General features: G+C 42.0%; 1 protein-coding gene across 1 annotated transcript; it reads left to right on the plus strand.

Annotated features, from left to right (window-relative positions):
* The first annotated feature begins 17,163 nt into the window (after positions 1 to 17,163).
* Positions 17,164 to 17,478, plus strand: LOC111142835 (protein FAM178B-like). The gene is given in 1 exon segment (XM_022496157.1): positions 17,164 to 17,478. A coding segment is annotated over 1 exon segment (315 nt).
* The last annotated feature ends 54,611 nt before the right edge of the window (positions 17,479 to 72,089 follow it).

The raw sequence follows: 72,089 nt of genomic DNA on the forward strand, positions 1-72,089 counted from the left end.
TTTCTAGACAAGGCAACTCTACTTTTTCATACTAAATTATAAGCACAAATGTTAATATTTGAGGGGATCATTCAGATGTCTTTTGTGCCTAGTTACTGCTCAAAGAAGAAGAAAAAAAAAAAACAATTAAAATGCTACCTTTCAAAAAAACCCCAAAACAACAACAAAGAAACAAAAAGTTATCTTTCATGACACTCTGGTCTTCACAATGAAAAGATAAAATGTAGACAAAGCTTTGCCACTGACAGCTAAACTTTGAAATAATCTCTAGATAGAAAGAAAGTAACAAAATTCAGAGAGTTCCAGGGGTGTCTGGGTGGCTTCTGCCTTGGGCTCAGGTCATGATCTCAGAGTCCTGGGATTGAGCCCCTGCATAAGGCTCCCTGCTCCACAGAAAGCCTACTTCTCACTCTCCCACTCCTGCTGCTTGTGTTCCCTCTCTCGCCATGTCTCTCTCTGTCAAATAAATAAATAAAATCTTTTTTTAAAAATTCGGATTGTTCCAAATCTAAATTAATTTTTTTAAAGCAAAGGAAAATAAAAACCCACTTAGCTATAGACAAATTGCTTTAACGGCATAACCTGTCGATAATTGGTTCAGAGTACACAATATGGTATCAGAAGATAAAAGAAAAATAAAAGTAAGGAAAAGTGTTGAGTTGAGACCTGGCCTGGGCCCTGGGGACACAGGGATGAAACGACACAGTCCACGCCCTCTGCAAGCTCACAGTGACATAGGGATCTAGGCTGTGTAAACTAATAAACTAATAAGAGCTACAAGAGGGGGATGTATATACTGCAGTACAGAAGAAGGAAGCCATGACCAGACCATGGGCTGGAGTGGGGGTATCAGAAAAGTCCCAATCTCTGAATGGAGTCTTAAAGGAAGTATAGACTTTGGTCCGGGGAACAACGGAGGAAAAGGATGCCCTAGGATCAGTGTTTATAGCTATACAATAGCTATTGATCCCTTTTATTGCAAGAATTGGGTCATGAAAGCTTTCAAACACAAAAAAGTTGTAAGAATGTTATAGTGGACACCCACATACTGCTTCCCAGATCCTACCATTAGTATTTCTATTTTATTATATATCTATCCGTAGGAACTTTCTAAATGATAAGAAAAAAAGTATGTGCTAATAAGGGTATTTTTAGGCTATGATAAATTATCTTCTTTTTGGTAGTTCTTTCCACTTATATTGGAATCAGAGGTTATAGGAATGTAAATTTTTGGATAAGACCTCGAATAAAGAAATTAAGGGTAAATTTGTGGTATTAAATAGGCAAAGAAAAATGCCATTATAGAAAAATATAATCCATATTACTCTCTAATGCTTTCATCTATCAAGAAAGTGCCTTTGTTTTGTGTTATTTTGTTTTTTGCGTATTTTGTTGCAACTGTATAAGGGCTTATGCTGATTAGGAATACTAGGTTTGTGATTTAAATTACAGTTGGTGGTCTAAATTCCCCATTCAACTGATAATTGGATTTCCAGTTCCTAGATTTTTATGAAGGGTATGTTGTCAAGCATTCTTAGGATTTTTAAAGTTTTATACACTCCTTATGGTAATTTAAGTATGCTACTAAGAATCTGTTATGAATATGTATTATGAAGATGAAGAAAATGAAAAGATGTACTGAGAAATCATCTCTCTCTTATAAATGAATGCTTGGCTAATGCATATTCCAGGCGGGAAGGCTGTAGAAAAGAGGCATTTCTGGAAGTGTATGAGATCTAATTTGGAGCCATGCCTTAGTTGAATTGTTCTGAACTTCTGTGCACATAAGAATTACCTGTAGAGCTTATAAAAATGCAGATCTGATTTGATCCCCCCAATTCTAATCAGGAAGCCAAGATGGGGTCCAGAAGCTGCATTTCTGGCAAAGGATGTCGACAGTGCAAGACCATACTTTCAGAGACTCTGTTGAACAAGTCCCAGTTGTGTGGCACTAGGGCTTGACCAAGTATAGCTTAGTAGATCTGGACCTTGTCCATTTGGACAAAATATGAGTGACCATTTTTTTTGAGCACTTATTATATGTTATTATTACTAATATGAAGACAGGTTATTTGAACTAAGGCTCCTGCTAAAAACAACTAAAAATGCTGAATGAAATATGTTTTAAAATATCTTCTTAAAAACACCTAGTGTTAGATAAGATGTCATCGAGCCAAAATCTGGGTGAAGGTAGGAATCCAGGGTGTAGCGGAGAAACAAAGCTACTTTTACTCTGAGAGTGTTTGCTGAAAAGAGAAAAACTGAGGGGCAGTTTTCATAGTTTTGGCTTATGGGACACCTAAGCTAGGGAGTATAATGGGAAACCCTCCCCCAGTAAAGTTGAGACTCCAAGCTAGGCTAGACTCTAGGGCAGGATAACCCAGAAGCAACCCCCATGCTCATTGCTAGAGTCAACAAGGAAAATAGCCCTGTTCTGAGGGATTGGGGAGGAGAAGAGGACCCTTGTGTGAGGATTTGTGGCCACAAGCTGGTGTTTGTGCTGTTTTTTGGTTTTGTTTAAGATTTTATTAATTTATTTGCCAGAGAGAGAGAGAGAGAGCACAAGCAAGGGGAGTGGCAGGCAGAGGGAGAAACAGGCTCCCCGCTGAGCAAGGAGCCAAATGCGGGACTTAATCCCAGGACCCTGCGATCATGACCTGAGCCAACGGCAGGCACTTAACCGAATGAGCCACCCAGGTGTCCCTGTTTGTACTGTTTTTCAGTCCAAATTTATATCACCTGAGTGGTATAAAACTATTACATGATGTAAGCAGAAGGCAGATGGATTGTCAACCTGAAGTCTTGTGGAGTGGGAACTTTACTGCTAAACCAGGGTAAAGGGTACCAGACATTTGTTTTCCCACCCTCCTTTCTCTCTCTCTCTCTCTCTCTCTCTCTAAGATTTTATTTATTTATTTGAGAGAGAGCACAAGTTGGAGGGAGAAGCAGAGGCAGAGAGAGAAGCAGGATCCTTACTGAACAGGGAGCCTGATGTGGGGCTCTATCCCAGGACCCTGAGATCATGATCTGAGCCGAAGGCAGAGGCTTAACCTACTGAGCCACCCAAGGACCCCATCCTCACCCTCCTTTCCATTAGCAAGATGACAGATCAATTGCCACAACAAGAAACATACTGTAACTCACCTGGCTCTGATTTTTTGCTCAATTTCTTGCTCAGTGAACTGCTGATTAAAAAAATTTTTTCCCATAAAGAGGGGTGCCTAGGTGTTTCAGTCATTTAAATGTCTGACTCTTGATTTCAGCTCAGGTCATGATCTCAAGGTTGTGAGAATGAGCTCCCATTGGGCCCGTGCTGGGTGTGGAATCTACTTAAGATTAATCTCTCAAATCAGGGCGCCTGGGTGGCTCAGTGGGTTAAAGCCTATGCCTTCAGCTCAGGTCATGATCCCAGAGTCCTGGGATGGAGCCCAGCATCTGGCTCTCTGCTCAGCAGGGAGCCTGCTTCCTCCTTTCTCTCTGCCTGCTTCTCTGCCTACTTGTGATCTCCATCTGTCAAATAAATAAATAAAATATTAAAAAAAATCATTATTAAAGATTATATCTCTCTCCATCTGCACCTTCCCAAAAAGAAAAAAAAAAAAAAAAAAAACTTCTCAGAGATATTTCCATAGGTTCCTATTAGTAAATGAAGACTAAAATTTTGAGTTATATAAATTGGCTTTCTTCTTTATATCCCAGTCTTTTGAATTCAATGGTAGGAGACAGCCCCTAGACACTGTTTCAGGATGCCTGGGCAAGAATAGAGTTTCTCAGCCTGCACGGCCAAAAACCATAACCTGCCTGTGGAGTCCTGTGTGAGTTTTTGCTATGTTGGGGAATCTTGCCTGGAGGCCATCCAATCAAGCCACCAACCCATGGCTTCCTAAGAACTATAAGCACATTTCTCCCCAAAATTAGCACACTCAAAAGAAGCATTTAATGGTTTTCCACATGATCCCTATAAGCCAAGAGAAGATCTGATAAGGTATGCTATTTCCAGAAAGAGCTCTTTCCTAGGCGTCAGAAGAGGTTTTAAATTTAATCTCTGCTACTTACTAGCTTGTGAGCTATTTAAATAATTTCATCATCTGTAAAATGGGATTGATATTTGCTTTGCAATATAATCATGAAGATTAAATGGAATAATATATGAGTATGTGTAACATCTAACATAATGCTTGGTATTTAATAATAAATATCAATAAATCTTAGTTTCCTTCCTTGCTTCCACTACTTTCATTTCTTTTTAAGTTTATTTATTTATTTATTTATTTAAGTAATCCCTACACTCAACTTGGGGCTTGAACTCATGACCCTGAAACCAACCATCATACCCTTTTCTGACTGAGCCAGCCAGGGGCCCCAACTTCTTCCTTCCTTCCTTCCTTCCTTCCTTTCTTTCCTATCTTTCTGTGGGTGTGTATGTATTTATTTGTTTGTTTCTTTTTAGTAATCTCTACACTCAATGCGAGGCTTGAACTCACAACCTTGAGATCAGGAGTGGCATGATCTTCCAACTGAGCTGCCAGACACCCCGACCTTTTTCTAATAATATAAACACATTTGAGGATTTTTTCCCCTTGTCCTATCAAGTTTGTATCTGGTTTGCTGCTGATAATCACAGTAAGGAGGAGAATAATACAGAAAAATCAGTGTCAGCTTTAATCAAGGAAATTGGGTTTTTTAGGAAGACCAAAGGAGGAAAGGAAATGCAAAGAAGAATGAGAGTGGACCTGGAAGTAGGAAGAAAAGCAGTGGAGAGTGATGTCCTAGAGACCAAGGGAAGAGGGAATTTCAAAAACAGAGTGATGAAATGTGGAGATTAAGATAAAGACTGAGAACTTTCCACCTGATTTAATAACTTGGAGGACCCTGGTGGCCTTAGCAACAACATTTCAGTGGAACTGAGCAGGAAACCAGGTTGCAACAGGTTGAAAAGAGAGAGGGAGAAAAAGAAGTAGAAGAGTTTAGTCAAATGTCTTCAGGTCTAGCTCTTCTCTAGGGAAGAGATAAAGAAGTAGCTGTAGGAGGACATGGAATTGAGAAGGCGTGTTTGATTAGCTGGAACTATGGGAGTTAAAATACTAGATGGAGAGGAGACCAGAGAGAAGGAAAGTGCCAGATATGGAGGACGGAGCATAATGGAGAGAGGGAAGTTCCTGGAGAGGCCGAAGAGCCTGGGACCAGGGCTCAATGGGAAAGAAGATCTCCTATTTCATTGTGACAGGAAAAGGCAGGGTGCGAACCCAGGTTCACTCATAGACTCGGAGCCAGGAAGCTAAGGGAGCACTCCTTGGATGGCTTCTGATTTTTTTGTTTGTTTGTTTGTTTTTCCGTGAAGTAGGAATTTAAGTTTTCTCTGGAGAGGCAGGAGGAGGGGCGGGTGCAGAGGTTAGAAGTTGGAGGGAAGTGGAGAAGATAAGGAAAAAACCCATTTAGAGTATGGAGGAGGAAACTGACCAGGAAAACATAGCACAACGGAGAGAAGTGTCAAGGACCCATCTGAAATTGATTACTCTGAATTTAAACCAACACCAGTATGTAGGGCTCTGTGGTTTTCTTCAGGCACTGTAGGGGGACTAAGCCACATTTTTCTGTCATGTTGCACAACAAGGTGCTGGTAAATACTTTGCAAGTGCTTTAGGAGTTGTGATGGGAAGAACACTGATTTGCAGCAGTGGTGTAAATAATCCCAGTATGAATGACTTCAAGCTATCAATGTGATGTTCCTGGATTCAGGCTTGGGAAGGGATGCCCTGTGGCACACTCTTATATAATATTCCCACCATACAGATACAATAGACATAAGTAACCATAAGAGCATAGAAAATAGTAAAATGTAGCAAAATAATTAAGAAGTGACAAGTTTTGATTCTTTAGTACCTTGGCCTTTATATAATTTTCTTTTTTTTTTTTTTTAAGATTTTATTTATTTATCAGAGAGAGAGAGGGAGAGAGAGCGAGCACAGGCAGACAGAATGGCAGGAAGAGGCAGAGGGAGAAGCAGGCTCCCTGCCAAGCAAGGAGCCCGATGTGGGACTCGATCCCAGGATGCTGGGATCATGACCCGAGCCGAAGGCAGCCGCTTAACCAACTGAGCCACCCAGGCGTCCCTATATAATTTTCTTAATTATAAGTTTATGTAACTTAATTTTTAATAATAACTGACACCTGGCTTGCAAAATTCCTGCAAATGTTACAATCAGCTCTCTAAGACAGTACGAGCTGCTCCGGGTTGAAATGGCCTGCATTAAGGGATTGGATGGAGTTGGGGGCAGGGAGGGAGCTAAGACGTTAAGTGACAAGATTGCTTTCTTGGGCAAAGGGACTCTCCCCTGGGCCTGACAGAGCAAGTCTGAGTTCGCTGGGTAAAGAAAGGAGCTGGAAATGATTGAAAAAAGGTTGACCCTGGGGAAGGGATAAGAGCTGTTAGGTGGGACATGAATCAAGGATCAGACAATTCGATATTGCAGTAGTTACCAAGTTTGTATCTTTCCTGTGGCCATTTTCTCTCATCGTACTATAAATAGTCATAAAGGTCTGATGGAATAGGCTGCCACAGCGTGGGGGAGGGGCTGTCCTGGAGAAGAGCAGAGAGAGTGGTTTTGAGTCTAGGGGCAGGAAACCCCGGGCCGCCTGGATCATGTCACAAGAAAGTCACCTCTGCAAAGGCAAAACCAGCTGGGAGTCTTGCTGTTGGCAGTTTCCCTGAGCTGTGTTTTGTTATAGGTTGGCAGGAAGATACTTGGGGGATGGAAGCTCTTTTTGGTTCTAAAATTATACTATAGCAATGAATGCTGGTAACTAAGTTCCTTCTTTCAAATAGCCCACTAAATAAACTTAGATAAAAATCCTTTTGTTGTCATTCTTTAAAGTTCTTTGCATGAGGTAGGAGAATAAATTCACTTCATTTCTGTTCAGTGCACTTTTCTGGTATTGGAAAGTCACTTTCCACAAAAGAGCTAACACATTAATGGCCTCAGTTTGGCTTTTATAATCGTGACTGGGTATAATTCCGAATCATGTTTGGTGTGAGATACCTCAGCAGGCAGCATTTTCACTCTTTTCAGAGAAAATATTTCGTAGAGTAGCTGTATTGTCAATATCTCCCTGTTTGCAAAAATCCTACCTGCTCAGGGTACAGCCACAATTACAAACACATTTAGAGATTTTATTATATTTGATCAGATTTCAGAAGCAGTAACAAGAACAAGAGGATGTAGGAGAAAAATAGACAAATGTATTAACACTACAAAAAAAAAAAAAAAAAAAAAAAAAAAAAGCATGTGTTAGGGCAGCAATTTCCAGAGCAGTAAAATTATGGGGGTGGGAGGAGTGGGAAGTGGGAGGAAGGACAAACACAGAGTTGCCAAGTCATGACATTAAGAAGAAATTACCAGTTGCTGTCATTATCATTTCTTAAAAGAAAGATATTTTAATACTAGATAAATAGTAAGAAAAGAATCTTTGAATCAAGAGAATGCATTTGGTTTATGGAAAACTCAACAAATTGTTTTTTATTTTTTTCATTTAGGGCTTAATAGTAAAAGTATCTCCATGAGCCATTGTAGGACACATGTGAGGGTTTTTAAGAATTTAGTGATTCTTTAAAAAAAAAAAAAAGAATTTAGTGATTCTCTCTTCTTTTTCATTAATCTTTTGCATAAATCTTTAATATTCTGTTACAAAAAGAAAGGAAAGAAAGAAAAGGAAATGAAATAAAGGGGCAGTGTGATATTAGCAGTTTAAAAAGGCAGTTTTCTTTGAAAACTAAAAAGAACTATCGGTGTTTCCTTTGGTTCTGATAGAGAGAAGAAGAGATTGGGAGGAAAGTTATGATTACATATAGTCTGGCATAATGGAGAGAATATGTTTTTCAGAACTGGGACAGGTCTAAACAAGGAAAGATCTGAAAAAGAAATTTTAAAAAAATCCCATTCACATCAAAAACAATGAAATATTTAGGAATAAATTTAACCAAGGAAGTGAAAGACCTGTACACTGAAAATTATAAGACTTTGATGAAAGAAATTGAAGACACAAATGGAAAGATATCCCCTGATCATAAATCAGAAGACTAATATTGTTAAAATGCCTAGTTTACCCAAAGCTGTTTATAAATTCAATACAAGCCCTATCAAAATTCCATGTCATCTTCACAGAAATAGAAAAGCAATTCTAAAATGTCTATAGAACAACAAAAGACCCCAAATAACCAAAGCAATCTTGAAAAAAGATGGAGGTATGTTTCTTGGTTGCAAACTATGCTATAAAGCTATAGTAATTAAAATGGTATGATACTGTCACAAAAATAGACACACTGACTAATGGAACAGAATAGAGATCCCAGAAATAAATTTCTGCATATATGGTCAACTAATATTTGACAAGGGAGCCAAGAATACTCAGTGGAAAAAGAATAGTCTCTTACATATATGGTATTTGAAAAATTGGGTAACAACATGCAAAAAAATGAAACTAGATCCCTATCTTACACCACTCACAAAAATTAACAGAATTGATTAAAAACTTAAGCATAAGGGGGCGCCTGGGTGGCTCAGTGGGTTAAAGCCTCTGCCTTCGGCTCGGGTCATGATCTCGGGGTCCTGGGATCGAGCCCCGCATGGGGCTCTCTGCACAGCAGGGAGCCTGCTTCTTCCCTCTCTCTCTGCCTGCCTCTCTGCCTACTTGTGATCTCTCTCTATCAAATAAATAAATAAAATATTAAAAAAAAAAAAAACTTAAGCATAAGATCTGATACTGTAAAACTTCTAAAAGATTACATAGGGGATGGGCGCCTGGGTGGCTCAGTGGGTTGAAGCCTCTGCCTTCCGCTCAGGTCATGGTTCCAGGGTCCTGGGATTGGCCCCCACATCGGGCTCCCTGCTCGGCGGGGAGCCTACTTCCTCCTCTCTCTCTCTCTCTGCCTGCCTCTCTGCCTACTTGTGATCTCTGTCAACTAAATAAATAAAATCTTAAAAAAAAAAAAAAGATTACATAGGGGAGAAGCTCCTTGACATTAGTCTTGGTGATGATTTTTGGATATGACACCAAAAGCACAAGCAACAAATGGAAAAAAAAAAAAACCAAGAGGGACTACATCAAACTAAAAAGCTTCTGCACAGCAGAGGAAACCATCAACAAAATAAAAAAGCAACCAATGGAATGGGAGAATATATTTGCAAACCATACATTGGATAAGGGGTTAATTTCCAAAATATATAAAGAACTTACTCAACTCAATAACAAAAACCAGACAAACAGATTTTTTTAAATGGGCAGAAGAACCAGATAGACATTTTCCCAAAGAAGACATTCAAATGGCCAACAGGTACACGAAACGATGTTTAATATCAATTAACCATCAGGGAAATGCAAATCAAAACCACAACTGAGATATTACTTCACACCCATTAGAATAACTATCATCAAGAAGACAAGAGATAACAAGTGTTCCTGAAGGTGTACAGAAAAGGGATTCCTTGGGGCGCCTGGGTGGCTCAGTGGATTAAAGCCTCTGCCTTCTGCTCAGGTCATGATCCCAGAGTCCTGGGATCGAGCCCCGAGTCGGGCTCTCTGCTCTGCAGGAAGCCTGCTTCCTCCCCTCTCTCTCTCTGCCTGCCTCTCTGCCTACTTGTGATCTCTCTCTCTCTGTCAAATAAATAAAATCTTAAAAAAAAAAAAAAAGAAAGAAAGAAAAGGGATTCCTTGTGAACTGTTGGTGGGAATGAATTGGTCTAACCACTGTGGGAAATAGTATGGAGGTTCCTCAAAAGATTAAAAATACAACTACCATATAATCCAGCAATTCCATTTCTGGGTGTATATATATATTCAAAGGAAATAAAAACATGATATTGAAAAGTAAAGATATCTGCAATCTCATGTTTATTGAAGTATTCTTCACAATTGCCAAGATATGGAAACAACCTAAGTGTCTATCAATGGATGAATGAACAAAGAAGAAATGGTTTGTGACTGTCTAATGGAATAGTATCCAGCCATGAGAAAGAAGGAAATCCTGCCATTTGCAACAACATGGATAGACCTTATGATAAGTGAGATAAGTCAGACTCAGAAAGATAAATTCCGCATTATGTCACTTATACATGGAATCTAAGAAAGCTAAACTCAGAATTAGAAAGTAGAATGGTGGTTATCAGGGGTTGGGAGTAGGGGAATTGAAAAGATGTTGTTCAAGGGTACAAACTTACAACCAGTAGATAAATTGTGGAGATGGAATGCACCTCATAGTGGTTAAGTCAACTCTACTGTTTTGCTGTTACTAGCTGGATTTGTGAACGTTGTTTTAAGACATTTGTGTCTATGTTCCAGAGAAATGTTGGTCTGTAAATGTTTTCTTATCTTTGCCCAGTTTTTATACCAAGAATATGCTGACTTCATAATGTATGTAGTATTTTCTCCTCTTATACTTTGAGTTTTTATAAGATTTGTATTATTTCTTAAATGTTTCATAGCATTACCAATAAAAATAAATCTTTGTTTTGATCTGTAGTAACTCTCTTATTAACGAGTTTCTAACGTTTATTTAATGATTTTCTTGCTGTGACCTCTAACAGAAATGATTATCAGGATAATTCAGCTGGGAAATTATGTATTTAATTATAAGACAAAAAATATTGTATGATAAGCTTCAAAGTTGTAAAGAGATTAATCTTAATCATTCTAACCACAAAAAAGAAATGATAATTATGTGATGTGATAAAAGTGTTAGCTGATGACGTGGTGGTAATCGTATTGCAATATATGTGTACCAAACCAACATGTTCTATACCTTTAACTTACACAGTTATATGTCAGTTCCATTTTAAAAAATAATAATAATCGCTTCTTGGCCTTTTGGCTAAGATCAAGTGTAAAAACAATAATAATAAAGGACTGAGGTCTAGGTTCGAATCCCAGCCCTGCCACTTACAACCCAGAGACTCAGGCAAGTTATCGAACCTCTCCAAACCTCAAGTTTCTTCTTCTCTAAAGGAGGATAATGATACAGGTACATCCCAAGTGGTCTATGATGATTTGATGAAATAAAGTAAAAATATAAACTATGACTCACAAGATGGCTTAGCATTCAGTAACTGTTTGCTCTTTATTTCTATCATCCTCTTATCTTTCCATTTAAAAATAATGACAGAAACTGGTAATAATTTATTTTTAATGTCTTGAATTTGACTTTAAGTTGGTACCCTCACCTTTAGATACACACACATATACTCTCTCCCACAGACACCAATTTTTCCGGTCTGAATACTTACACAAGAATAGGTTGCACCTAGTAAGCCCCCACGAAAAATTAGCTATTACGGTTTTTATACTTTACTCTTTTCCTTTTTTGTTTTAAAATGGATTTCTCATGCTTTAAATTGCTCTCGCACTCTCATTAATACTTGGCGCTTTGCAAATTTGATCAGTGTGAACTGCTCTGAGCCTCTGAGCATGCTCACAGTAACTAAGCAGGAGAGCACCTAGAAGCCAGGGCCCTCTCCTCCAGCACCCTTTGCTTATCTAATGCTTTCCATCCCTGTGGTGTTCAAGCTTGCCCCTGGCTGCTTTGTGTTTCCATACCTCTAATGTTTTATTGCATTTTATTGCATTACCGAAGGAGTATAAGGTTGACTGTCAGTTAAGTTGAATGTAACACAGCAAAGTGGAGCATCTGTAGTTCATTTGTTTTATGAACATTGTCAACAGAAATGTATTGTCTGGGTTAGATGCCGGAGTTATGTTAAAATACAAAAACAAGAAAGCCAGCTTCTGCCTTGGGGAAACTGTCTGCTTGGGGGAGGGGTGACAGCCACAGGAACAATTAGACATTTAGAGCAGAGTGTTGTTAGGGGTCTTCATGGAAATGTGTTTGCTCCTGCTACTAGGGAACAGGCACTGGGGGTGGGGTGAAGGTAGGGTGCAGATGAGTCCCCCAGTGAGAGCTTGGGTCTGCCTCAGCCCCAGGGGCAGATGGAGGGGAAGGTGAGTATTCAAAGCAGAGGGGACAGCACCAATTAAGATGTGGAAGCTAGAAAGAGCTTGCTATGTGTAAGCATATATGTGTGAAGAGATACAAGCAGGAGGACCGGGGTTGAGAGTGTGTCTGAGGTCCCTGTAGAGCCTGGAAGCCTGTGGGGAGTTCCGTAACAGCAAGCGTGGAGCCCAGCGGGAGGGATCCACAGCCGGGTCTGATTTCCCCGCTTGGGGCTCTGCACTCGGGCCATTTCTGTGGGCCTGAAATGCCAGCTTACTCAGAGCTTAAGGATGTGGCCCTTGCTAGCTCAAATCCACATTTCCTCTGACTCTCTCAGGCCACAGCAGCTTCTGCTTCCTTTAAACTCTTAGAACATCCAGTGTATGAGCCTTATGGAAGTGAATACTCACATGGCCCTGCCCTGTGAATTCTTTCTCTGTGAAAATATTTCTCGACCCTTCTGCAAGAGGGTGAGTTCCTTGAGCACAGGACCCACTTCTTTTACCTCTTTCTGTTCTCCATAGAGGCCAGAGTAGAGCTTCCCCAAATGGTAATTGCTGTAAGTGTTTGTTGTTCAATTGTTGCCTCTCTGGCTTCATGGGAGGAGTAGGACCAGGGTCAGATCCAGAAGTCTGAGGCAGACATGCTCTATTTAGGGGAACTTCCGGCCTTCCAGGCCACAGGCAGGGAAACAGGATAATATTTGCGAAATCTTTTTTTTTCTAGGTTTGCAAGTTACCACGTTCTCCTGGTTTCTTCCCAACTCTCTTGATTGTTACTTTTCCATCCCCTTTGTCAGCCTCTCTTTAAGGATACATGCTGGAAAGCCTCCTTTCTTTCTTTGAAATTCTCTCCCCTCAGAAGATTTCAGCTCACTCCTGATGCTTCAGGCTGATATTTTCACACCAAGAGCTTTAGATCAGGACTTCCAGCCCAGCCCTTCTCTTTGACCCTGACCACCACCAACACCCTCCCAGCCCCCGAACCCTCACCCCCACCCCCGTGACTCCTCAACCAGTCTCTGCTGGGGTGTCTCAGAGACACTTCAAATCCAGTGTGCTTGGAACTGAACTCAGGTTCATATTTCCTACCCTGCAAACTAAACAAGTGAGAACAAGACAGATGAAAACCCTAAGGCTCCTCCAGTCTTGCCCTGCTTCATGAACGGCCCCAGGTACTCGGTTGCCCAAGTCGCAAACCTGGGAGCTCTTCTTGCCTCCCCTCCACCAACCATCCCACCAACCCCCACATCAAGTCAATCATCCCGTGCCAAATCTTCCCTTACTTCTTCCCACTCCCACACATGGAAACCTAGTTTTCTACCTGGATTATTGCCAAGGGTTCCCTGAATACACTCCTGACCCCCTTACAATCTATTCTCTGTCCCACAGCTAGAAAACACACTTATAATCATGTAGATCTGATTATATGACTTCCTTACTGAATGCTCCTCAGGAGTTTCCCACTGCCCTTACAATGAGGCAAAACCCTTGTCAACTTGCCCTCTTCTCTATATGCTGCCCTGCTCCTTACGGTCTGCACTCGCAGCTCTCCTGGACTTACTTCTATGAGTATTTCATGCTCTCTCTCATCTCTAGGTCTCTGTGTCTACCGGTCTCTCTGCTGGAGCACTCCACCTGCTCACTCTCACCCTGGCAAACAAATAAATATGAGTCACTTGCTGCTGCTCTGCTTGGAGACACGAATAAGGCAAGGAGGTGGCAGGACCTAGTATACTGAATGGCCAGGTCTCAGCCCTGTCATATTGCATATCCTCTGTGCATTACAGTTATCACTCTATCCGCGTGCTCTTGTCCTGCATTCTGGTGTAGGCAACTCACTGGCTCTGTGATCGAGGGGCATAACTGATGGGGATGTGCCAAGCCATCTTCTAGGTACAGTTTGGGGACCTATGCTGTACCTTTCTTCAGTGTCTGGGTGTTTTAACATATGTAATGATCACGAATGTTCCATTTGTTGTAGACAGCATGTGTCTCCAAGATGAGGTACAATGACAGGGCATTTATGGCCCAAGAAAATAAGTAGCACAGGATTTATGTTCTTAAAAATGAGGGTGGCTGCTTAGGGCTATGCAATGTTGGGATGATTACCCCAAGATACTCATTAAGCCCAGGTGTCGATTTACTGGGCAGGAACTATACTTCAGCAACAGTTGAACTGGAGGCCTGCAAGGCCATTAAAATGAAACGAATAACCTAATCTCTGCAAAACCAGCACAGGATTCTAATTTATGCTTATCAAAAAAAGGATCATTTCTCTCCAAATTAACCAATCAGTAATATAATGTTAAGGCAATTATATTAGACAATGTTTCCAAGAGATTGAATTACATCAAATTAATTCCACGTTGGCTTAGATCTCCAAGCCAGGTATTTTCCAGAGGCCATGTGTTATGAATATTTGTGCCACATCTGGGTTTCTCTGGGCCAGAAGGGGTCCTTATAATCATAACATGCATTAAACATGTTTACATGAGCTGCAGTATAATGAACAATAGTGAACTATTTCAGAGCCATCCGTTAGGAAAGGTTAAAGAGGCTAATCCCAGAGTCGGGAAAGGAAGAAAGTCAACTGCCAGCAATGAAACATTAAAAAAAGATTGCTAGGACAAGTGGTCAAGTATAAATAAATTAACGAATGAATATACACAGCAGTCAACAGTGAGTCCTGAATGCTTTTAAAAACCACACGCTTTCCTAGCTCAGTAGCCGAATCTCTTCACTGACATCACATCTCCTGCACACACTGAAATCCAAATCAAAAATGATTTTTTTCTCACAAGGCACAATTCCACATATTTGAAAATAATCATTTGGCCGCTCGATAGAAACAGGGAGAAGCTAATTCTGCCATAAACAGGGGGCAGTGAAGAAAGGCATGCCATCTCTCTCTCTTTGAGACAGAAGCTGCTGCTTTAACCATTTCGTTGCCAGATGTCATTGCCAGATGTGCCCATGGGCGTTCCAGACTCTCTTTGGGTATTGGTGTCCTGAGCTCTGGCACAATTCAATCCCTTCCCAGAAAGGAAAGCAATTCATTACATCAGTTCGTAATAGGAGCTTGCTCGTTAGCTGGATGCTATCTAATTTGATTCTCCCTGCAATAGCTTTACTGATGGAGAGGTATTAGAATCCCAACTTTGCCGGACAGGAAACGGACCCTAAGGACTGAAAGGATTTGCCTAAAGTTTCAGGGCTAATTTCAGCAGAGAACTCAAGCTCCTCAAGCCATCCCAACACAAGTTATACCCCTCAAGCTGCCTCTCCCGGCACAAAACCCATGCTGTGACAAGCTCCTGTAGCAGACAATTCCATTGACAGAAGACCAGACCCAAGAGAAGCATGCCATGGTTGAGGCTTGGAGGGGCCACAACACGAGATGCCAATCCCAACAAAGAAACTTCTTTTTACTTTCGAGGAAGATTGGGACTTGATTCCAGCAGATGTTTGCCGAGTACCTTCTGTGGCCAGATCCTGTATTCTGTACCTTCACAGACCTCTCAGTTGTCACAACAAATTCTCTTACTAAGATGCATGAAGGCAGAAGAAGCTTCATATTTAAAAAGAACCAAGTGTACCCTATGGATAAAGAGGAGCACTTGTAGAATTTTCTCCATATCGCCCATTCTTGGGAACAGGTGTGATTAGTTTCTTAAAAGCAAGCTCATTGGAGTGCCCAAATATCAGTCTGTAGACATTTATCTTGTTCTTTCCTTTAATCAAGCTGGGTATTTTTTAATCTTTAGTGTGACTAAGAATTAGGATTGTATAGCCATTTTAGAGATTTTTTCCAAGGATGATTTTGAGATATGTGATTTTTAGCCTCGGGCTGATGTTAGAACCCAGCCCCTGCTCCAGATATGACCCTGTGGTAGACTAAGACTGGGGAAGCTGCTGATAATTCTCCTGGTGTCCATTGTTGATGTCGCCTGCTTCCTTGGGGGCACCACTCCTCCTCTCTGCACTCCAACCCAATGGTCTAAAAGGGAGCAGCCATCTTATATGACTGCCTCCCTGGGCCCAATGATTGGTTCAAGATATTGGACACATGATCTGTATGATCCAAACTGGACCATCACAACTGTCTCCCAGAACTTTTCAAAGAGGAGCTCCAGAGATTCACACATACTTTCTCCTTTCTGGTTGTGGCTCCCTGAGGGTGTGCGCCCAGAGCCACCAGTGTCTCCCATGAAGAGACAGAGAGACTACCTGGGGGTGTTGGTGTCTCTGGATCCAGTCTTTCCTCAGGCCAGCTTCATCCTGCCTGTCCCACAGTTCAGCTCTGTGAGTCCATAGATTTATCCATTTTCTTAGACATATATTGGGGTTTTCTCTCATGGGAAAAAAGAGTTCCAACTGAAGATACCAGTGAAATATTTTTTTTGTTTGTATTTTTACCTAAAAGGCAGTATGCTATAATAGAAGGCATGCTGGTTTAGAAACAATATTAGAAAGAATTTTGAAGATTAGGAGGTGTCAGGCACCTATTATTGACATGTGGTGTTGGGGTGGAGTGTGGGAGAGAGTTGGCCCAGGACCAAACAGTTCATTTAGCTCAACTCAGGGATTGGTCAGCCTGCAGCTCAGGCCCAGATGCGTCAGGATTCCCTTCACAACCAAGTTAAGCTGAACTGCTTCACACTGCCCCTTCCCCCACTGAATTGTGGGGACCCATCTTCCATTAACCTTAGGCCCATAGACATGGCAGAGCCCTTGTCCTTCCAGGTAGTGAGCTGACTGTGAGCACAAGTATGATGAATGCCAGTCCTGAATGCTGGCAGCAGTAGAGATAGAATTGCTCAAAGGAACTACTCCACTATCAACCCATGGGTGCAGGGACTAAGAGTGGGGACATTTAGAGCCCCACAGAACTAGGTTTTCATTTAACTGGGTTGCTTACCATCTGAATTCTTGGAATGCCAGGTTTTTATCTCTAAACTACTGAAACCTTTAGTGCTTTTATGAGAATTAAATAAAGGAACTATATTGTTGCACATAGTTGGCACTTAGTATGTGGTACTTGTACTGAGGATGATGAGGGCAGGTGATGATAATAACAGTAACTTTTTCACTAGAAAGTAGACTCATGCTCTTTTTTTCCAATAGACAAATACAGCATGGGAAAAGTGGTCTTTTTTCCTTGGGGTCAAGTGATGAGTCAAGATGCCACCCGGCCAGGAGCAACAGCCAAAGGCCAGTGCTGAGCTAGACCACAAGGCCTGCTACTTATGCCACAGCCTGCTGACGCTGGCCGGAGTGGTGGTCAGCTGCCAGGACATTACTCCAGAACAGTGGGGGGAGCTGCAGCTGCTGTGCATGCAACTGGACAGTCACATCAGCACCCATATCCGGGAGAGCCCCCAGGCCATGCACCGGACCAGACTCAAGGACTTGGCAGCCTAGACCTATATTCGCTGGCAGGAGCTGCTGGCCCACTGCCAGCCCCAGGCCCAGTACTTCAGCCCCTGGAAAGACTAAAAGAGCAGGGCACAGCTGGTCCCCAGCTCTTGGCTCTGGCTGGAAGTGAATGGGGCTCAAGCAACAGGAGGAAGCGAAGAACAGAGGCCAGAGGAGGGCCAGTATGATGAAGTGAGAGCCTGCTTCCACACTGCCCCTGACCCCCACCGGGCAATGGATATGTCTCCTTGCCTGGCCCACAACAAAGACAGGATTCAAATAACCGACTCATTTAGGGATTTGCACTTTTTTAAAAAAAAGATTTATTTATTTATTTGAGAGACAGTCAGGGGAGGGTGGGGCAGAGGGAGAAGGAGAAACTCAAGGAGACTCCCAGCTGAGCGTGGAGCCTAACGTGGGGCTCGATCTTACGACCCTGAGATCAGACCCAAGCCAAAACCAAGGGTGAGACACTAACCGACTGCACCACCCAGGTACCCCAGATTTGTACATACTTATGAGCCAAAAAGTGTTCAAATACTAGAAGTGCCTCGTTAGTTTTGTGAACAAAGTGTGAATCACTATTATTTTGCTTTTTTAAAAATCATTTACAAAATAAAATTTGATGCAAGTATGCTTTTATAGTGTCCTAGACCCTCAGATTGGGGTGGTTCTTACTCTTAGATTATACTGGAAACAGACTTCTAAATTCTTTCTTCTTAATTTTGATTTTTTTCAAAATGTTAAAGTTTTCTTCACATTTTCCAAAGGTGAGGCACTGTTTCCTATCTAAATGAGAATAAAATGAAACCATTGCATTTCCCCAAAGAGAGGTCTTGAGGAAACACAGATCCCTGAGAGGATATCGTTAACTGCCTGCTTCTTATAATTGAGGCCTCTTCTCAAACAGCTCTGCTGTTTAATTTCAGCTCTCACCAATAACCCTTTCCTCTTTTCGATCAAGTGTTTAATTTCCTTGAAAGATTTTCTCAGATTTCAACGATTATTGAGAGGATTTTCATTTAACTCTAACCCTTTAATGGCTAAATCTTGCATATCCATTGTTTCGAAAAAGGGTATTTCTGTTCATCTAAGTAAATAGTCCACGGATTTGCTCTTCTTTTCTTGCCTATTATTGCTGAAATGAGGAATTATTTGGAAACTTCTTTGCTAACTATCATGTAAAAATCAAGTAAAATTAAGCATTTACAAAAACCAATCTTGGGCAACTCTCAATTATCTACAGCAATATAGACTAAAACATAGATTGCTAAAAACAGATAAACTCCCACACTTGATTATGGCCATTCTGTTCCTTTCTTCCAAGTAAAATGTGTGTTTAACCTTCAGTTCAGCTTTTCTTACAACCCTTAAAAACTTTCTAATTTTAGGAAAACATTAAATATTCATCAGGAGGTAACAGGAAGAAAGAAGAAAGGGGTGGTCAAGATAACACAGAAGTTTAGGGGTAAGAATTATTGCCGTTGCTATTTAACTATACAGGAAAATTATTAAAAAAAAAACCACATAAAAATAACAGTAGCAAATCAATCCAGTATGGCTTTTGCCAGATTCTTCCAAGGATTTTAATTTATCTTAACCCTAATCATAAACCATAGCTGGCTTTCAAATCTGGGTTATGTCCTGTGTACTAAGGAATTTGGCTTTATCCAAAGAGAAGTTCCGATCTTTGCTCTCAGCTTCTGGGATGCACTCTGTCATATCTGGTAGGAGTCTTTGTTTAGAGCAGGGACTGTCTACACAAGAAAGACCAACAATGTGCTTAGGGTCAGGGCTTTGAGTCATGTAGTGTCATTGGACCTGGAAACTGAGTTCACTCTTGTAGCAAACAATCAGCCATGCCTATGTCATGAAGCCCCAGTGAAAACTCCAGTCACTAAAGCTCAAGGGAGCCTCCCTGGTTGGAATTCCCTGTGAGCATTGTCAATCACTGATGCTGGCAGGTCACATCCTGACTCTCTGGGAATGGAACAATGGAAACTTCAAATTTGAAGCCCTCTCACACTCTGCCCTATGTGTCTCTACTTTTAGTTTATTTTTATCTGTATCCTTCCCTGTAATTAAACTATGACTGCTTTCTTTGAGTTCTGAGTCTTTAGAGCCAATTATAGAACCTAACGGTGATTTGGGGACTCCCCAAACATGGAGTTGATGAAGGCAGTGTTGGGGACTATGCTTTAAAGTTTGCCTAACTGTGGGTTGCACCTCTTCAGTCCTCCCACAGCATGTTGTCATGACTTCCATTGTAGCATCTAACACATTGTTCTTTTTGTTTGTTTTTTTTAAATATTCAGTGATGGAATGGCAATAAAAATGCTTATGGAGTAGAAAGGCGTGGTTGTTTCATTAGTAGCAGTAGTAGTATAGTGATAATGGGGAAACTGAAGTTCAGAATGATTAAGCAACTTGCCTAGAGTCACACAGTAAGTGACAGAGCAGGGATTCATTAGAGGCTAGTCCTCCTGGCCCCAGAGTCCAAGCTATTAACCACCGCAACATTCTACCTCAGCGTTTGTTGGAAAGAACAGAAACATGACACAGAGCTTAAGTTCAAATCCTACCTCCCACAAAAAAAATGAACAAACAAACAGAAAAGGAATTCATTATTATAAGTTTTCCTTCTTTCCCTCCTTTTACCTCTCTCTCTCTCCTCCTCCCCTCTCTGCCTCTGCTTTTTTCTGTGCAAGGCAGATGAAAACAACAGGCTACAGTATGGATGAGAAGGTGGTAATGAATGGAAAGACTTCAAAGGGAAAATCCACTGGACCTATGATTAACTGGATTTAGAAGATAAAGAAAAAGGAAAGGTCAACAACATCTTCACTGTTTGGGAGTATGGTTAACTTGGAGGATGTTATTATCCATGATAGAGAGAGGCAATTTCAAGGGAAGATAATAAGCTAACTTTTTTTCACCTCATTAAGGTACAATTTACTTAGAATAAAATTTGCATACATTAAGCACACAGGTTGACTTTTGACAAGTATATATCAAGATATCGAACATTTGTGGGTCTCCCAAAAGTTTCCATGTCCCTTCCTTTCATTGTCATGCCTCACAACCACTAATTTGATTTCTGTTACTGTAGCTGATTTTACCCATTCTAGAACTTCACTTAAACAGAATTCTACTTCTTCCTATGTTTTGTATCTGGCATCTTTTTTTCCTTAGTGTAATAATGGCTGTGGGACTCGTCCATGTTGTTACACATATCAGTAACTTATGGAGGTGGGGGAAGGGGCAAATAGTATTTCACTGTATGAATATACCATCATTTGTTTATTCCTTTATCAGTTGATGAACATTTGGTTAGATTTCCAGTTTTGAGTAATTATACATGAAGCTGCCATAAACATCCAGTATATGTTGTTGGGGAACAAGAATTTCCTGTTTCCTTCAAAGTCCTTCTGGCTGGACTGAGAATCAAATGGACATGAGACAGATTCACAGGAGAAAATTAAATTTAATAGCATACCTATAGGGAATCTGCACAGACATGGAAATTCCAAAGGCAGGCAAAGTGAGGTATGTATGTTATCCTAAACTAAAGAGAAAGAAATAGGGATCTAGGACTTCAAAGCGAAGGAATGCAATTCACAGGAAGATGAAAAAGAGTAAAGGTTTAGTCAATGAATGTTTCTGATTGGGCCACTCAGAAATAATGGGATTTGAAGTCCTTTGATCAGACAGGCCTTCCTAGGTTCCGCCCGATCTACAGTTACCTACTTCATAGTATAATGTAGTTATCTATGGTGAGAGCTCTTTTTCTGGAGCAGGTCCTCTATCTAAATTTATTTTTAGGCAATTGTAGAAGAGGTAAAGGGCTTTTCCTTAATCTGCTGGGTTTTGATGGCTTTTAAACTCAAAATAATCTTCATGCCACAGTGACCCATCTTGGGGCGGCCTACCCTGTCCCCTTTTATAGACAGATACTCTCATTTCTTATGGGTAAAAACCTAGGCAGCAGAATTACTGGCTCATAGATTTGATGTGTATTAATTTTTCAAGAAACTGCTAAATGGTTTTTTGAAGTGCACCGTTTTACACTTCAACCAGCAATGCACGAGTGTTGCTCCCCATCCTGGTCGATCCACACTGTGGCCAGTCTCCTTAATTTGGTGATTTTCGTGAATGTGAAATAGCATCTTACTGTGTGTGTTAAGTAGTTATTGAAGTATAAATTACACACCATAAAAATTCACCTGTTTTAAGTGTACATACAGTTTAATGATTTTTAGTAAACATAGAGACTTGTGTAAATATTACCACAAACCAGTTTAAGAATATTCCTATTACCCAAAAAGTTTCCACACATTCACTTACAGTCAGTCCGCTCCCATTCCAAGCTCAAGGGAATCAGTGATCTACTTTCTGTCTCTATAATTTACCTCTTCTAGCTATTTCATGTAAATGGAATCCTACGATAGTCTTTTGCATCTGACTTCTTTCACTTAGAATATTTTTGACATTCATCAAAGTTTTAGTTTGTATGTCAAGAACTTGTATGTCAAGAACAAGGTCTTGGGGCTCTTGGGTGGCATCTGACTCTGGTCAGGTCATAATCTCAGGGTCCTAGGATTGAGCCCCACGTAGGGTTCCCTGATCAGCGGGGAATCTGTCTCTCTCTCTCTGTCCCTCTCCCCGACTCAAGCTCTCTCTGTCTCATAAACATTTGTCTCTTGTCAAATAAACAAATAAAATCTTTAAGGAAAAAAAAAAAAAGGAACCATGGAAGGTCTGAAATTTCACCCTGATTGCAAATAACAAGGTAGCCTGCCACAATTTCATGACTGAAGACATGAGACTCCGGGATAAGGGATAAAGGACGTTATTCCTTACAGCCCAGTAGGCTACTCGAGCTTCATGTTTGTGCTGATTCCCTCTGCGCCTCAAGTCCCACAGGTGTGCTGCAAGTGGGGCCACATGGAGGCATGTCAGTGGGCCTACATCAAAGATGAGAAATTCTAAGCATGGGGAACCCCCATTTTTTGTAATGAGCTGCAAGCAAACCCACCCAACATTTGCCCTGGAGAGAGACATTATCTTGATTAAACTGGACATCAAAAAAAAATCATCCCTCTGCTTCACAGCCAGGCACTATCTCAATCTTCCAGATCTGTTTGCTTAACAATCCTCCCTGAAAAAAATGGTCTGGAATGAAGACAATCAATGCCTTAGACCAGGGAGAATTTTCTCTAAACACTACTTCAGTAGTTTCTTTTTTTTTTTTTCCCTTAAGATTATCTACTTGTTTATTTATTTATTTGACAGACAGATCACAAGTAGGCAGAGAGGCAGGCAGAGAGAGGAAGGGAAGCAGGTTCCCTGCTGAGCTGAGAGCCCAATTGCAGGTGGCTCAATCTCAGGACCCTGGGATCATGACCTGAGCCGAAGGCAGAGGCTTTAACCCACTGAGCCACCCAGGTGCCCCAGCAGTTTCTTTATTTGTGAAATAATAGTCCATTTAAGTAAATGATTATAGATATAGAGAAAAAAATTTTTTGTAAAATAGGATACCTTTTGTGTCCTATTTTATCTCTTCCTCAGTTGTTAGATACCTGGATTATTTCTGGTTTGGGGCTATGATTCGCAAACATGCCTTTGTGTGACTATATGTTTTCAATTCTCTTGATTCCTAGGAGTGGAATTGTGGGATTGTTGGTAACTTAATGTTAAACTTTTTAAGAAACTGCCAAACTGTTTTCCAAATTGGTTGTATCATTTTTACACTTCCATCAGCAGAGTATGAGTGTTCTGATTTCTGTTCTTCCTTCTCAACACTGAGTGTTCTCTGTCTTTTGATAGTAGCCCTTCTATGGGATATGAAGGGGTATCTCATTGTAGTTTTAACTTACATTTCCCTGGTAACTAAATGAGTGCCGTTGAGCATCATTCCACATGCTTATTAGCCATTTGTGTATTTTTCTTAGTGAAATGCCTATTTAAATCTGTCTCTCATTTTATAATTGGATCATTTGTCTTATTATTGAGTTATAAATGTTCTTCATACATTCTGGATACAAGCTCTTGTCCATATATGTGATTTGCAAGTATCTTTTCCCCGTCTGTGTCTTGTCTTTTCATTTTCTTAATGATGTCTTTTGTTGTTGTTATTCATTTAAGTTTTATTGAGATACAATTTACATATCATAAAGTTCACGTCTTTCAACTGTACAATTCAATGGCTTTTGGTGTACTTACAGGGCGGTGTAATATCACCATTTTCTTATTTTAGGACATTTTCATCATCCTCAAAGGCAACACTGTACTCATTAGCAATTATTCTCCATTCTCTCCTCCCCAAAGCCTCTGGCAATCATGAATCTTTCTGTCTCTGAAAATTTGAGTCTGGACATTTCTTATAAAAGGGATTATATAATACTTGGTCTTTTGTGACTAGCTGCCTTCACTTAGCATAATGATTTGGAAGTCACCCACATTGTAACATAATCGGTACTTCACTCTTTTTTATTAATGGTAACATTGCATTGTGTGGATAGATCACATTTTCTTAGTCATTCATCTAGTTGATGGACATTTGGGTTGTTTCTACTTTTTGGCTATGATGAATAATGCTGCCATGAACATTCATGTGCAAGTTTTAGTGTGGGCATCTATTTTCATTTATCTTGAGTCGATATTTAAGACTGGAATTTCTGGGGCGCCTGGGTGCCTCAGTTGGTTGAGCGACTGCCTTCGGCTCAGGTCATGATCCCGGACTTCCAGGATTGAGTTCCGCATCGGGCTCCCAGCTCCTTGGGGAGTCTGCTTCTCCCTCTGACCTTCTCCTCTCTCATGCTCTCTCTCACTCATTCTCTCTCAAATAAATAAATAAAATCTTTAAACAAAAAATATCTAAAGACTGGACTTTCTGGGTCAGATGACACCTCTATGTTTGACATTTTGAAGAACTGCCAAACTGTCTTCCAAAGTAACTGCACCATTTTACATTCCCACCAGCAGTGTATGAGGGTTCTTCACCAATACTTGCTATCATTTCTCTTTATCATCGTCATTTTAGCAGATGTAAATTGGTTCCTTATTGTGGTGTTAATTTGCATTTTCCCAATGACTACTGATGCTGATCCACTCTTCATATGTGTATTAACCATTTGTGTACCTTTGGAGAAATGTCCATTCAAATGTCATGCTCATTTTCTAATTTCATTAATTTTTTATTGTTGAGTTATAAGAGTTCTTTCATATTCTAGACACAAGTGCCTTATCAGATTAATGGTATTTTCTGAAGTGGCAGTTTTTCATTTTGGTGATTTGCTTTTGGCATTCTATCTAAGAAAACTTGGACTCATCCAAACTCACAAATATTGTCTCCTATATTTTCTTCTAGAAGTTTTATAATTTTAACTACTACACTTAGGTTTATGATCCTATATTGAGGTCTTTAAAATAATCTTTGCATATTTGTGAGGTAAGTTCATTCTTCTGTATATGGATATCTAGTTATAGGGAGGGATATCCTGCAAACGGATATCCAATTCCAGTAGTATGTATTGGAAAGGTCACAGTTTGCTCATTGAGTTGTTTTTGCACCTTTCTTGAAAATCAATTCACCATGAATGTGAGATTTGTTTATGGACTCTCAGTTCTGTTCCTTTGAACTATATGCCTATCCTTGAGCCAATACTACCCTGTCTTGACTACTGTGACTACTGTGGCTTTATAGTAAGCTTTGTTAGTGAGTGCTTGAAGTTCTCTTTGTTCTCTTACCAATTGTTTTGGCTATTTTAGTTCCTTTGCATTTCCATGGAAACTTTAGGACCAATTTGTCAATATATCAAAAAAGCCTGGGATTTTCATAGGGATGTATTGAATTTATAAATCAATTTGGGGAGAATTGTCCCCTTGGCAATACTGAGTCTTCCAATGCACGGACCTAAGGGGCCTTTCCATCTCTTTAGATATTCTATAATGTGTCTGATCTATGCATTGTCATTTTTAGTGAATGTCTTCCACCTTTAAATTAAGTTTATTGCTAGATCTATTTTTATGTTATTGTGAAAGCAATTATTTTATTAATTTTATTTTTGGATTGCTGAATGCTCATATATAGAAATATAATTGGCTTTTGTGTATAGCTCTTGCATCTTAGGACTAACTCAACCTGTTTATTAGTTCTAATAGTTAGTTGTAGATTCTATGTGGGATTTTCTACATACAATGTCGTATCATGTGAATGAAGGCAGTTTTACCTTTTTCTTTCCAATCTGAATGCATTCATTTATTTGCCTTACAGAGAGCGTAGGAGAAAACATCCTTGCCAATTCCTGATCTTAGAGGGAAAGTATTTCATCTTTTACTAAAAGTATAATGTCAGTTGTATGCAATTGCTCTTTAAGAATTTTCAGAAACACAGCAAAGGAGAGTGTAATATACCTTGGTGACACAGCCTTTTGTTCCTCTGACTGGCTCGGTTGAAGGAAGAGACAGAGACTGGGATAGACACAGAGACTGAGATGGAGATAGAGATTAAAATGATAGAGATAGAGATAGAATGGTAAAGGTGTGAACATTTCATCTGAATGACATCAGCCAAGCTGATTCTGTCAAAGGGTTGTAACCAAGAAGGCATGGAGAGCCTGGACAGGAAATGATAAAAATCAAGACAATGCCCAGTGGCTTTCTCTCATCACAAAAGTCTTTATCTCAAGATAAGAGAAAGTACTATCTTAAACTGAGAGCTGGGAAAAAGAGGATCCCTGGACTGGCATTATCTGTGTGGAAAATGCTGTTGGAAGGACTGGGACAGGATGTAGACATGCATTAAGGGAGGGCAAATCCCTTCAGTATGAAAGCAGAGCTTGAAATATTACATTAGCCAACTGCACTGGCTGCCCTGCCCATTAAATATTCATGCTGAAATCCCTGTCAATCAACAGGAACAACCTTGTCCCACTCAGACCTATTGAAGAGAAACTATGTAGGTTATTCAGCAAATTATAAAAGAAAAGGGACTTGGCTTTTGTTGTCCACAATATTGCCAAAGATGCTTTGGTATTGAAGATCGAATTGCTTCCTTTCTTGCCTGTCTTTCGACAGACATGGTTGCATGACCTTGGAAGTGTAACCTAACCCATAAGGGCCTCAATTTTCTCACCTGGAGGTTGGAAATAATAATAGTGCTTACGTCCTCAGAGAGCTATAGTGAGAATTAAATGAGATAATGTGGGTCAAGTATGCATATGAAACAATCAAGAAATGGTAGCTATTGTTGTCTTGAATTCAGGCAGAAACATATTCATTATCCAACTCATAATATGTGCCAGTCCATTAGCAGGATCCTTAGGCCCCACCGCACCTCAGGATCCTAGTATAAGTTGGGATGTAGCGAAGAGTTAGAGATCCCCAGAGGGCTTTGGCTTGGCAAGAGGCTGACACAGGAAGCCACACTTCCCACTGAGAGGTGGTGGCCTGACCCACAGGGCCAGAGTGCTGTGGTCTCTCAGCCAAGCCTGCTTCACAAAACCCTGCCCATGGGGGTCTGTGTGACCTGAGTCTTTCCTTACTTTGCCTCTGCGGTAAAGGGCCTACAGGGAATGTAAGCAGCTCAGGAAATTGTGCTGTGTGAAGGAAGGCACACTGACCCAATTTCCTGTCCTGCCTTTCCCTCTTGTAAGCTGAGAGAGGGTGCACATGTCAGGTCATTTCTGTCAATGTTAGCTTCCTGATCTCCCAAAATAAGGGCAGATCAGATATTTATATGCAGGCTTGTGGTTTAGCACTTTAACATACAGTTTCCCTTTGATTCCCACAAGACTGTGGATTTCCCAATGCAGGAATTCTCTCTCCATTCCCTGTAAGCCAGCTGAGCCTAAAAAGGTTAAAGGACGTGTTCAAAATCACAGAGCTCAAGCCGGAGTCCTCCAGAACTCTCCTTTGTTGCCAGGCCCTCACTGCTTCGCTCAGAGAGCTCACAGCTCTGAGGAGGAAAGAATATTACGGATGTGAAAGAGCTTGGCACACTATGGGACCTGAAAGCCTGGTGCCACATCCTCCTCGGCCAGACCAGAACAGAAAGGTGGGAGTCTATTTATAGAGAGCTTCGGTTTGGCTTTTGCCTGCTGTTCACTGTATTTCGGAGAGAGGAATATCAATGTCACAAATGCTTAGTACACTGAGACTTCTTCAACGTATTGCATGGGAGAAGTATGCTTTTATCGTCCCATCATCATCTTCATTATCATCAACAACATCGTTAATAACATTAAGCTGGCATGCTGGGTCCCAGGCCCCCCCCATAGTGCTTTCCATATAACATCTCATTTATTCCCACCAGTGTCGAGTGCAGATTTTTTAAAAATCCCCAGGAAAAAGGTGTTATTATTATATACCCATTATATAGAAGAAGAATTTGAGGAACAAAGTTTGAATATTTGACTATAATTCATGTGTAACAAAATATGAAAGGAGTTCTACGACTATTGAGTTTTGCAAGCATTTAAACATGTACTAATTTTTCATTTCCTTTTTCGCAGCCAGTTTTTGTTTTTGTTTTTGTTTTTGTTTTAATGTGAAACCTTTTCATAGGTCCTTAGGAATTGTGCGTCTAATGCCTTGTTAATATCCCTGGGGAGAGCAAATGGAGTAAGCAGGGACATGAGCTTTACGCAACAATGAGAGAAGGAGAGGAACTCCAGCAGATGGTTCTGCTGGCTCACTATCATGCGAAACAGGACCCCACTCATGGAGGGGCTCCCAGATTGAATCCTTGGGGAAGCTTTAAAAAAATATAGATTCTTAGGCCAAGTTTCTCTGCGTGCTCAAGGCCTCATCCCCTGCCCCACCTCCCTCCTACTGGTCTGGCTCATTTTCCAGCGTCTCCATCTTGTCCCTTCGCATCCAGGGAGAGGTCAGGAGAAGAAGTTGTGGCCACTCTCCTTCCTTAAACTCCTTATTCCTTTGCTCATCTTTGTTAGGTCTAATACACCCCCCCCCCATTTTTATACGACCAAATGACAAAACAGAAACAATTTAGTAATGAATTTGATGTCCTTCATTTAAGGGAAAACAACTCACAAGCCGTGGAGTGCTCTCTCAGGGAGAGAGATATTAGGGGGCAAGAGGCAACCAGGAAATGGAGCACCATTGGCTAGGAGATAGGAATTTCCTTAGAAGGCTAGCAGGGCCTATTTTCTAAGGTAAGGTGAGCTAGCTAAAGCAGGGCTGGCTCTCTGATTGGTGTATGTTAGGTTTCCTTGGCGGTAAGATATTTCCCGTAAATGGAGGCTGACCTAGATTTAGATTTGTGACCTGGGCCAGACCACAGGGATGGCCTCCCTTTTGTGGGTTTCAATGTAGGAATTAGCTTTATCATCACCGAGTACTCTTCTAGCAGGATAGGTGCCCTCAGTTCCCTGTACCAGAATTCCTGGGCCTTTAGAGCCTCTCCCCTCCCCTGACTTCACTCTGCCTCTGAAGTTAACATGTTGTCCCCCTTGGCTCACCCCTTGGCCTGGATTTCTCCCCGACTCAACTCCTCCGCCTCCCCATTGCCTCATCTGCTGCTCTTTCTTGAGTGGCTCTCTATCCTCTGACTACCTTCGTGCTGAAGACCCACCTTCTCTTGTTTCCAGCTGGACCTGGACCAAAACTGTGGGGCAGTTTCTCTGGTGGCAAAATCCTTCCTATCAGGTGCAAATTATGGTCACCACCAGGAACAGCTGCCTTCCGAGTTTTCAGGCCTTACCAGTATGTTTCTTAAGGGAATTCCTCAATGTTAGCAGGTTTCATCAAATGATCTCCCCTCTGACATTATGAAATAAATCCCTGAGGCGTGTAGGCACAGCAACAGTGAGAAGTTTTGGCTGGACTAAGGAGTGTGGGGGTAGGTGGGAGGAAGGCAGAGGCAGCAGGAAAATAAAAGTAATATTTACTGAGCGTTTAAATATCGAAGGAAACAGATTTCAGTGTATTATGTCATGCGTACTCATAACAAGTGAGAGAAAGGTTGTTATTCCTGTTACATAAATAAAGATACTGAGACTTAAAGAATTTAACTGCTTTGTCTCAAGTCAAACTAAGTAAGTAACTGAACCAGGACTAAAATCCCTACTTTGGAACTGGCTCCAGAGCCCACTGCTTTATGCGATCATGGTTCCTGAGACTAGCAGGCTACTATTTTTCTTTCTCAGATGATCCCATACATCTAGAATCCCCCGCCTGAACTGCGAGGAGGCTAAACCTTCATTCTGCTGGGCTTTGCTTTAGAATTTCCTTGCTTTCTGGCTTCTCGAAGCCCAAGGAAAAGACTTTTCTTTTTGAAGTGTGGTTTCTCCCTCAGGTAATTTGTAATATCTGAGGCAAGGCACAAGCATTGGCCTGGTGCCAAAGGCAGGAGTCCCTGAGATCTCACATGATACAGGGAAGAGCTTCGTGTGCTCGCAGAGGCCTGGGCTGGGGCCCACGTTCGGCCACCAACCAGCTCTACTGAGCTTCAGCAGCTTGGAGATTTAGGCCCCTGAAGTTGGCTGCAAAAGTCTTGTTTGGATCTACTTTGCAATGCTTCTAACTGGGCTTTGTGATTTTACAAGGGTTGCATTCGACGGCAAAACCCATTTCTGTTCTTTAGGGAAGGCTGGTTGTATAGAACCTTTCATTTCTCAGGAAAACTTCTTTTACACTCCAGAGTTGTCTGCCTTTAGCCAAATGAAAATCATGGAAGAGACAGAAGATTTTAAATGAGAGGAAACAGAGGGTGAGTCAAACAGTAACACTAGACTGGGCTCTTGCTTTTAGCAGATAATCCCCAATAATCCACATAAAGCAAGAATAAAATGCCACAGTTATTAAATGCCCTGAGGTTCTTGCTTTAATCCCTCTTTCCTTAAAAAGTTATCTGCTCCATATGTACAAGCCACATCCTACCATCCCCCGCTCCCTCCACACCACCCCCACCCCAGAGCTGAGAGATTCATTTATTCAAGGATTTATTTAGTGTCAATCCACAGCCCATCTGCCTAGCACCAAAAAAAAAAAAAAGAAAAGAAAGAAAGAAAAAGAAAAAAAGAAAGAAAAGAGAAAAAAAGGAAAAAGAAAAAGAAAAAAAATTAAAAGCAAATATGGTCCTTTTCTGTTCTTTCAACACAGGAATGAACACCCTTCCCCCACACTCCTCACTCACATGCCTCCTTTTTCAATAATTCTGTGTGTAAAGCAAAGGAATGCTTTGCTTCACCTATACTTCCTAAGCTTACGACGCTTTGTTCCTAGGCTGCTAAAATTCACTCTTCCAGAAACTCAAGTTTTTGAAGAGTGAGGTCGGACCAAAGCTGGCGTTTTGTAAATCAATCTCCTTGAGAGCTTTTTACAACTGTAAAGTCTTTTCAAAAGTCTTTATGATTCTGGATAAACACCTGGATGCAGGCTGCCAGAGGGGGGGCTCAGAAAAGCTTCTTTTCCCCTTTCTTTTGGGGTATTTGCATGAATGTTGGTCAAGAGTTTTGCAAAAAGATGATGAAAATCTGATAGCAACACTAAGTAGTGACTAAAACAAGAAAATGGATAAATGTTACAGGGTGCTGAAGGTGTTACAATGCTGACGGTGAAGTGAGTGCTAAAATTAGAGATTTTGAGAAAACAAAAGAGCCAGTTTCCACATTTGTTTCTCTCTCTGCTTTCTCTAAATCGGCCAGAGGTAGTTTCCTTTTGCCATATTTTCTTTCCTGTGGCATCTGGAAACCTGGGGTAGTGAATTCAGATAGTTGATCATGAGCAAACTGCTAAGCACCTGCTCTAAGAAACAGAACATGCTTCTCACACATCAGTGGGGTAGCAGAAAAGCATTTCCCTCTCCCAGAAAATGGATCAGAAGCAGTGATGGGGGAGGTTGAGGGCCTGCTGCTTTGTCAGGACCTAGAGACACTCACAATACTTGTGAATTTTAAATAGGCTGTCCAAAGTGAAATAATACCTCACTTTGATTCAGGGGAACTTATCCATCTAGGACCGTTAGAGACCTTTCATTACTAAGGTTCCAAGAGAAAAAGTGTTATGGAAGCCTGAGAGCTGCTCTTACATGATAGCAGATGCAATGTCAGGAGAGAGGCCAGGAAAGACGGAGGCTTGGGGTGCGTGAGCTTTTGGTTATACAGGGGAGCACAGAATGGTCAGTATTTGGCTGGCTGGTCCCAGGACCACCAGCATCAGCAATTCTGAGGAGGCTGATCTAAAATGCAGATGCCCCAGATGGACTGACTCAAGTCTCTGGGGGTGGGCCCAGGGCTCCAGAGTTTCACTAGCTTTTCAGGCATTTCTGATGCAGTTTGAAAGTCATTGCTTTAAAACCAGTGGAGGGGTGGGGCACCTGGGTGGCTCAGTTGTTAAGCATCTGCCTTCAGCTTGGGTCATGATCCCAGAGTCCTGGGATCGAGCCCCGAATCGGGCTCCCTGATCAGCCGGAAGCCTGCTTCTCCCTCTCCCACTCCCTCTGCTTCTGTTCCCTATCTCTCTCTGTCAAATAAATAAATAAAAATCTTTAAAAACAAACAAACAAAAACCAGTGGAGGGGTGCCTGGCTGGCTCAGTCACTAGAGCATGAAACTCTTTGGTGTAGAGGTGGTGGGTTTGAGCTCCACATCGGGTGTATAGAGATTACTTAAAAACAGTTTTTTTAATTATTAAAAATTAAAAAAAAAAAAAACCAGTAGAGCCAATCTTACCTGCTACAACTTGGAACAAGATACAGATGATCGCTCATTGATTCTAACAAATGAATGTACTCTTAACTGTATCCTGTTTTATATGGGTGCCTAGTTAGCACCTAGGCAAGATCACTGAGAACCCCATTCAACCAGCAGGAAGTGGCCACATGGAGACTGCAGATTCTGACCAACCCTCTTCCATCCCTCCTTCTTTATCTCCTTTCCTCCTCCTCTCTTGTTTGTACACTGTCAAGTAGTTCCTAGACTTTTTGGGTTTTGCCTATCAGTCAAATAGCAAAACAAACAAAAAAATGAGAGACATTTTGGTGATTAATATAGGGCTGCCTACTTTTTCTTCTGGCAAGCAAAGACATTGAAAAATAACAACTATCATCTATTATCACCATGCTTAGATAAAATAAAGAATATTTTAACACTACTATCTAAACTACTAACACTAAGGAGGAGAAAGGATATGTGAATTGGTTTATAAAACTCACTAACATCATTATTTTTCTCTATGTCGCCATTTTCTAAGAATTGTGGAGTTTTGACTTTATCTAAGGCATTAGATAAATGCCTTAGATAAATGCTTTGACTCACCGGAATGGATTAAATGAGGGGACACTTGGCTGAGGAGAGAGTTACCATCTCTGCTGAGGAAAGGACATTTAAATAGGTGAGTTCTAGCTGGATCTTGAGTGTTAGGCAGGCTTTTAACATTTTAGGGGCAGTTTCTAGAACTGGGATAGTAGAAACCTAGGCATGTGAGTGTGGGGTGCACTGGAAGACAGAAAATCCACTGGGTCTCTCAAACTTAGATTGGAAAAGATGAGTTGAATACAGAAAGGATCTTACCAATTATCATCACTGTTCAATACCAATATCTTCACTAATCACCATGTGCTGGGCACCATATTTATTAGGTACCATCTAGTTTTCATAGAAATCCTTCAAGGTAGAGTTCTACCTTACAAATATATAAACTGAAGCACAAAGAGAGCACAATCATATGGATCTGAACTGAAATATTTCCAGGTCCGACTCCAAAGTCCACGCTCTTTCCTTGTACCAACTTTCTCTCTTGACCTTGAGTGACAAGATAATTATGGTTGGCACTCACATCCGGTACTTCCTATGTGCCAGGAACTGCACAAAGCACTTTACATTCATCAGCTCATTTACTCTTTACAATAAGCCTAGGAGGTGAGTACGCTTGTTACCATCTACAGATAAGGAACTGAGGCCCAGAGAAATTCAGCAAAAACACAGCCTAGGTTTTAACCTAGGACTCTGATTTTGGGGCCCAAGCTCTTAATCTCTCCGTGGTGCCTCTGTTGTGTAGAAGTTTCTGAGCTACAGTCACAGAATCCAGGTACCACATATACTAATATTTTTCCTGGATGAAGCCACTAACAGATCAGAGAATTCTCCTTTCTTCCCTCAAGTCCTCAGTCTTTCTTGTATCCCCCAGTTCCTCCCCTGCCCCAAACACACAGCCGCGCTGCATTTGCTTGACAGACACTATACATTGAAACTCCTTGAGCTCAAGAAACTAGCCAACTCCCTTCCCTGAGTAGTGTTCTTGGCATTGACAAGGACCCCCTAAGTCAGCAGGTACAGATGAGGGCTGTGGTAGAATTGGTAGGGGTGGGGCCAAAGGGAACAAGATGAAAGAGGGTTCTACTGACAGGGACAAAAGATAGTTCTTACAGTGCTAATGCCTGGGAAGATGTCCAGTTACATGACCGCTAGTCAACCGTTATTTTTTTTTTTAAGATTTTATTTATTTATTTGACAGAGAGAGATATCACAAGTAGGTGGAGAGGCAAGCAGAGAGAGGAGGAAGCAGGCTCCTCGCTGAGCAGAGAGCCCGATGTGGGGCTTGATCCCAGGACCCCGGGATCATGACCTGAGCCGAAGACAGAGGCTTTAACCCACTGAGCCACCCAGGCACCCCAACTGTTATGTTTTTAAAAAGCATCCCATACTAATTCTTCTTTGATTTAGAAGTTACTTCAGTTCTATACCCAAATGGGGAAACATTCAGTACAAGTGCACAGTTTTTAGTACAAGTTCAATTAACATTTATTGAGCACTTATTACATATCAAGCACAAGGAATATTGAAGGGTTGGGGGATTTTTTTTTCAGCACAGAGTGACCAACCCGATCCAGTCTGTTTGGGATTGTCTTGGTTTTATAACTGGAAGTCCCATGTCCCAGAAAAACCCTCAATCCTGGGCAAACCAGGATGGTTGGTCACTCTAACAGACGATCTACACAACGTCTCTGTCTTCAAAGAGCTCCCAGTCCAGAGATGATGTAGGAAAATACATAAAGCAACCACGACAATCCAAAGATTTAGGTGCAGTGTTTCATTCAGAAGGAAATGGCAGTTTGATATATATATATATATATATATATATATATATATATATATATATACTGTACTCATTAATTCTGTAATACAGAGTTAATTTCAGGGTACTTGACTGGCTCAGTGGAGCATGTGACTCTTGGATCTCTCAGTTGTGAGTTCGAGCCCTGTTTGGGTGTAGAGATTACTTAAGCATAATTTTTTTTTTTTTAAAGAATTTCCATTTGTTATAAACTCTGAGCATTAGCTCATTAGTGGACTGCACTGTGAAATGAAAATTATGGCAGAATAATTCAAGCAAATTTTTGTTTTTGTCTAAAATAAACTATCTTTTCTCCTAGAATGAATTCTCCTTTCACTCAGCTAGCAATCCAGTCTTCATGATTTTTTGCTTCTGTAGTCTACTGAAAGGGGTGCCTGTCTGGCTCAGTTGGTAGAGGGTGCAACTTTGGATTAGGGTTGTGAGTTCAAGCCCCATGTTGGGTGTGGAGATTACTTAAAATAGAAATAAAAATAGTCTAGTGTGTATAGGCATTGTCTCCACCAGTGTTGTCCACCATATTACAGATATAGAATACCAACGATGTATGTAATAAAAAATTTTCCAGTAGCCACATTAAAAAAAAGTAAAAAGAAACAGGTGAAATTAATTTTAGTAATACAACATTTTAACCAACAAATTTAAATATCCTTATTTTAATAAGTGATCAATGTCAAAATTAATGGGATTTTTTTTTTCTTACTAAGTCTTCAAAATTCAGTCTAGCCATATTTTAAGGGCTCAGTAGCCAGAAGTGACTAGTAGTTATAGTTAACAACATTGGGTGTCACAGGTCTACACAAAGCCAAATATAGAACAGAAACAATTAGTTTGTTAATTCAAGTCAAAATTCTTTGCCTAAATTAATGGATAATTTTGAAGGAAAGTAGTTACTACTGCATATATTTCTGACCCCTCCAAATTTGGACTCTCCTGCCACTTGTCCCTTGGTTCCAGCTGAGCTGAACACAAATGCTAAGCCTAGGAGCAGAAGCACATGTAAAGAAACCTGCAAGCAAGCTCGGGACTGTGTGTTCTTTCTTCACCGAGGGAGCCCTGCTGAGCACATTGGGAAATGGCTACTCTTAGGCCTGGTTTCACAACATCCCCAGGTGTTTCCAGTTATCTCAAAAGGGTATCATGAAGTTTGCAAAACAAAATATAATTTAAATTCTTGGATATCTAAAAAGCAATTATTGTATGTGCCTCATGGTATGTGCTTGATGGGAAGGGAGAATTGTGAAACCCAGCAAACAGTGAGCCGATGTTGTAATTCCCAAAAGGCTGCAAAACACAAACAAAAATAATGTGACAGATATGATAAAGGCTGTATGAAAAAACATTGAGCTGGGGTTTAGAAAACCCGGTCCTCCCTTGGCATGTTTTGCCAAATGACTTATCTGTTCAATAATGCCGAATGAACATTCCACCTTTTTCCTCTGTTAAACATTTTTTATTCCTCCTGTCTTTTGTTTGCTATAAGCATTTCTGCTATTTTGGCTCATTGACTCTCAAAATGACTGCACCCATACTCTCTTTTTTTTTCTCATTGTTTGTTCATTTTGCAAACATTTACTAGGTCTTCCTATGTTTCAAGCATTGAGCTAGGGAGTTAGGGAATCACAAAAAAATGCTCACAATCTACAGGGTGAGCTGGAGAAACAAACAGGAGGTGCAGAGTGATCATTTCTGGAAGTGAGTTCTGGACAAAGGGTGAAGGGAGTCCAACTACAAAGCTGGGGAGCCAGTTCCATTCTGGGTCTGGCTAAGTCTGGATTAGCCTGAGTGTGGATGGCCTTTTACAACGGTATTACTTGACCAGGCTGGAAGGGGAGAGCAGAGATGGAGGAAACCTCCTAAAGCAAACAGGCTGGGACAGGGAGCAAATGCAAATGGATTGAACTTTTAGGAACTAACAATGTCATTGTCAGTTAATATCTCAGCAGTCAGACTGGGATTAGACGGTGTCCTGAAAAAGGCATCAGAAACAGGCAGGGCAGGAATGACCCTGGATGAGAAGCAACTCTTACTGCCTTTAACACATTTTTCTCCTGAGTTGGCCTTGACCTGGCATTCAAAGTAATCTCAATGGCACCCTTCCACACCATTCCTTCCTTCATTCAATTTATTCATCAAATAATGTTGAACGCCTACTAGATTCCAGGTGTTGGCTGGTGCTAAGAGTAGGAAAATGAATATGTTGCAATCCCTTACCCTGGGGTGCAGGTGAGGGAATCATTCATAGGCATGTGGGTAGGATTTAGAGCCTTCAGTGGCAAAGACAAACCTGGAAAATGGGGAAGATCCCCTAACCAGTGCCTTTGGGCTCAGAAGACAGAGAGCTGACAAAGGGAACATCATCACCCTGCTGCTCCCCTGCATTCTCAGAACTATTCCAGAGGGCTTTTGACTTTCACAGGTCATGGGAATTGGGGAAGTGTATGTGGTAGACATTATATAATTTTACCTGAATTTCGAGGGCCCAGGAGAGCCCCAGTTGACATCTGATCCTGGGAGGGAAGGCATGACTGGAAGCAAGTGATCTCAACATCCTCACTTTGGGAGCAATGGTGTCTGTGTGTATATGTGTGCGGGTGTGTGGGGGAGTGTGTATGTGCACACACACACAGGTGTGCAAGAGCTGGCTAAGCACTCTTATAGTGAACAGGACCCACACGGTACAGCCTATTTCCCGACTGCTGAATCTGAGCTTCTGCTGGAACCAGATCGTCCTTAGCCATCTGCTTTTCTTTTTTCAAAATCCTTCCTTTAATGACTGAGAAATCTGAAATATAGAACAGTGCAGTGTGTCCTCAAATGTTGTGATTGGACCCCACATTTCCTGACTCCCTGTATTCCTCTTTTCCTCATGCTGCCTTTCTGCCCAACTCTGTAAAGAATGAGGGCTGCACAGTCATATCCAAGCCCACTTCGCTGTTTCCAAACGCATTCACAGGCTTGGCCACATTCAATCTCAAGTATCCTTTCAGGGTGAGCATCTGCCTGGAATAAAGGAAGCCTGTAAGCTTGCGAACTTTTTCTGTTACCTCCATTCAGGCCCGTGAAGCCTGAAAAACCAACAAACTGCTGTATGTTACATAAACTCTGGGGGGAATTGCATAATTTACCACAGTTTAAGGTATATTCTTAAATATATGGCATTAAAGGGGCTGCCCCTCCCACAGTTGTCTGTAGGACTGTCATTTATCCAGTTGGAATTTTCCTGGGTACATTTAGCCCGAACTTAGGAGGGACTCGGTGGGCACAAATGCAGGTTTCTTATAATCCTTTTGGTCTGGGAAGGCAAAGAAATTTCAGGTCAACACAGGCTTGAGTTCGTGCCTTCCTCACATCTCACTAGAAGCCCTCCAAGGGGAAGAACCGTATCTGTGACCAATTCTGCAATCCCAGGTCCTAGGATTTTCAGTGGATGGATGAATAGGTGGATGGATGGATGGATGGGAGGAAGGAAGGAAGGAAGGAAGGAAGGGTGAAACTTTACAGAATCTTCCCACTTTGTAATGAGCTTTGTAATGGGCAGACAAAAAGGAGTCCATTAGCTGATACAGAGAGTAGTTAGAAAGGCCAGGCAGCATGGAATTCCCCATAGGGAATTTCTCCATAGAGAGAAAGAACCTAGAGGAAAAGTAATATTAAAAATACGCATGTTTGACTCTTAATCTTGGGATCGTGAGCTGAAGCCCCATGTTGGGTGTAGAGATTACCAAAATAAATAAAGAACTTCAAAAAATCTGCATGTGTATTTCTTTTTTTTTAAAGATTTTATTTATTTATTTGTCAGAGAGAGAGAGAGAGAGAGAGAGTGAGTACAGGCAGAGGCAGAGGGAAAAGCAGGCTCCCTGCAGAGCAAAGAGCCCAATGTGGGCCTCCATTCCAGGACGGTGGGATCATGACCTGAGCCAAAGGCAGCCGGTTAACCAACTGAGCCACCCAGGCGTCCCATGCATGTATATTTCTGAGCATCAGGCACCTCATCTTACATTATTCTCACAAAAAACATCATAAAAGAGCGACAATTTAGTGACTATGGCCCTATGTAGGTTACCTTGCTGAGGACTCTCCATGCATCATCTCATTTAAAATTCACAACTTAATCAAGCCAATACTATTATTAGCCCCATTTTATAGTTGGGGAAGAAGAGGCTAAGATGAGAGACAGCAGGAGTGTGACAGTGGCAGGAAGTGACTTAACTCCAAAGCATATGCTCTTTACTGCTGTGATTCATGGGAAGGCAGGTAATTTGATTTTATTTCAGAGAGATGGAGAAACTGAGCTTAGAGAACATGAGTCCCGCGCAGGTCAGGAAGTGGTAGAGCCAGGACTGGAATGGAAGTTGGCCTAACTTTAAATCCTGCCCTCCTTTCAACACTACAAACTCTCTTCTCCTCGACATGCTCAGGGACTCCAAGGCAGACCACCAAAAGCAGCTTTAAATGGACACGGAAAGAACAATTAAAAAAAAAAAAAAAGACTTTACTTATTCATTTGAGAGAAAAAGAGAGAACACAAGTGGGGTGGACTGGCATAGGGAGAGGGAGAAGCGGGCTTCCCTCTGAGCAGAGAACCTGATGCGGGACTTGATCCCAGGACCCCAGGATCATGACCTGAGCTGAAGGCAGATACTTAACCAACTGAGCACCCCCAGGCACCCCAGAAAGAATATTTTTTAAAGATTTATTTATTTATTTAAGAGAGAGAGAGAAGGAGAGGAAGAGGAGAGCACAAGTGGGGAAAAGGGCAAAAGGAAAGGGACAGAATCTCAAGCAGGCTCCCCACTCAGGGAAGAGCCCAATGTAGGGCTCGATCTTATCCCCCTGAGATCAGCACCTGAGCCAAAATCAAGAAAGAACAATTTTAACTAGAAATTTGGCAATGGTGTCTGATACACATTAAAAGAAATTTTTTTAGAAAAAGAGAGAAAGAGAGATCTCCGTTAGGGTTGGGCAGCACTGAGTTGCCCAACAGGAAAAAAAAAAAGGGGGAATTAGGCCCCTGTGGGATGATTTTAAGAATCATTCTTTAAAAAAAACAAAAAACAAAACACAACAAAACTTATTTTATTGAATAGGCATTTCATGCTATCTTGGTATAACATTCAAACTGTACAACAGGGGATATAGTGAAAATTGATTCTTCTCTCCCTTTTCCCTCAATTACCTTGTTTCCCTTCCCAAGAACTACTCACTGCCCTAGTGCCAGTGGTCTGTATGTGAGGGATAAACTTGGCCTGTCTACCCCACCCTCCAATCCACACACATACGGGAGAGCAGGAGGATGGGGAAATTTCCACAGGGAAGGGAAAGTAAGGAAGAAGAGGATAGAGGCCATGGAATGAAGGGCATCTGCCCTTCCTGGATCCCTCTGGAGGCAGGAAGTTAGAGGCCAAAGTGATACAACTAGTGAGACCCTGGAGCCCTGCCCCTCACCACCCCCACCTATCTTGTTCTGTCACTGGGACTGGGAGCCTTGGGAACATCCAGAGTCCCTTCCCACTGGCACTCTTCTGATCGGCTGTGTCACCCCTCCTGTGGGACACAGAGGGGGAAAAGGACCTCAGTCCACATTTTTAAATGAATAGAGGTCATTGTGCAATAGATGTAAATCTATGGCAATTTTACTACTTAGTGAGTGCTTGCTGTAGAATACTGAGCACCATGGAGCTCCATGAATGACATTTCAGCCACACATGAGAACTCCTCAATGGGAAATAGCTTTGGTTGGCCCAATATTTGTCTTGAGGTGAACGGCTGGGTACTGGAAAAACAATGAAGAAATCTTGCTCAGTGCCCAGATTGTATGTAGCTTAAAGGGGAGAAATACCTGATGCCTATGGTTAGCAGCAGAAACCGTCCTGGGAATGTCCTTGGTTACTTCTGTTTTTATCAACCTGGATGAAGCCCTCAAGATCATTCTATTAAAATCTTTGTCATTTATAGATAAAAGGGTGCAGCTGGGCTGAGAGTGTAGAGACATGCCCAATGTCACTCAGTCAGTATGTGTGTCACCTGGCTGGAGACCCACCTAGCTGGCAGGTGGAGGATCCATCCCACTCGGTCACAGCCTGGCCAGAGCAGTTCCCCACAGCCCTGTCAGTGTTTGTCAGCATGTTCATTGTCTCTGAGTTCTAGGGCAGGAAAATCAGGTTTTTCCAGTCTAAAAACCCCACAACCTATTCTTCACTTCCCCAATGGTGCCTCAGAGACCTCGGGAAATACACCCATGATAACTGAACTCTACTGCAGTTGATTTGTAATCAAGAAGCTAATAATTTACAAGGGGGAGTCAATCTATTCCAGAATTTCTTTACCTGGTAGTAGGCTTGCTTGTGAAAGAAAAAACACAGTAGATAGGCGGAGAGTTACACAGCAGGAAGAACAGACGTAGTAAAATTGATTCAATATTGGGGCTGGGAAAATGTTACCCCTTTTTTTCATACAGAGGTGCTTCTTGGGTTTGAACTTTAGCTCTGATATTACTGGCTGTGTGACTTTGAACAAGTGGTTTAGCCCCTCTGAGATTTCAGTTCTCCGTAAGTCCAATGGAGATAACTACCTAGTCTCTTTCTCTTGGATGGGGTGGGAGGCACTGAGATTTGGCTTCTCGAGTGCTGTTAAGTGGACGGTAATTCTTCACCAGTCTTTTGCTGGGTGGAAAAGGACAATGTAGAAGGTTTTCATCATGCTGAATTCACTGAAATATTTAATATTAAAATGTCTTACATTTCATCAAATGATGGTGATGAGAGATCATTTTTTTTAAAAGATTTTATTTATTTATTTGACAGACAGAGATCACACAAGTAGGCAGAGAGGCAGGCAGAGAGAGGGGGAAGCAGGCTCCCCGCCAAGCAGAGAGCCAGATGTGGGGCTCGATCCCAGGACCCTGGGACCATGACCTGAGCTGAAGGCAGAGGCTTAACCCACTGAGCCACCCAGGCGCCCCGATGAGAGATCATCTTTTTAAAGAATGCTTTTACTTAACTATATAAGAAGTCAATCTCTTAATCTAGTAACTTGGGATTTGTGCCTGCATAGGCAGGAATGTTTGGATTAAGCAACTCCTGCGAAACAAAGAGGTAAACCCTCTTTTGCATTTGGGTCCTCTGTTTAGTTAGTAGTTCCAGTTAATTTAGGAATAAAAATGGAAATTTCCAAAATAGAAAATTACATGTCCATGCTTTAGTCTCATACTTGTAATTTGTCTCAAGAGAGAAAGTTAGCGTTTGGTGGCATCCAGGTTTCTGTGGCATTTTCTTGCCCTTCTGCTTACCATATCAACCTTGGCTGCCCTTCTTTGAATCCTTCAGAGTCTGGTGATTTGGGTGATTTGGGTCATGTATAACCTTTCATGGAGATGCAGGTATTATGGCTGAATCTGGCTGACGTTTCTAGCTCCTGGTGGGAGGTTTGTCCTGCAGGTAGAGATTGGAGGAGGGAACCTCAAAGCCAGAGCGGTAGTGTCACTCTGCTTAAGGCCCAGTAACTTCTAGAACTGGCAGGAGGGATGGGTGAGGCTGCTGAGGAAGATGTCAATATGTGGCTTTATATGAAGAGAAAAGAAAAGAGGAAAGAGAAAATGAGTGGAGAGAAGGAGGGAAGGAAGGAGGAAAGGAAGGAAAGAAAGAAAGAAGGGAGGAGGGAGGAAGGAAGTAAGGGAGGAAGGAAGGGAGAGAGGGAGGGAGGGAGGAAAGTAGGAAAAGGAAGGGAAGGAAGGAAAATCAGGAAGGAGGGAGGGAGATGGAGATTATCACTTGAGCCAGAAAAGCTCTTCAAACAAACAAACAAAAAAATACATAGCCCTCTGGAGAGAAAAAAAAAAAAAAAAGCCAGCTGGACTTTGGGATCTAGACTGTGAGGGGCACCTGTTGTGTTGAGAGGCAGAGTTACCTCAAGAGCAGCCTGACAGGCGCCACTTCTCGTACACACAAGCTCTTATTTTGCTCTGGAAAGGAGAGGGGAAAGGAGAAGGAAAAAGAGCCTGGGTGAGCTAACTAAACCTAAGGTTGGGTGAGATGAGGGCACATCTGGCTGCTCCTGTAAGCTCAGGTAACTGAAGTTCCGTAAGGGAGCCCTGGGGTAGGGACCCTCCCTTCATCCCCTTGTCCCGGTTAGAGAGTCATCTGGTTCCATTCTAAACCAGCCAGCCAACGTTTTCATCCCGTTCACAAACGTGCAAAGTGATTTTTTGTAACCTATAGTTGTTGGCTGTAATTATTTTGATTCTTGTGAATCTTTTCATGTAAATCGGGGGAGGCTGAAAACCCAAGTCGGGCCTTTCTGGAAGTCTTCTGAGCTGCCCCCTCCTTGGAACAGTTGGAGAGAATGTTATGCCAGAATATCTGAGGGTGTTTGCAAACATGGCAGGGGGGAGGAGATACTTCTTTGCTGATCCTTCAAGGATGGAGGCCCAGACTTTCATACTCGAGGCAAGACTGTGGATGAATGTGAGACAGACAGTTACATCCCTTACCCTCTTATGTCGTAGCAACAGTCAGAAAATCTTGGTGATATTTGACAGTGGTGGTGGTTGTACTTGCAGTGGAGCCGGGGGTTTCAGCCATGGACATGCAGACGATGCTCAATTAGCTCTAGCTGTGTGTTCCAAGGACAGGAAAGTTTAGCCTATCATCATCTTTTTTTTTTTTTGGACTAGACTCCTAACTCACCTTATTGCCTCAGTGTCACTGAACCCAACCCTGCTGCCTCACAAGAGTTGATCGTGCATGTCTCCTTCTAGCGCTGCATCCAATGGCATCAATTGGTAAGTTTGGAATTAGCCATGGTGGAAGATTTATACAACATAAATTGTCAAGGGCTACAGATCAAGGCTTTTGTTTTTTCCCAACATACCCATCTGTTAGCCCAGCCCAGCTGCTTCTACTTCTGGGCCCCTTTGTTCACTTCCTTCCACAGCTACAGTAGGCCATCAACAGATACAGCGGATGGCCATCACCGTCTAATGGTCCAATGCGTTCCACGGCTCTGAGAAAGAGCACAACCTTCACCGTGGCTTATGAGACCAGCCTACACCATCTGGCCCCCACAGGTCTCCGCTGCCTTTTCTTGCATCATGCTTCATCTCTCCACATGTGTTCTATCATTTTTGCCAATGGAGCTTCAGTTTCTCACCACAAGGTCTTGGTTCCATAGTGCCTGGAGCCATTTGCTGATCACCAAGTATTCACAAAGTTTCTCACATTTCCCACCCCACTTGCGGTTGGGTGAGGTCCTGTGACCAGTTCTGCTGAGTGGGCTGTGAGTGGACATGATGCCTAGCAGAAGAGTTAGGAACCAATGTGCCATCTTCCAGCTTTCTCTTCCAGAACTGCCATGGGGGAGGCCATATGTGGACACGGCAGAACTACAAGTTGGAGTAACCTGGTTGCTGAGTCAGCACACGGAGAACAGCTGTCTTTGGAGAGTTGCCTGATTGTGCATGAGAGGGAAATAAACATTTGTTCTGTGCAGCCACTAAGATTCAAGACAACTTTGTTACTGCAAAACAATCTAGCCAAACAGTTCTCAACCATTTGGGTCTCAGGACCCTATAAACTCTTAAAAATTATTGATGAGCCCAAAGAGATTTTGTTTATATGGACTATAACTAGCAATATTTCCATATTAGACGTTAAAACTGAGAAATTTTTAAAGTGTGCATATATATTAATTCATTTAAAAATAACAACGATGTAACTATTACATGTTAACATAAATAACATATTTTTACAAAAAACAGCTAGCTTCCAAAACAAACTAGTGAGAATGACAGTGTTTCACATTTTTGCAAATTTGTGGATTAACTGAAGACAGCTGGATTCTCATTTCTGCTCCTGCATTTAATTAGTTGCAATCTGCTTTCTTACTGTTGTTGAGGTATATGATGAAAATCTGGCCTCAAGCAGATACCACAGCTAAAAGGGGTATATTTTAATGGCCTTTTCTGATGATTGCAGATATTCTTTTTTGGATAATATATCAAAACTTGCAAGTAGTAGTTTCTTAGAAGTTAGTTACAATATGGAATACGAAACCATACCAGTGACCTTTTCATACTCTGTTACATTAAATCCATTTGGCTATCTTGCACTTTGAACCTATCCTTTACCCATGCATGATTGGGTAACCTCCTGCATTGGTTATTTGAAAAAGATTGGTTCACTGAGTGAACAAGATCTTCCAAAGGTTGACATATTTCATTATATGATACATATTGAAAAATCACAGTAATTAGTATCACCATCAATCTCATTGGAGTCTTGAAGTGTTAGGAAGCTCTCAAGCTCATGGTAGTAACTACAAGCTTGAAAGCTTGAGTTTTTATCTTTGGCAACAAACACTGTCAGTTATTTTCCTTGAAGTGACAAGTTGGCTTTATTCATTCTCAAAAAAAAAAAAAAAAAAAAAAAAAAGAAAGAAAGAAAAGAAAAGAAAAGAAAAGAAAAAGTTTGCCAAGAACCCAAGTTTGAATAGTCACAAATGATGGTTTCTGGTATATGGTCAGTAGGGTTTCCCCCCCACTCCCCAGCAAAAACTGTATTTCATGATAAAAGCAGCTAATTCCATTTCCAACTCAAAACAATAAAACAAGTGCTTTTTCTCAAGGCAACCACTGCTCCTCCATCCTCAGAAGTGCTTTATGCCTACTTCCCATTTGTCACCCAGAATATTATAAAGATGTGCACTCAAGGGCAGTGATTTAATTAAAAAGGTAACTTCTACTGCTTAATCAAAGGCATTTCTAGGTGAAACTGGCTTTCCCCCCTAGAAGTACATGATTGAGTGCCACGGACTTGCTCAGGGCTGAGGCCCCAGAAGTGTAACCCACCAGTGCTTTTAGATCACTGGTGTAAATGTCAATCCAGTGAAAAGGAGCAATGACATCCTGGTATAATTATGAAAATAATTTTGACCTCATAAAACCTCTGAAAGGATCTTTGGGACCCAGAGTGGTCTACTTCACTTCAAGAACCACCAACGTAGCCCATCCTCACTGATTCACTCATATGTTTCCTTATGGCTGGGATGAAACCCCACCACCACCTCTTTACTAGACCATCACATCATAGATGGGATACTCAGGGTCATGACCAAGTCCTGGAGCTCCTTCCTTGATTTCCTGGGTCTATTCCCATTTTAACTTTGCAGTTAACTTTGGAGTACCACATTTACCTTATCTTCCTCACTAGATATTAAGCACCAGTAGAGTAGGGGGGGGATAGTGTTAGGGACCCACAATTCCATTTTCAGTGTCTAACATGGTGTCCACATAACAGGGCTCAAATCTTAGTTGACTGCATGAATGTGGGGGGTCTGAAGCTGCCACATGCAAAGGCCCCTTGAGCTTAGATGGGGGCTCCTGTTCCTTTGAAGGATTCTGTGGCCTTGATTAAACTTTAGTTCACCCAGATTTCCCTACAAACAAATACCAAATATCTAAAATATCTACGTTTAGTCTTTTCCTATTTCTGAAGGGGTGTGTGTGTGTGTGTGTTCACGTGCACACATGCATGCATGTTAGAGAGAGAATGGGAACCGGTCTGAGAGACGAGACATTGAAATTCTTAATTACCTCTATAATGAGGAAAAGCACTAATAATCTCTGAAAACATTATGCAATCCTACTTTTTTGTCTCATCCCAAGGAACCCTTAATAAGAGCTCTTAAATTTCCATATTTGCCTATTTCCTTCCCTGGTTAAGGGTGTTAAGCTCTTTGAGGATAAGGACAAGGTCTTTTTTTCCTTCTCTCTATACTGTCCAGCCCAGCACCTGACATACAGAAAATATTCCATAAATGTTCATTAAACTGTCATGTGGTAAGAAGGCAATGTGGCCAGAAGGAAAGGCAAGGAACTTGAGTTGGGAGCTGACCACCTAGGATTACACAGTCCTACCATCTTCCCTGTGCAATAGAGGCTTAGGCACAGCTGGCCCACGCAATGGTTAGCAGCCCTGAGGCCCATTTCCTTTCTATTTTCTGTATCTAAGATGTCCAGGACCAAACTACTCAACCCAGCTGGAGAAAGGTGGAGGCCACTCCCATGGTTCTCAGCTCTGCACATTAGGTCCTCCCAGGGAGCTTGTAAAAAATACCATCTCTCTGGGAAGGGCCCCGGTCCTCAGTATTCCAAAGAGCTCCATAGGTGATTCTGATACTCAGCCAGGATACAGAACCACTGTGCTAGACCAGGAGTGGGGGACTCAGGTGTTCATGGGACTCCCCCTACCACCATGGGAATCACTTGAACACCACGTAATGAGTTGCTGAGAAACAAACATACGGCTGCCAGTTGCCATGGTGGCTGTCAGTGCTGGAGAAGAATGCACAGGACTGATTCCTGAGACATGGGACCACCTCTGCAGTCCAGCCTTGTGCCACTGGAGTACTCCCTACAGCATCCTGCACCATGATCTCAAAATCTGTTGCTCAGGAGCGCCTGGGTGGCTCAGTGGGTTAAAGCCTCTGCCTTCGGCTCAAGTCATGATCCCAGGGTCCTAGGATCAAGCCCACATTAGGCTCTCTGCTCCGGGAGAGCCTGCTTCCTCCTCTCTCTCTCTCTGCCTGCCTCTCTGCCTACTTGTGATCTGTTTCTGTCAAATAAATAAAATCTTTAAAAAAAAAAATCTGTTGCTCACACCTTTCTGTGACTTGAACTAGAGGCAAGTGGAGTGGTATGATGCCCTGGGAAGACGGGTGTGTGATTAAATTCTGCCTACAGTGAAACTCTCGAAGGGGGTCACAGGCTGAGTACTAGGACTAGTGCTTGTAATAAGGCCTTGTTTATTGTTCAATTAGAGTTCAATAGCTCAACAAGCCCCTTCTCTCCCTTCCACTGCCCGCCTTCCCACCCAATAGTTTCTTTCTTATAAGGTTCTTTAAGCTACTCTCTAATGGGGAGGTGGATACACAACCCTGGTCCAGTTATGCTTCTAATGGTGTTTACACAGTCCAAGTAGCTCAGCTTGTCAGATCATCAAGCCACAAAGACAAAAAGAGCATCTGCTCGGGGCTCTGTTAAATTAACCTTTAGTCAGTTTGCCCTAATTGATCCCGTGCTTCACTCCCAGGGTGTGCTAAGTATTTAAAAGCATGTAATGAAAGATCTAACTAGCATGTAACCATAGTGGATGAAGAGAACTACTGCAGTATTCCTTTTGAAAGTCCCATTGAATTAAATATTATTTAGGAGCTATTGGGCTGAACATAAATTAACTCATTTGGGGCGAAATTAGCCTCTAAAATGTGGGCCAACAATGTACAAATATGGAACAACTTGTTTTATACTCAAGGAAGTGTTGCTGCGACCCTGGCATCCCCTCACAAGGGGAGAATGTTCGTTGGGGTCTTCCACCAATGCAGGGCATGTGGTGATCCCAAGGTCAACACACGGAATTCACATAGCAGAAATGAACAGAGGTCAGAGAACTGTCCCAGGCTGGGACTGGGCTCTGGCTCCGGCCAGAAGCTTGCCAGCCACAGGCCAATGGAGTGGATGGCATAGGATCTGGAGTGGAAGAGGCCTGGGTTAAATCCTCAGCTCTCCTACCTACTGGCTCTGTGCCTTTGGTCAGTCTTATAACCTCATTAAGCTTCTGTGTTCGTATCTGTGAAATGAGAATGATGATAGCACTCACCTCCCAACACTGCTCTGAGGATTAACAGAGATAACACATGCCAAGTGCTTAGTATAGCACTTAGCATGTAGTAACTATATAATAAATGTTAACAAAACAAACAAAAAAGCAAAATAAAACAGAATTCAATCAACCAAACAACAGAAACAGGACAAAGAAACCAGAAGAGCCACGCAAAAATGTTTAGCTGCTTAAAACTGCCATGGCCCTCTCCTTTCCACCCCTGCTTATAGGCTTGCTAATTACAGTGACCTCAAAGAAAACCACGTTTATTTATTTATTTATTTAGTCATTCATTCAAAGATCTTATTTATTTATTTGTCAGAGAGAGATTGAGAGCAGGAGCAGAGGGAGTAGGAGGCAGATGAAGAAGCAGGCTTCCCATTGAGCAAGGAGGCCAATGTGGGTCTCAATCCCAGGACTCTGGGATCATGACCTGGGCCAAGGGCAGATGCCCAACCTACCTAGCCACCAAGACATTCTGAAAACGATGTTTAAATAAATATAGAGACCTAAAGTTCAAGTGCCCATAGTAAATTCAGGACAAAACTACAAAGTCAAAACAAGCCCCTTAATAGCTGCTCCTCTCAAAAGAGACTTCTAGAACTTACAAGTATCCATGGGTGCTCTTCTTCCTGAGCACAGACTACATTTCCCAGCCTCCCTTGAAGTTAGATGTGGCTGCCTGACTGAATTCTGGATAGTCAAAGTGAGATAGGCCACTTTCAGGCCTGGCCCGTTCAACCCTTCCAGATATGATCCTTGCTCTGATTTTTCATTTTCATTTGCTGGCTGAATGAAGAGGACACCAAGGACACCAGAGCCCAGAGGGGAAAGGGAAGCCCCCCTGCTCCTATATCGTACCGTGACAGGAACATGAAATAGACTCTCACCGTGCTAAGCTACGAATCCTTGTGGTAGTGGTTGAAGCAGCTGGCCTATTCTGATGAGTATGATGAGCTTTTCTATTTTTTGCTGATGTCTGCAGGGTGTGTGAAGTACCAGATAGGCAGTCTGCAGAGCTGGTCCTAGTCTGGGCTCTACCCCTCACTTCCTGATGGACCCAAATGGTCTCAGAGATCTGAGAATCCAAGAAGAAGGTCAATGATTTCTTCTTCTGTGATGATGACACAGCTGCTTATTTGCCTATGCAGAGACTTGGCTGGGAAAGAGGTTCTGCTAAGCCCTTGGAGGAAGATGCTGGCTGCCTTTCCCCTTCTTTTCCTGAAGCCTGACTCATTGCAGTCCCTGCAGCTCAGCACACTGCAAAGATTATATGGTTCAGGCACTTCAATTAGTTCAATGCCTTTGGCTCCAGTTCACTATTTTATGCCTCAGTTTCCTCATCCATACAATAGGAATAATGATTCACCTACAAGAGAGAGTTCTGGTAAGAATTAGAAATAATTTTTAGGGGCGCCTTGCTGCTTAGTCATTGGAGCGTGAGACCCTTGACCTCAGGGTTGTGGGTTTGAGTTCCACATTGGGTAGAGACATTACTTAAAAATTCAAAAAATCTTTAAAAAAAGATAATTTTTATAAAGTATCACTCACAGTAACTGATGCTAGTAGTCACGCTATAAAAGGTTATTGTTATTAAATTAGTGTGCTTAAACGTGGTGTGCTCCACAATCATTTGCAGAGTACTTGCTATGGCCAGGCAAATCACTAGGGATGCAGGGCAAATGGAGGGACAAATGTCTGCCCTCAGTGCATTTATGCCCTAGTCCTGGCATTCTTTAACCTTCCTCTACCTCTTCTCTTCCCCCCAAACACACATAGGTAGGACATGGCAGTATGAAGTAGAAAACAAAGAAATACTCTTTCTTTATCTCTTTCTTTCTTTCTTTCTTTCTTTCTTTCTTTCTTTCTTTCTTTCTTTTTTTAAAAGATTTTATTTATTTATTTGACAGACAGAGATCACAAGTAGGCAGAGAGGTAGGTAGAGAGAGAGGGGGAAGCAGGCTACCTGCTGAGCAGAAAGCCTGATGTGGGACTCGATCCCAGGACCCTGAGACCATGAGCTGAGCCGAAGGCAGAGGCTTAACCCACTGAGACACCCAGTGGTTTGATATATATATATATATATATATATATATATATATATATATATATACTGTACTCATTAATTCTGTAATACAGAGTTAATTTCAGGGTACTTGACTGGCTCAGTGGAGCATGTGACTCTTGGATCTCTCAGTTGTGAGTTCGAGCCCTGTTTGGGTGTAGAGATTACTTAAGCATAATTTTTTTTTTTTTAAAGAATTTCCATTTGTTATAAACTCTGAGCATTAGCTCATTAGTGGACTGCACTGTGAAATGAAAATTATGGCAGAATAATTCAAGCAAATTTTTGTTTTTGTCTAAAATAAACTATCTTTTCTCCTAGAATGAATTCTCCTTTCACTCAGCTAGCAATCCAGTCTTCATGATTTTTTGCTTCTGTAGTCTACTGAAAGGGGTGCCTGTCTGGCTCAGTTGGTAGAGGGTGCAACTTTGGATTAGGGTTGTGAGTTCAAGCCCCATGTTGGGTGTGGAGATTACTTAAAATAGAAATAAAAATAGTCTAGTGTGTATAGGCATTGTCTCCACCAGTGTTGTCCACCATATTACAGATATAGAATACCAACGATGTATGTAATAAAAAATTTTCCAGTAGCCACATTAAAAAAAAGTAAAAAGAAACAGGTGAAATTAATTTTAGTAATACAACATTTTAACCAACAAATTTAAATATCCTTATTTTAATAAGTGATCAATGTCAAAATTAATGGGATTTTTTTTTTCTTACTAAGTCTTCAAAATTCAGTCTAGCCATATTTTAAGGGCTCAGTAGCCAGAAGTGACTAGTAGTTATAGTTAACAACATTGGGTGTCACAGGTCTACACAAAGCCAAATATAGAACAGAAACAATTAGTTTGTTAATTCAAGTCAAAATTCTTTGCCTAAATTAATGGATAATTTTGAAGGAAAGTAGTTACTACTGCATATATTTCTGACCCCTCCAAATTTGGACTCTCCTGCCACTTGTCCCTTGGTTCCAGCTGAGCTGAACACAAATGCTAAGCCTAGGAGCAGAAGCACATGTAAAGAAACCTGCAAGCAAGCTCGGGACTGTGTGTTCTTTCTTCACCGAGGGAGCCCTGCTGAGCACATTGGGAAATGGCTACTCTTAGGCCTGGTTTCACAACATCCCCAGGTGTTTCCAGTTATCTCAAAAGGGTATCATGAAGTTTGCAAAACAAAATATAATTTAAATTCTTGGATATCTAAAAAGCAATTATTGTATGTGCCTCATGGTATGTGCTTGATGGGAAGGGAGAATTGTGAAACCCAGCAAACAGTGAGCCGATGTTGTAATTCCCAAAAGGCTGCAAAACACAAACAAAAATAATGTGACAGATATGATAAAGGCTGTATGAAAAAACATTGAGCTGGGGTTTAGAAAACCCGGTCCTCCCTTGGCATGTTTTGCCAAATGACTTATCTGTTCAATAATGCCGAATGAACATTCCACCTTTTTCCTCTGTTAAACATTTTTTATTCCTCCTGTCTTTTGTTTGCTATAAGCATTTCTGCTATTTTGGCTCATTGACTCTCAAAATGACTGCACCCATACTCTCTTTTTTTTTCTCATTGTTTGTTCATTTTGCAAACATTTACTAGGTCTTCCTATGTTTCAAGCATTGAGCTAGGGAGTTAGGGAATCACAAAAAAATGCTCACAATCTACAGGGTGAGCTGGAGAAACAAACAGGAGGTGCAGAGTGATCATTTCTGGAAGTGAGTTCTGGACAAAGGGTGAAGGGAGTCCAACTACAAAGCTGGGGAGCCAGTTCCATTCTGGGTCTGGCTAAGTCTGGATTAGCCTGAGTGTGGATGGCCTTTTACAACGGTATTACTTGACCAGGCTGGAAGGGGAGAGCAGAGATGGAGGAAACCTCCTAAAGCAAACAGGCTGGGACAGGGAGCAAATGCAAATGGATTGAACTTTTAGGAACTAACAATGTCATTGTCAGTTAATATCTCAGCAGTCAGACTGGGATTAGACGGTGTCCTGAAAAAGGCATCAGAAACAGGCAGGGCAGGAATGACCCTGGATGAGAAGCAACTCTTACTGCCTTTAACACATTTTTCTCCTGAGTTGGCCTTGACCTGGCATTCAAAGTAATCTCAATGGCACCCTTCCACACCATTCCTTCCTTCATTCAATTTATTCATCAAATAATGTTGAACGCCTACTAGATTCCAGGTGTTGGCTGGTGCTAAGAGTAGGAAAATGAATATGTTGCAATCCCTTACCCTGGGGTGCAGGTGAGGGAATCATTCATAGGCATGTGGGTAGGATTTAGAGCCTTCAGTGGCAAAGACAAACCTGGAAAATGGGGAAGATCCCCTAACCAGTGCCTTTGGGCTCAGAAGACAGAGAGCTGACAAAGGGAACATCATCACCCTGCTGCTCCCCTGCATTCTCAGAACTATTCCAGAGGGCTTTTGACTTTCACAGGTCATGGGAATTGGGGAAGTGTATGTGGTAGACATTATATAATTTTACCTGAATTTCGAGGGCCCAGGAGAGCCCCAGTTGACATCTGATCCTGGGAGGGAAGGCATGACTGGAAGCAAGTGATCTCAACATCCTCACTTTGGGAGCAATGGTGTCTGTGTGTATATGTGTGCGGGTGTGTGGGGGAGTGTGTATGTGCACACACACACAGGTGTGCAAGAGCTGGCTAAGCACTCTTATAGTGAACAGGACCCACACGGTACAGCCTATTTCCCGACTGCTGAATCTGAGCTTCTGCTGGAACCAGATCGTCCTTAGCCATCTGCTTTTCTTTTTTCAAAATCCTTCCTTTAATGACTGAGAAATCTGAAATATAGAACAGTGCAGTGTGTCCTCAAATGTTGTGATTGGACCCCACATTTCCTGACTCCCTGTATTCCTCTTTTCCTCATGCTGCCTTTCTGCCCAACTCTGTAAAGAATGAGGGCTGCACAGTCATATCCAAGCCCACTTCGCTGTTTCCAAACGCATTCACAGGCTTGGCCACATTCAATCTCAAGTATCCTTTCAGGGTGAGCATCTGCCTGGAATAAAGGAAGCCTGTAAGCTTGCGAACTTTTTCTGTTACCTCCATTCAGGCCCGTGAAGCCTGAAAAACCAACAAACTGCTGTATGTTACATAAACTCTGGGGGGAATTGCATAATTTACCACAGTTTAAGGTATATTCTTAAATATATGGCATTAAAGGGGCTGCCCCTCCCACAGTTGTCTGTAGGACTGTCATTTATCCAGTTGGAATTTTCCTGGGTACATTTAGCCCGAACTTAGGAGGGACTCGGTGGGCACAAATGCAGGTTTCTTATAATCCTTTTGGTCTGGGAAGGCAAAGAAATTTCAGGTCAACACAGGCTTGAGTTCGTGCCTTCCTCACATCTCACTAGAAGCCCTCCAAGGGGAAGAACCGTATCTGTGACCAATTCTGCAATCCCAGGTCCTAGGATTTTCAGTGGATGGATGAATAGGTGGATGGATGGATGGATGGGAGGAAGGAAGGAAGGAAGGAAGGAAGGGTGAAACTTTACAGAATCTTCCCACTTTGTAATGAGCTTTGTAATGGGCAGACAAAAAGGAGTCCATTAGCTGATACAGAGAGTAGTTAGAAAGGCCAGGCAGCATGGAATTCCCCATAGGGAATTTCTCCATAGAGAGAAAGAACCTAGAGGAAAAGTAATATTAAAAATACGCATGTTTGACTCTTAATCTTGGGATCGTGAGCTGAAGCCCCATGTTGGGTGTAGAGATTACCAAAATAAATAAAGAACTTCAAAAAATCTGCATGTGTATTTCTTTTTTTTTAAAGATTTTATTTATTTATTTGTCAGAGAGAGAGAGAGAGAGAGAGAGTGAGTACAGGCAGAGGCAGAGGGAAAAGCAGGCTCCCTGCAGAGCAAAGAGCCCAATGTGGGCCTCCATTCCAGGACGGTGGGATCATGACCTGAGCCAAAGGCAGCCGGTTAACCAACTGAGCCACCCAGGCGTCCCATGCATGTATATTTCTGAGCATCAGGCACCTCATCTTACATTATTCTCACAAAAAACATCATAAAAGAGCGACAATTTAGTGACTATGGCCCTATGTAGGTTACCTTGCTGAGGACTCTCCATGCATCATCTCATTTAAAATTCACAACTTAATCAAGCCAATACTATTATTAGCCCCATTTTATAGTTGGGGAAGAAGAGGCTAAGATGAGAGACAGCAGGAGTGTGACAGTGGCAGGAAGTGACTTAACTCCAAAGCATATGCTCTTTACTGCTGTGATTCATGGGAAGGCAGGTAATTTGATTTTATTTCAGAGAGATGGAGAAACTGAGCTTAGAGAACATGAGTCCCGCGCAGGTCAGGAAGTGGTAGAGCCAGGACTGGAATGGAAGTTGGCCTAACTTTAAATCCTGCCCTCCTTTCAACACTACAAACTCTCTTCTCCTCGACATGCTCAGGGACTCCAAGGCAGACCACCAAAAGCAGCTTTAAATGGACACGGAAAGAACAATTAAAAAAAAAAAAAAGACTTTACTTATTCATTTGAGAGAAAAAGAGAGAACACAAGTGGGGTGGACTGGCATAGGGAGAGGGAGAAGCGGGCTTCCCTCTGAGCAGAGAACCTGATGCGGGACTTGATCCCAGGACCCCAGGATCATGACCTGAGCTGAAGGCAGATACTTAACCAACTGAGCACCCCCAGGCACCCCAGAAAGAATATTTTTTAAAGATTTATTTATTTATTTAAGAGAGAGAGAGAAGGAGAGGAAGAGGAGAGCACAAGTGGGGAAAAGGGCAAAAGGAAAGGGACAGAATCTCAAGCAGGCTCCCCACTCAGGGAAGAGCCCAATGTAGGGCTCGATCTTATCCCCCTGAGATCAGCACCTGAGCCAAAATCAAGAAAGAACAATTTTAACTAGAAATTTGGCAATGGTGTCTGATACACATTAAAAGAAATTTTTTTAGAAAAAGAGAGAAAGAGAGATCTCCGTTAGGGTTGGGCAGCACTGAGTTGCCCAACAGGAAAAAAAAAAAGGGGGAATTAGGCCCCTGTGGGATGATTTTAAGAATCATTCTTTAAAAAAAACAAAAAACAAAACACAACAAAACTTATTTTATTGAATAGGCATTTCATGCTATCTTGGTATAACATTCAAACTGTACAACAGGGGATATAGTGAAAATTGATTCTTCTCTCCCTTTTCCCTCAATTACCTTGTTTCCCTTCCCAAGAACTACTCACTGCCCTAGTGCCAGTGGTCTGTATGTGAGGGATAAACTTGGCCTGTCTACCCCACCCTCCAATCCACACACATACGGGAGAGCAGGAGGATGGGGAAATTTCCACAGGGAAGGGAAAGTAAGGAAGAAGAGGATAGAGGCCATGGAATGAAGGGCATCTGCCCTTCCTGGATCCCTCTGGAGGCAGGAAGTTAGAGGCCAAAGTGATACAACTAGTGAGACCCTGGAGCCCTGCCCCTCACCACCCCCACCTATCTTGTTCTGTCACTGGGACTGGGAGCCTTGGGAACATCCAGAGTCCCTTCCCACTGGCACTCTTCTGATCGGCTGTGTCACCCCTCCTGTGGGACACAGAGGGGGAAAAGGACCTCAGTCCACATTTTTAAATGAATAGAGGTCATTGTGCAAGAGATGTAAATCTATGGCAATTTTACTACTTAGTGAGTGCTTGCTGTAGAATACTGAGCACCATGGAGCTCCATGAATGACATTTCAGCCACACATGAGAACTCCTCAATGGGAAATAGCTTTGGTTGGCCCAATATTTGTCTTGAGGTGAACGGCTGGGTACTGGAAAAACAATGAAGAAATCTTGCTCAGTGCCCAGATTGTATGTAGCTTAAAGGGGAGAAATACCTGATGCCTATGGTTAGCAGCAGAAACCGTCCTGGGAATGTCCTTGGTTACTTCTGTTTTTATCAACCTGGATGAAGCCCTCAAGATCATTCTATTAAAATCTTTGTCATTTATAGATAAAAGGGTGCAGCTGGGCTGAGAGTGTAGAGACATGCCCAATGTCACTCAGTCAGTATGTGTGTCACCTGGCTGGAGACCCACCTAGCTGGCAGGTGGAGGATCCATCCCACTCGGTCACAGCCTGGCCAGAGCAGTTCCCCACAGCCCTGTCAGTGTTTGTCAGCATGTTCATTGTCTCTGAGTTCTAGGGCAGGAAAATCAGGTTTTTCCAGTCTAAAAACCCCACAACCTATTCTTCACTTCCCCAATGGTGCCTCAGAGACCTCGGGAAATACACCCATGATAACTGAACTCTACTGCAGTTGATTTGTAATCAAGAAGCTAATAATTTACAAGGGGGAGTCAATCTATTCCAGAATTTCTTTACCTGGTAGTAGGCTTGCTTGTGAAAGAAAAAACACAGTAGATAGGCGGAGAGTTACACAGCAGGAAGAACAGACGTAGTAAAATTGATTCAATATTGGGGCTGGGAAAATGTTACCCCTTTTTTTCATACAGAGGTGCTTCTTGGGTTTGAACTTTAGCTCTGATATTACTGGCTGTGTGACTTTGAACAAGTGGTTTAGCCCCTCTGAGATTTCAGTTCTCCGTAAGTCCAATGGAGATAACTACCTAGTCTCTTTCTCTTGGATGGGGTGGGAGGCACTGAGATTTGGCTTCTCGAGTGCTGTTAAGTGGACGGTAATTCTTCACCAGTCTTTTGCTGGGTGGAAAAGGACAATGTAGAAGGTTTTCATCATGCTGAATTCACTGAAATATTTAATATTAAAATGTCTTACATTTCATCAAATGATGGTGATGAGAGATCATTTTTTTTAAAAGATTTTATTTATTTATTTGACAGACAGAGATCACACAAGTAGGCAGAGAGGCAGGCAGAGAGAGGGGGAAGCAGGCTCCCCGCCAAGCAGAGAGCCAGATGTGGGGCTCGATCCCAGGACCCTGGGACCATGACCTGAGCTGAAGGCAGAGGCTTAACCCACTGAGCCACCCAGGCGCCCCGATGAGAGATCATCTTTTTAAAGAATGCTTTTACTTAACTATATAAGAAGTCAATCTCTTAATCTAGTAACTTGGGATTTGTGCCTGCATAGGCAGGAATGTTTGGATTAAGCAACTCCTGCGAAACAAAGAGGTAAACCCTCTTTTGCATTTGGGTCCTCTGTTTAGTTAGTAGTTCCAGTTAATTTAGGAATAAAAATGGAAATTTCCAAAATAGAAAATTACATGTCCATGCTTTAGTCTCATACTTGTAATTTGTCTCAAGAGAGAAAGTTAGCGTTTGGTGGCATCCAGGTTTCTGTGGCATTTTCTTGCCCTTCTGCTTACCATATCAACCTTGGCTGCCCTTCTTTGAATCCTTCAGAGTCTGGTGATTTGGGTGATTTGGGTCATGTATAACCTTTCATGGAGATGCAGGTATTATGGCTGAATCTGGCTGACGTTTCTAGCTCCTGGTGGGAGGTTTGTCCTGCAGGTAGAGATTGGAGGAGGGAACCTCAAAGCCAGAGCGGTAGTGTCACTCTGCTTAAGGCCCAGTAACTTCTAGAACTGGCAGGAGGGATGGGTGAGGCTGCTGAGGAAGATGTCAATATGTGGCTTTATATGAAGAGAAAAGAAAAGAGGAAAGAGAAAATGAGTGGAGAGAAGGAGGGAAGGAAGGAGGAAAGGAAGGAAAGAAAGAAAGAAGGGAGGAGGGAGGAAGGAAGTAAGGGAGGAAGGAAGGGAGAGAGGGAGGGAGGGAGGAAAGTAGGAAAAGGAAGGGAAGGAAGGAAAATCAGGAAGGAGGGAGGGAGATGGAGATTATCACTTGAGCCAGAAAAGCTCTTCAAACAAACAAACAAAAAAATACATAGCCCTCTGGAGAGAAAAAAAAAAAAAAAAGCCAGCTGGACTTTGGGATCTAGACTGTGAGGGGCACCTGTTGTGTTGAGAGGCAGAGTTACCTCAAGAGCAGCCTGACAGGCGCCACTTCTCGTACACACAAGCTCTTATTTTGCTCTGGAAAGGAGAGGGGAAAGGAGAAGGAAAAAGAGCCTGGGTGAGCTAACTAAACCTAAGGTTGGGTGAGATGAGGGCACATCTGGCTGCTCCTGTAAGCTCAGGTAACTGAAGTTCCGTAAGGGAGCCCTGGGGTAGGGACCCTCCCTTCATCCCCTTGTCCCGGTTAGAGAGTCATCTGGTTCCATTCTAAACCAGCCAGCCAACGTTTTCATCCCGTTCACAAACGTGCAAAGTGATTTTTTGTAACCTATAGTTGTTGGCTGTAATTATTTTGATTCTTGTGAATCTTTTCATGTAAATCGGGGGAGGCTGAAAACCCAAGTCGGGCCTTTCTGGAAGTCTTCTGAGCTGCCCCCTCCTTGGAACAGTTGGAGAGAATGTTATGCCAGAATATCTGAGGGTGTTTGCAAACATGGCAGGGGGGAGGAGATACTTCTTTGCTGATCCTTCAAGGATGGAGGCCCAGACTTTCATACTCGAGGCAAGACTGTGGATGAATGTGAGACAGACAGTTACATCCCTTACCCTCTTATGTCGTAGCAACAGTCAGAAAATCTTGGTGATATTTGACAGTGGTGGTGGTTGTACTTGCAGTGGAGCCGGGGGTTTCAGCCATGGACATGCAGACGATGCTCAATTAGCTCTAGCTGTGTGTTCCAAGGACAGGAAAGTTTAGCCTATCATCATCTTTTTTTTTTTTTGGACTAGACTCCTAACTCACCTTATTGCCTCAGTGTCACTGAACCCAACCCTGCTGCCTCACAAGAGTTGATCGTGCATGTCTCCTTCTAGCGCTGCATCCAATGGCATCAATTGGTAAGTTTGGAATTAGCCATGGTGGAAGATTTATACAACATAAATTGTCAAGGGCTACAGATCAAGGCTTTTGTTTTTTCCCAACATACCCATCTGTTAGCCCAGCCCAGCTGCTTCTACTTCTGGGCCCCTTTGTTCACTTCCTTCCACAGCTACAGTAGGCCATCAACAGATACAGCGGATGGCCATCACCGTCTAATGGTCCAATGCGTTCCACGGCTCTGAGAAAGAGCACAACCTTCACCGTGGCTTATGAGACCAGCCTACACCATCTGGCCCCCACAGGTCTCCGCTGCCTTTTCTTGCATCATGCTTCATCTCTCCACATGTGTTCTATCATTTTTGCCAATGGAGCTTCAGTTTCTCACCACAAGGTCTTGGTTCCATAGTGCCTGGAGCCATTTGCTGATCACCAAGTATTCACAAAGTTTCTCACATTTCCCACCCCACTTGCGGTTGGGTGAGGTCCTGTGACCAGTTCTGCTGAGTGGGCTGTGAGTGGACATGATGCCTAGCAGAAGAGTTAGGAACCAATGTGCCATCTTCCAGCTTTCTCTTCCAGAACTGCCATGGGGGAGGCCATATGTGGACACGGCAGAACTACAAGTTGGAGTAACCTGGTTGCTGAGTCAGCACACGGAGAACAGCTGTCTTTGGAGAGTTGCCTGATTGTGCATGAGAGGGAAATAAACATTTGTTCTGTGCAGCCACTAAGATTCAAGACAACTTTGTTACTGCAAAACAATCTAGCCAAACAGTTCTCAACCATTTGGGTCTCAGGACCCTATAAACTCTTAAAAATTATTGATGAGCCCAAAGAGATTTTGTTTATATGGACTATAACTAGCAATATTTCCATATTAGACGTTAAAACTGAGAAATTTTTAAAGTGTGCATATATATTAATTCATTTAAAAATAACAACGATGTAACTATTACATGTTAACATAAATAACATATTTTTACAAAAAACAGCTAGCTTCCAAAACAAACTAGTGAGAATGACAGTGTTTCACATTTTTGCAAATTTGTGGATTAACTGAAGACAGCTGGATTCTCATTTCTGCTCCTGCATTTAATTAGTTGCAATCTGCTTTCTTACTGTTGTTGAGGTATATGATGAAAATCTGGCCTCAAGCAGATACCACAGCTAAAAGGGGTATATTTTAATGGCCTTTTCTGATGATTGCAGATATTCTTTTTTGGATAATATATCAAAACTTGCAAGTAGTAGTTTCTTAGAAGTTAGTTACAATATGGAATACGAAACCATACCAGTGACCTTTTCATACTCTGTTACATTAAATCCATTTGGCTATCTTGCACTTTGAACCTATCCTTTACCCATGCATGATTGGGTAACCTCCTGCATTGGTTATTTGAAAAAGATTGGTTCACTGAGTGAACAAGATCTTCCAAAGGTTGACATATTTCATTATATGATACATATTGAAAAATCACAGTAATTAGTATCACCATCAATCTCATTGGAGTCTTGAAGTGTTAGGAAGCTCTCAAGCTCATGGTAGTAACTACAAGCTTGAAAGCTTGAGTTTTTATCTTTGGCAACAAACACTGTCAGTTATTTTCCTTGAAGTGACAAGTTGGCTTTATTCATTCTCAAAAAAAAAAAAAAAAAAAAAAAAAGAAAGAAAGAAAAGAAAAGAAAAGAAAAGAAAAAGTTTGCCAAGAACCCAAGTTTGAATAGTCACAAATGATGGTTTCTGGTATATGGTCAGTAGGGTTTCCCCCCCACTCCCCAGCAAAAACTGTATTTCATGATAAAAGCAGCTAATTCCATTTCCAACTCAAAACAATAAAACAAGTGCTTTTTCTCAAGGCAACCACTGCTCCTCCATCCTCAGAAGTGCTTTATGCCTACTTCCCATTTGTCACCCAGAATATTATAAAGATGTGCACTCAAGGGCAGTGATTTAATTAAAAAGGTAACTTCTACTGCTTAATCAAAGGCATTTCTAGGTGAAACTGGCTTTCCCCCCTAGAAGTACATGATTGAGTGCCACGGACTTGCTCAGGGCTGAGGCCCCAGAAGTGTAACCCACCAGTGCTTTTAGATCACTGGTGTAAATGTCAATCCAGTGAAAAGGAGCAATGACATCCTGGTATAATTATGAAAATAATTTTGACCTCATAAAACCTCTGAAAGGATCTTTGGGACCCAGAGTGGTCTACTTCACTTCAAGAACCACCAACGTAGCCCATCCTCACTGATTCACTCATATGTTTCCTTATGGCTGGGATGAAACCCCACCACCACCTCTTTACTAGACCATCACATCATAGATGGGATACTCAGGGTCATGACCAAGTCCTGGAGCTCCTTCCTTGATTTCCTGGGTCTATTCCCATTTTAACTTTGCAGTTAACTTTGGAGTACCACATTTACCTTATCTTCCTCACTAGATATTAAGCACCAGTAGAGTAGGGGGGGGATAGTGTTAGGGACCCACAATTCCATTTTCAGTGTCTAACATGGTGTCCACATAACAGGGCTCAAATCTTAGTTGACTGCATGAATGTGGGGGGTCTGAAGCTGCCACATGCAAAGGCCCCTTGAGCTTAGATGGGGGCTCCTGTTCCTTTGAAGGATTCTGTGGCCTTGATTAAACTTTAGTTCACCCAGATTTCCCTACAAACAAATACCAAATATCTAAAATATCTACGTTTAGTCTTTTCCTATTTCTGAAGGGGTGTGTGTGTGTGTGTGTTCACGTGCACACATGCATGCATGTTAGAGAGAGAATGGGAACCGGTCTGAGAGACGAGACATTGAAATTCTTAATTACCTCTATAATGAGGAAAAGCACTAATAATCTCTGAAAACATTATGCAATCCTACTTTTTTGTCTCATCCCAAGGAACCCTTAATAAGAGCTCTTAAATTTCCATATTTGCCTATTTCCTTCCCTGGTTAAGGGTGTTAAGCTCTTTGAGGATAAGGACAAGGTCTTTTTTTCCTTCTCTCTATACTGTCCAGCCCAGCACCTGACATACAGAAAATATTCCATAAATGTTCATTAAACTGTCATGTGGTAAGAAGGCAATGTGGCCAGAAGGAAAGGCAAGGAACTTGAGTTGGGAGCTGACCACCTAGGATTACACAGTCCTACCATCTTCCCTGTGCAATAGAGGCTTAGGCACAGCTGGCCCACGCAATGGTTAGCAGCCCTGAGGCCCATTTCCTTTCTATTTTCTGTATCTAAGATGTCCAGGACCAAACTACTCAACCCAGCTGGAGAAAGGTGGAGGCCACTCCCATGGTTCTCAGCTCTGCACATTAGGTCCTCCCAGGGAGCTTGTAAAAAATACCATCTCTCTGGGAAGGGCCCCGGTCCTCAGTATTCCAAAGAGCTCCATAGGTGATTCTGATACTCAGCCAGGATACAGAACCACTGTGCTAGACCAGGAGTGGGGGACTCAGGTGTTCATGGGACTCCCCCTACCACCATGGGAATCACTTGAACACCACGTAATGAGTTGCTGAGAAACAAACATACGGCTGCCAGTTGCCATGGTGGCTGTCAGTGCTGGAGAAGAATGCACAGGACTGATTCCTGAGACATGGGACCACCTCTGCAGTCCAGCCTTGTGCCACTGGAGTACTCCCTACAGCATCCTGCACCATGATCTCAAAATCTGTTGCTCAGGAGCGCCTGGGTGGCTCAGTGGGTTAAAGCCTCTGCCTTCGGCTCAAGTCATGATCCCAGGGTCCTAGGATCAAGCCCACATTAGGCTCTCTGCTCCGGGAGAGCCTGCTTCCTCCTCTCTCTCTCTCTGCCTGCCTCTCTGCCTACTTGTGATCTGTTTCTGTCAAATAAATAAAATCTTTAAAAAAAAAAATCTGTTGCTCACACCTTTCTGTGACTTGAACTAGAGGCAAGTGGAGTGGTATGATGCCCTGGGAAGACGGGTGTGTGATTAAATTCTGCCTACAGTGAAACTCTCGAAGGGGGTCACAGGCTGAGTACTAGGACTAGTGCTTGTAATAAGGCCTTGTTTATTGTTCAATTAGAGTTCAATAGCTCAACAAGCCCCTTCTCTCCCTTCCACTGCCCGCCTTCCCACCCAATAGTTTCTTTCTTATAAGGTTCTTTAAGCTACTCTCTAATGGGGAGGTGGATACACAACCCTGGTCCAGTTATGCTTCTAATGGTGTTTACACAGTCCAAGTAGCTCAGCTTGTCAGATCATCAAGCCACAAAGACAAAAAGAGCATCTGCTCGGGGCTCTGTTAAATTAACCTTTAGTCAGTTTGCCCTAATTGATCCCGTGCTTCACTCCCAGGGTGTGCTAAGTATTTAAAAGCATGTAATGAAAGATCTAACTAGCATGTAACCATAGTGGATGAAGAGAACTACTGCAGTATTCCTTTTGAAAGTCCCATTGAATTAAATATTATTTAGGAGCTATTGGGCTGAACATAAATTAACTCATTTGGGGCGAAATTAGCCTCTAAAATGTGGGCCAACAATGTACAAATATGGAACAACTTGTTTTATACTCAAGGAAGTGTTGCTGCGACCCTGGCATCCCCTCACAAGGGGAGAATGTTCGTTGGGGTCTTCCACCAATGCAGGGCATGTGGTGATCCCAAGGTCAACACACGGAATTCACATAGCAGAAATGAACAGAGGTCAGAGAACTGTCCCAGGCTGGGACTGGGCTCTGGCTCCGGCCAGAAGCTTGCCAGCCACAGGCCAATGGAGTGGATGGCATAGGATCTGGAGTGGAAGAGGCCTGGGTTAAATCCTCAGCTCTCCTACCTACTGGCTCTGTGCCTTTGGTCAGTCTTATAACCTCATTAAGCTTCTGTGTTCGTATCTGTGAAATGAGAATGATGATAGCACTCACCTCCCAACACTGCTCTGAGGATTAACAGAGATAACACATGCCAAGTGCTTAGTATAGCACTTAGCATGTAGTAACTATATAATAAATGTTAACAAAACAAACAAAAAAGCAAAATAAAACAGAATTCAATCAACCAAACAACAGAAACAGGACAAAGAAACCAGAAGAGCCACGCAAAAATGTTTAGCTGCTTAAAACTGCCATGGCCCTCTCCTTTCCACCCCTGCTTATAGGCTTGCTAATTACAGTGACCTCAAAGAAAACCACGTTTATTTATTTATTTATTTAGTCATTCATTCAAAGATCTTATTTATTTATTTGTCAGAGAGAGATTGAGAGCAGGAGCAGAGGGAGTAGGAGGCAGATGAAGAAGCAGGCTTCCCATTGAGCAAGGAGGCCAATGTGGGTCTCAATCCCAGGACTCTGGGATCATGACCTGGGCCAAGGGCAGATGCCCAACCTACCTAGCCACCAAGACATTCTGAAAACGATGTTTAAATAAATATAGAGACCTAAAGTTCAAGTGCCCATAGTAAATTCAGGACAAAACTACAAAGTCAAAACAAGCCCCTTAATAGCTGCTCCTCTCAAAAGAGACTTCTAGAACTTACAAGTATCCATGGGTGCTCTTCTTCCTGAGCACAGACTACATTTCCCAGCCTCCCTTGAAGTTAGATGTGGCTGCCTGACTGAATTCTGGATAGTCAAAGTGAGATAGGCCACTTTCAGGCCTGGCCCGTTCAACCCTTCCAGATATGATCCTTGCTCTGATTTTTCATTTTCATTTGCTGGCTGAATGAAGAGGACACCAAGGACACCAGAGCCCAGAGGGGAAAGGGAAGCCCCCCTGCTCCTATATCGTACCGTGACAGGAACATGAAATAGACTCTCACCGTGCTAAGCTACGAATCCTTGTGGTAGTGGTTGAAGCAGCTGGCCTATTCTGATGAGTATGATGAGCTTTTCTATTTTTTGCTGATGTCTGCAGGGTGTGTGAAGTACCAGATAGGCAGTCTGCAGAGCTGGTCCTAGTCTGGGCTCTACCCCTCACTTCCTGATGGACCCAAATGGTCTCAGAGATCTGAGAATCCAAGAAGAAGGTCAATGATTTCTTCTTCTGAGATGATGACACAGCTGCTTATTTGCCTATGCAGAGACTTGGCTGGGAAAGAGGTTCTGCTAAGCCCTTGGAGGAAGATGCTGGCTGCCTTTCCCCTTCTTTTCCTGAAGCCTGACTCATTGCAGTCCCTGCAGCTCAGCACACTGCAAAGATTATATGGTTCAGGCACTTCAATTAGTTCAATGCCTTTGGCTCCAGTTCACTATTTTATGCCTCAGTTTCCTCATCCATACAATAGGAATAATGATTCACCTACAAGAGAGAGTTCTGGTAAGAATTAGAAATAATTTTTAGGGGCGCCTTGCTGCTTAGTCATTGGAGCGTGAGACCCTTGACCTCAGGGTTGTGGGTTTGAGTTCCACATTGGGTAGAGACATTACTTAAAAATTCAAAAAATCTTTAAAAAAAGATAATTTTTATAAAGTATCACTCACAGTAACTGATGCTAGTAGTCACGCTATAAAAGGTTATTGTTATTAAATTAGTGTGCTTAAACGTGGTGTGCTCCACAATCATTTGCAGAGTACTTGCTATGGCCAGGCAAATCACTAGGGATGCAGGGCAAATGGAGGGACAAATGTCTGCCCTCAGTGCATTTATGCCCTAGTCCTGGCATTCTTTAACCTTCCTCTACCTCTTCTCTTCCCCCCAAACACACATAGGTAGGACATGGCAGTATGAAGTAGAAAACAAAGAAATACTCTTTCTTTATCTCTTTCTTTCTTTCTTTCTTTCTTTCTTTCTTTCTTTCTTTCTTTCTTTCTTTTTTTAAAAGATTTTATTTATTTATTTGACAGACAGAGATCACAAGTAGGCAGAGAGGTAGGTAGAGAGAGAGGGGGAAGCAGGCTACCTGCTGAGCAGAAAGCCTGATGTGGGACTCGATCCCAGGACCCTGAGACCATGAGCTGAGCCGAAGGCAGAGGCTTAACCCACTGAGACACCCAGTGGGTGTCTGGGCCAGACTTTGGTTTGTCCCCAGATTGTTACATGGACTCAAGAGACACTCAGTGTCATTTCTCCCCAAAGAAATGCACTTTCTGAGGGACAAATTCAAATGTGTGTCTGGGCCAGACTTTGGTTTGTCCCCAGATTGTTACATGGACTCAAGTGTTCTTTCCTTAAGGACTGTTTCCCTCTATGGCAAAATTCCCTGCTTAGACCCTGGGCAGAAGGAGTCAACTCTCAGAGGGCTCCCAGTCAGTAGAAAAACCGGAGTTTCAGCAGCAGCATAAGCCTGACTCCTTTGTCTTGAAGGAGATTCGGGAGAAGAGAGAGGGCAGAGTTTAGAAGCATTGCTTTGTTTCCCTGGAATGGGGGTGAGGGACACTGGGAGCTGTGCAAAATGTTAAGACAGGGGACAGATAATTCTGTGTCTGCATTACTATTCTGAATGTAAAATCTCCAGTAGTCAGTCCACATATAATGTAACAAAGCCTTTAAGGACAGGCTTAAGAAGGATTAATTTATAAAGACAGAAATCTCTAAAATAATCGTAAGTGGAAAAAATGATTCTCAAAATCACAGAGTTTAAAAGCTAGAGAGAACTTCAAAGAAACATCCAGCTTAGATTGCCAGATGCTGATCTGTGAGGAAACCATCACTGGTCTGTGATGAAATGAAAACAGGACAATTTCTTGTCTTTCCATACGATAAATGGTATTCATTGTAAATGACTTCTCCTTTAAGATTACAGTCTTCCTAGTTTTTTTGGTTGTAATATTCTTTCTTTTACAGAATGATGATAGTATTTTAGATGGTAGTTTTTGTTTTTCTCTTTTGTCCATGGGTTTTAAAAAAACCTTACCCATAAAAATGAAATGGCAATTCCATGTTGGTCCCTAAGTTTTTAAAAATTTTATCATTCCCTGCAATCTCATCTAGAAACCAGTCATGAGACTCAACCACCACACATAATATATGAGGAAACTGGTGCCTAAAAAGTGATGTGATTGCTCCAGGTTTTGAGAGTACATCTGAATACAGAAGACTGTTTTGATAGATGGGACAAAGACACAACTCTCTCAAAGCAAAATGAATCCGAAGAAAGCATTTCTATAGAAGCTAATACAAAAGCTAAAAAAATATTACCATAAAGTGGAGTAGTGAGAGACACACTGAAATGAAAGGAAGGTCCTGGGTTCTAGTCCTTCTTGTGCCTCTAACAAGGTTTACAGGTCAGGAAAACCCCTTCATTTGCCTCAGCTTCTGTTTCCCATCCGTAGAATGAGGTGGGTAGAGGCAAGATGATTTCCAAGACCATTTCCTGCGTAAACATTCACCATTCCAATTGGAGATAGCATGGTTCAGTGGCAGAAGGAACTGTATGATTTGCCTTCTGACTCTGATACTTACTGACTGAGGGGCCCTGGGTAAATTATTTAATCTTTTTGTCCCTTAGTTTCCTTATAAGTCAGGTGGGGTGATGGCAGTACTTATTTCATGAAGAATAAATTAAATAACAATTGCAAAGCACTAAATGTAGGATCTGATATTAATAAACTCTCAACAAATACTAAATATTACTACCAATAATCTGTGCTTTTTCTAAATGAAATGCTTCACCCTCTTCTCTTGGGAATATAATTGGTGCTGCATAAATTGGACTATACCTCAGGGCAGATCCCACTCTGAAAGGAAGAATGGCTCAGCAGACTGCCAAGAGGATTCCAAGTGCTAAGATATAATAATTAAGGGCAGGTACCTTTCAAAGCATTTTACATAGATTGTCTCAATGAGTCCTCAAAACAAATCTCTGAGGTAAGTAAAACATTTGGTCTCTCAGCCATAGTCCAACCCAAAACTCATTAAAAACAATGCTCCATTTTGCCCTAAATTTTAAAACTCCCTTCAGGGTCAAAGGGAAGGCCTGGAGTAGAGTGGGGGTGGGGGGTTCTGGAGAATCACGGCTGGGAGAGAGGTACCTCTTATCCCAAGCAGCAAGTGATGAGCCAGAGCAGAGTGGGTCATGGGAAGGGCAAGGATGTCTTGGGGAGGGTCAAGGGATTAAAGAAGACACATGGGAGGTAAGTGTGGGTGGAGAGCTGATAATGGAGCTGTGGTCAAGGCTGATTTTCTATGTACAGTGCTTCCTGTATAAATGGATAAGCCCCATTTAAAGGCTTGGGATTGAGTGGACACTGGGCAGCAGTTTATTGTTCTAGGAAGAGATAAAACAAAATTCCGAAGTCTCTCTCTGATATGGCTCCAGGACATTATCTTGTGTGGATGATCTGATGTTGCTTGGAGGATGACTATAAACCCTTTCCTTTACAATGTATGGAACAAATGAGAACTATGGTCCTGCTTCTTCTATCCACAAAAGTAATACTATTAGGTCCAAATTTAGCAACTTGGTACGTGCCCATCTTGCCCCTTCTCCCTTTATAAGGGCAACTGCTCTCCTACAGTCCCCTGCTGCAGGAATTAGGGTCTTAGGTGGGGATTGAAACATGGGGTGGCCTGGACAGGACCAAGGTGGGGTGGCCACCAAAGGCAGTCAATCCAGGGGATGGATACACATCTGTGAAATGGTCTTGTCTGAGAAGCTCTGCCCAGGAAACCACTTCAGGTAAGGTTGAATGGGAAGGCACAGAGAGAGTCAGTAATAGGTGCAAGAGCCAGGGAGGAAAATGGAGAAAGGAGCTGACACACAAAGACACACAGGACCAGCAAGATAGGAGTCACCCTAACAACAGAGAAGGAGGATGGAGACCTTTGGCTCTTGTAACTGAAGGGACAAAAACACTTGCATCCGAAGAGTGTCTTGGATCTTGAGCAGAAGCTGCTCCTTGGTTTCCATGAGCTTCTTTACCTAGTACCCCCATGTAATAGACATGTGAATAGCAACCCCCCAATTACTGGAGGTACCTTAAGTTTCTATTCCTTATGACAAAAAGAACCAAACAAAGTATGAATCTTGGTCTTAGTACTTATGAACTGGAGCTGTGTATGTGTGGGGGGGAAGGATCTGGATGACTAAAATTTACTAGACTGCATGGGGGAGGAGAATTTTCTAGGGGATGCAGACAATCCAGGTGTAGAGGCATGAAAGGTCAAGGTGGAAGGTGGTAAGATGGATGTGATGAGAGAGAAAGATGGGGGAGGATGGCGGTCTTTGGGGTTAGAATAGTTGGGTCCAAATTGTCAGCAGTCCGTTTGCCATGTTGAGGTTTGGACAAGATCCTTAAGCAGGGTGGAGAATGGGGACATGATCAGATTTACTTCTGTTATTTTCCTTCAGGTCACAAATGCAGTTAATACTGGTGAAGAGATACTGAGAAAAATGAGGCCAAGAACCCATCACATTGGCTACACATTCTGGCTTCACAGAGAAGTAAAATGTCAGTCAGGACATAGTCATAGCTCTAGGGAAATTGAGGCCTTTAAAAAGATTATTTTGAATTCTAGATGATGCCATTTTGCTTTTCACAACTCAATATTCCAGTCACAGAATTGTCCCCTTGGAACATTCTCCTACTTAAAATTTCCATAGCTTGAATGAGAGATGTGTAAGAAATATTTTCATATTGTCTGTCGCACTTAAATTCAGATGTTCATGTTTAATGAACCACAGGTCACTGATCTAAAGCAGAGGTCATTTATTGTTCAAGGACTAGAGTGAAGTCAGCATTAGTGTGATAATAGGAATCCCTTTGACTACACTATTTAAGGGATGGGACGTTGGTCCTTCACGAAGTATGGCATGAAAGAGTTGAGGAGTATGTTGTAATCAAAATAATAATAAATTCGTATAAACTTTATGGAAGACTATTTGACAATATGTATCAGAGCCTTATAAATACATCCTTGGAAATCCCACCTCTAGGAATAGCATCCTAATCTGATTTGTTTCAAGATGGGTATCTAAGGATGTTTATCACAACATTATTTATACTAGATCCAAACTAAAAACTTCTGAAAGTTCCAATGATAAGGAAGTTGTCAAGTAAATTATGGTAGAGCCATATAATAAAGAAGTCATGTGGTTTTCGAAGAATATTTAATGTCATGGGAAATTACTCATAGCCTTAATTGAGAAAAGAAACTATACACATATACACACATATAAAGTTTTTTTTAATGTATTTAAATGTTATTTCTAAATGCTTTAAAAGAAAACCTGGAAGAAAATACTCTAAATTGAAATATGCAATAATCAAAATGTTAATAGAATTTATCTTTTGGTAGTAGAATTACAAGTGCTTTCATATTTTCTTTTTCTATTAATTTTTCAAATTTTCATCACTGCACATGCATTATTAATATAATCAGGAAAGGTTTTACTTCAATCACACACACAAAATTATCATTTGGGCTAGCCATTTCTAGAGTCATTACAGTCAGAAAACAAAGAATAGACACCAAAGTTTTCAGTACCCCTATTGACTCAATTACAGGGAAAAGGCAGGTGACCTGATTTGGTCTCTACTCTTTTTTCAGCTCACTCCTTGGAGGGGAACGAATAAAGGCAAACCAGATTCACTGAGATCTTCCAGGCTTAGCACCATCCTCACATCATCATCATTATCATCACCATCATCATCACCACCACCACCACCACCACCATCATCATTGTCACCACTAACAGTTATTGAGCAGGCACCACGTACCAGACACTGTTGGAAGGGTTTAGCCAATATTGTCAATTACCTTTCATAACAACTCTTTGAAGTATTGTTCCTATATTACTGATGAAGCAACCAAGCAACAGAGAAACTTGCTCAATCTCGCACCATTAGTAGGGGTGGAGCTGGATTCAGACTCTAGGCAGTCTGATGTGGTGTAATGCAAAGTCTTAGGGTGCACTGCGTCTCAGAAATCAACAAGGAATATTGAAATTTGGGGAACTGGAGGAGATCAAAGAGCTTTTAAAAAAAAAAAAAAAGAAAATTGTTTCAAATCTAACTCTATGTGTAATTCCAAAATCTAAAACAGACTTTTTGTTGTTGTTGTTTTTTAAAGATTTTATTTATGTATTTGAGAAAGAGAGAGAGAGATCACAAGTAGGCAGAGATGCAGGCAGAGAGAGGGGGAAACAGGCTTCCTGCTAAGCAGGGACACCAATGTGGGGCTCGATCCCAGGACCCTGAGACCATGACCTGAGCTGAGGCAGAGGCCTAACCCACTGAGCCACCCAGGCGCCCCTTGTTTTTTTTTTTTTAAGATTTTATTTATTTATTTATTTTGAGAGAGAGAGAGAGAGAGCGAGAGAGAGCGAGCGAGCACAAGTGGGGGTGGGTGAGGCAGAGGGAGAAGCAGACTCCTTGCTGAGCAGGAAGCCTGATATGGGGCTCAATCCCAGGACCTCAAGATAATGACTTGAGCTGAAGGCAGATGCTTAACCATCTGAGCCACCTGGGTGTCCCTAAAACAGATTTTTAAGAGGAGGAGTTACTCCTGGTTTAGTTGAGAGGCTAGGGTCCCTTCTGTGCCTTTCCCTCATTTCCCATTGAGGTTCACTGTAGTACCTCACCTTTGTACAACTCTTCTGAGGAACTATTGCCCTAATCCAACTACTTCTACTAAGAGGTGAGAAATCTGAGCCCAGAGCTTTTAAAAGACCTGCCTGAGAGCACCCAGTTAGTATGTGCATAAGCCAGTGCTTCTCTACTATCATCAGAGTACACATATACATACTCCTCCTGCTACAATGCTAATTTGGTTAGACAGAAAAGGGAATTTATTACATCAAATAATCAGGCAGTCCAAGGAGATTCTAGCTTCAGGTGTAGTTAGATCAAGGACTCCAGTATGACACAAGAGGCTCTGTCTATTTCTCCATTTCTAACTCTGCATCCCTGTCAATTGACTTCATTCTCAGGAAGGCTCTCTACCTCATATACCTATACCCTTACAGCTCTAGATGTGCAGGACCCCTGCATGGTAAACCAGATAATCACTATCATCTGTGCATTTTTCTAATCAAAACTTTATTGACCTTTATTTCTGTTGGTCAAAGAATGGTATGATAGTTACATCTCCCATTCCTGATTTGAAAAACAGAAGAGAAATGAACACATAGTAACAGTTGTCCATAGCATCACTCTCTGTAGGTGTGGTGAAATGAGTTCCTTGTA

Source organism: Enhydra lutris, unplaced genomic scaffold (genome assembly GCF_002288905.1).
Source record: "Enhydra lutris kenyoni isolate GAN:26980312 unplaced genomic scaffold, ASM228890v2 scaffoldscaffold9, whole genome shotgun sequence".
NCBI lineage: Eukaryota > Metazoa > Chordata > Mammalia > Carnivora > Mustelidae > Enhydra > Enhydra lutris.